Below are 69696 nucleotides of genomic sequence, written 5' to 3' on the forward strand. Positions count from 1 at the left end.
TGTTCAGATTGACTCTGGGCTCCCTGATGGGTTGAGTGGTTCAGGGGCACATCCTGAATGACTCTCAGACCTGACATGACTCTCAGACACCAAAAGTGTGAATCCAACTGAGTGCCACCAACACTGACCTTTTCCCAAGGACCTCTTGTCTGGATTGAGCCCTTTGATGGGACTGCCTTTCCCATCTCACCTGAACTTCCTGAGATACTCCCTTTGCTGCCTGGTTCCTCTGCTCCTCCCCTCTGTGTCCCTCTCCCAGCTCTCTGCTGTCTCATGGGAGGCTGGGCTCTCTTGGTGCCTCTTGGGGCACAGGGAGCAGGGGGAAGAACAGGAGGCTCCCCAGAGCTGCTGCTGCTGGCAGTGGGAAGCAGAGTGTGTATCCTCTCTCAGGGATGATGGCAAGGTACATTGTAGTGGAAAGCATGGTAGAGAAGCCCTGATAAATCCCCAGGAGTTTATCAGTGTGAGTGACAAAGACCAACCTCTATCTAAGCAAGGCTGCTGCTCCATTTTTCGCTCCTCTCTTCCTGTGCCCTCTGTGCAATCAACTCTACCTGAGACAGGCTTGGTCTGGTGGATTTCAGTGGTGAGAGGAGAGATTTGATCACCCCAGGGCTATCTGACAGCCTGGTGGCTGTGGGCTGCTCTCTGGCTTGCCTCTGTGCCAGGCTGGCCAGCCCAGCTGGCTGTGCAGCTGCTGAAGGGGGTGGCAGCAGGACAGGGAGCTGTGCTCCTTGCAGGGGGAGTGGCATCCAGGGACATCTCTGCTGCTGGACAAGGCTTTTTCTTCTGTGTCAAGCTGGCTTTGGGCATTTGAGGCACCTGGATGGTGCTGGCCCAGCAACTCCTGTCCCAAGGCAGGTGGCTTGGAGCCATCTTCTTCCTGGGTCTCCTGTATGCCTGCTTCTGGGGCCAGCCCTGCCTGCTCCTGGGGCCAGCCCTGCCTGCTCCTGGGGGTTTCTGCATCTGCTTGGCTGGGCAGAGTTCAGGTGATGCTGGAGGAGGGATCTGGCAGCTGCTGTGGCTGTGGCTACCTGGGAGCTGAGTGCTGCTGGTCCCCTTCCAGCAGTGAGCAGTGGGGACCTGCACAGAATGTGACAGCTGGGCAGCCCCAGCAGGGCTGGGGAAGATGTGCAGCCCCTCTGCCAACGTTGTGGCCTTGCTCATTCGGTTGGCAGCTTCTGTTTCATGCACTTCTCCAGCACCACCCACTTTTTGCAACACCTGGCTGCCTGCAGACCCTACAGCTAGAAGGAAAAAGGCAGGACCTGCTTTTCCTCTGGTTTAATTATCTTTGGCTCCTGATGTTGCCCCTAGTTCAGCTCTGGGTGAGCTAATAATGGAAACTGCTCCTCAGAGACTGTAGTGAGCTGCCTGAAATACTCCCCCCATGTTTTCTAGGGCCACTGCCCATGTTGAAGTTGCACTTTGGGGGGGTTTGGAGTGTATTTCTTGCATATTTTACTGGTTCACCTGGTGATCACCTTTTGCACGAGGCCAGGTGTGCTCCAGTACCTCTGACCTGTGTGGGAGCTGGTGGATGTGTAAATCATGAGCAGCAACACCCTGGTGTTCCACACTTGCCTCAGCCCCCAAACCTGATCTTCATAGACCAAGCTGGGAATGGTACACAAGGGCTTCAAGGTGAGACAGTCTCCAAACCCTCCCTGTATGGAGAAGAGGAGGAGGAAAACCATGGGGTGGCAACATCCAGGAAAGAATGACTTCCCTCCCAGCTGCTCCTGCATCTCTGAGCAGGGAAAATCAGGTGGGCGGGCTGAGTCTGCCAGCAAAGTGCCCTGCACAGGGACACAGTTTTTAGCACTGCTGGTGGATGGTATTCCCACCCCAAGGGGCTGCCACTCCCTGGCTGGGTGAGGAAAATCTGCCCTGCACAGCTCTGTGGGATGGACAGGGTGGGGAAGAGCAGCAGGCAGTGCTTGGAGCCCCTGGTCACTCTGCAGTCAGTCCTTGCTGGGCTGGTGCCTTGGCAAGGTGGCTCCAGTGGATCTGGCTGCTCTGACACTTGGCTGTAGCTGCTCAGAGACCTTCGGGAGAGCCAAAGACAAAGGTGTCAGAGCCCAGTGCCTCCCCGCTGCAGCCCAGCCCTCCTGGATGTGAGTGGTCAGAGCTGTTTGACACTGACCCGTGTGATAGCACCAAGGCTTTCCTGCCCGAACTCCCGGTGGAGTCACTCTGGGATGCAGTAGGGCTGTCCCAGGACCGTGCTTCCCTCTCCCGGGGGATTTTGGCAGGGCGGCGAGCTGCCTGTGCTAACCTGTGGCCTCCCTCCTTCCTCCGAATTCCCAGAGGACACGACCTCGGTCCCTGCATCGCCCACGTCATCTGGGTGTGGGGAGCACTCGGTGACGAGGATGCCCCACAGAGAGGCTGGGAGCGCATCTGCCCCTGGTGCCAAGGTCAGCGGTGAGCACAGGAGGTGAGGTCCCTAAAAGCCTCCCATCCTCCGCGATCCTACAGCGGCTCCCTCGCAGCTCTGCGGCCGGAGGCGGGGGACCCAGCCCTGCTCCGTGCCGGGGAAGCCGCGGATCCCCGTCCGGGCTGCTCCGGCAGCGGCAGGTACGCGGCCCCAGCCCCGCTCCGACCTGCGGGGCCGCGAAACTCCCCGAAAAAACAGCGAAACCCCACAAATAGGAGGGAAGGGAGAGCCGGGAAGGACGGGAAAGCGCCGGGGCTGCGGGAAGGCTCCAAGTTTCATCTTCCCCGGCCGGGCGGGACCGTTCCTCCGCGGGTTTCCCCTCCCCGAAACCGATGCGGTTTGGCGGAGACGGAGCTCGGTTTCTCCGGGGCCGCTTCCCCCTGCGGCCCCGCGGAACCGGCGCCCCGAGCGCACCGAGCCCGGCTCGGCGCCAGGGATCACTGGAGACGAGCCCTCCGGGGCAGCTCTCCGGCTTTGGTGCTGGGATTTTTTTGTTGTTGTTGTTGGTTTTTTTTTTTTTTTTGTTATTTCTTTTTTGTTTTCCTTCTCCCAGTACTGATTTTCTTTTAACACTCCGGAGCAGCGGGAGCGAGGCGCCCGGGGCGATGCGCGGCGCGGGGGAGCGCATCCCCGCCGGGGACCGCCGCGGGCAGGGGACCGACTTTCCCCAAAAACTGCCGGCCTGGGCTCCTCCTGGAAGGGGGACTTGATTTCCAGCCGGTTTCATTACTGGGAGAGACGCTGTGGTGGGGCACCACCCTCTACCTTTTTTTTTTTTTTTTGTCTTTCTTTCTTTTTTTTTTTTTTTTTTCTTTCCTTCTTTTTGGCTTTCTAAGAAAAGAAGGAAAAAGAAGCCAGGGAGCGGAGCGGAGCCGGGGCGGCCAGGCCGAGCCGAGCACCCCGGAGCCGGGAAAGGCCGACGGCCCCTCGAGGCGTGGCGGGGCCGGTGCCTGCAGCCAGGCAGGAGAGCGGGGAGGAAACTTATTTCGAGTGGGGTGGAGAGGGGAGGGCAGGGGGTGGGGGTCGGGCAGGGAGGTATCAGCTCCAGGAAATGTGCCTTGGCAGCAGTCGGACGGGCGCTTCCCCGCAGGTTGGTGCGCTCCTCTCCGGAGCCGTCCAGGGAGCCGCGGCTCGCTGCGCACCCCGGGCAGCGCCGGCGGCGGGGACGCGGGGGGCTGCGCTACAGCGGGGGAGGCAGGAGCCGCCGCGGGACCCCCCAGGAGCCGCGGCTGCCGACGCCTCTCCCGCCGGCTCCTGGCAGGAAGGCACCGCCCGGGCCGCCCCAGGTAAGCGGCCGAGCCCCGCCGACGGCAGCCCCGCATCCTCCGGTCCCGCATCCTCCCGCCCGCGGCTGCGGGGGCCCGGCTCCGGCGGCCTCCCCACGTCGGGGCCGCGGGGCTGGGGGGCTGCAGCGAGCCCAGCCGGGGCAGCGGCTGCGCGGCCGGAACGGGGGGCCCGAGGGGTTCTCCCGTTGGGAGGGAGGGAGAGAGGGAGGGAGGGAGGAGGGAGCGCGGCGCCGGCAGCGGGCGGGGAAGCCCCGGCCGGGGGCGGCGGGGCCGGCGGCCGGGCTGAGCGCGGTGTGTCCGGGCTGTGTTGGCAGGCGGGCGGCGCGGCCCCTCGCCCGGCCCGGCTCCCCACCATGCTGGACGGGCTGAAGATGGAGGAGAGTTTGCAGAGCGCCCTGGACCCCGCGACCCCCTTCTCCTCCTTGCTGGGTAAGTCGGGGCACCCCGCTTGCCCTCCTGGGGACCCCATAGGGCGGGGCACGGCCGGGCGGGCCCGAGCGATGGATGGGCACGGAGGGTTCGGGAGGCCGGGGACGGCTTTCCCCGGCTCGGTGCTGCCCGGCGCCGCTGCCTTCGCCCGGGCTGTGCCCCCGGCGCCCGCCTTCGCTGCCCCCGCTTCGTTCCGCGATCGCATTAAATGTGTGTCCCCCTAAACCCACCTTGTAACGAAGGGCTATCCTTCGTATCGAGCAGTAAATAATTCATTTTTTCTTTTTATCTTCGTTTTAATATCGGTTTCAAACCGTCGCCCTCTGCCTGAGCTGCGGCTCCGCTGCCGCCTTTCCAAGAGGAACGAAATTGGGGGCGACGTGCCCCTCCCGGAGCTGCCCTAAGGCACAGGTCCCTCCTGGATCCCGCAGCAGCTCCCCGCACACCCCCGTCCCCCCGCGACCCACGAGCCTATGCGGGAGAAGCGAGACCCGCGGGACCCTCCGTCCGTCTGTCCGTCCCTCGCCCGGCCCGTCTCCCCGGCCGCCTTTCCCTCCGCCCACCCCAGCCCCCGGCTCCTTCCCCGCAGGCAGAGCCGCGACCCCCAAGTCGGTGTGCGAAGGGTGCCAGCGAGTGATTTTGGACCGGTTCTTGCTGCGTCTGAACGACAGCCTGTGGCATGAGCAGTGCGTCCAGTGCGCGTCCTGCAAGGAGCCCCTGCAGACCACCTGCTTCTACCGCGACAAGAAGCTCTACTGCAAGCTGGACTATGAGAAGTAAGTGTCGCTTGCCCCTCGGGGAGCCCCCCTCGCTCTGCTCTCAGCGCCCACAAAGTCCCAGTGCCCTGCAAAAGCTTGTGGTGGGGGGGACTGGTGTCCCGGTGCTGCTTTCCCGGTCACTTTCCCTGCCCCGTGTTTCCCCGGAGGTGTCCGCCCTTGCCGTGCTGTGCTTCTGCCCCGCGGTCTCGTTGCTCCCTGGTTCTCCCCTTTTCAGAGGTGTTTCGTTGTGCTCAGGTTGTGCCCTGGGATTTGAGGATGTTTTGTTGGGAGCCTGGGAGACCCATGGTAGCCCCAGGTCTGCGCAGGGACGGGGCCAAGCATTTTCTCCTGGCTTTATTTTCCTATGGAGCATCTGCAGGAGGAAAGTTATATCCTCCCTGACCTGGTCCTGGATGAGGCTATTATCCTAATAACCTCCCAGGCAGGGAAATGCTATTTCTCTCCCCCTGGTTGGTGGGGAAACTGAGGCACTCAGCAGGAACCAGGGAAGGCCCTACTGAATTCGGAGTGTTGACTGTCACGCAGAGGCTTTTCTGGGTCTGTGATAGTGAAGAAATTTGGGTTTTAAAGCCTCCCAGCCCTGACGCTTTCCCCTTTGGAAGTGTGGGGTTAGGGGGAAAGACAATAAGAAAATAATTTTTCTTTTTTAAAAGAAAAACCATTCCAGTGGGAATGGGGAGAAGGCTGCTGAGTCTTTCCTCCCCTGCAGCTGCTTTCGTTTTTCCCTGCTCATCCTGCTCTTGCTGTCCTTTCCGGACCCTGCTGCCCGGCCGAGTTTCGGAGCTGTTAAATTTTTGTTGCCTCTGGGCTGGTTGTTTCTTGAGGAGGGTGTAGGTGGGGGGCCACATCCCTCACTATGGCGATAGCATGGCCGTCCAAGCCCTGCAATTTAATTCCCTTTTTTATAGCAGAAATCAGTGATTGCTGATGCTCTCATCCCTGGCCTTTGCCGAGCTGGTGAGAGTGCCGGGGTCTAGTCCAGCTCCAGGCCTTCTTAAAGTTGGGGTTTTGGGATTTTTTGGGTGTTTTGGGTTTTTTTTTTTCATCCTTTAAATCCCGTATTGTGGGTCTGAGTTTAATCACTATGGATACAAGGCAAATTGAAAGCAGAATTTGTGCGCGTGACCTTGTTTTCAAATGTTTACGAAAGAGCGGAAGAATTAGCTGCTGTGAGAGTGGAAAGGAGAGAGCTGCGCCACGGCGTGGGTTTTTGTAGGCAAAAAAATTGTTGAGATTGGGTGTGCTGCTTGTTTGTCTGTAGAAATTTGGCTACTGGTTCCCATACATTTCCACCACGGTTCAATCTTCATTTTCTGCTTTATCCGTATTTTTGTTTGGATCATCAAGGGGAAATTGGGGTTACTGTCACCCAGAAATGCCTTTCCAGCTTGCAGCACATGTGGATTTTACTCTTGACTGCAGCTTGCGAGCTCTTGAAGTGGCTCCAACCTGAAACCCTCCTCTGATGTCTGTTGGCCGCGAAAGAAATCGGTGCCGCAGTTGGCTTCTTGCTGTGCCCATCTATCTCACTGTTGGGATGGACAAGGATGATTGCGGGAAAAAAATGTCACTAATTTTTCCTGAGGTCCAGTAACAGCACCATTTTTTCTGGTTATTTCCCAGCTGTGTTTGGGTTGGTGACTTTTGCCCGAGCCGGGAGGCTGAGGCTCTGTGACGGGCGGTTTCCCGAGGTGTGATGGTTTTAACCCTAAGTCGCTGCTGGCCTCTTCCCCTCCTGCCTCTGCCTGCTTCTTGACATTGTTTAATTGTCCCCTTGCATTTAATATTAATTATTTTAGCACGGGGGTGCAGGTTTGTGTCCCTTCTCCTTTCATCCACCCCGCAGGACTCTGCTGTGCCGCTGGTGCGACTCCTTACCTGGTGACAGCAAGGATGCAGAGCAGAGTCCCAAAGAACTGCTCCCTTTGGGCTCTGCTGAGCTTTATATAACACTCCTTATTTACCAAAAATCCTGCTTTCTTTTCCCATATGCCTGTCCTGCCTTTGGACAGAGCATTTTCCTGGGTGTAGAAGCACCGTGCCTGCCTTGGCCGCGGTGCCAGCGCCGATAGCAGGGATTTGCGAGCGAAGCGCGCGGAGCAAGAGCCGCTGCTCTCAGACTGAGCTCATTATCTCGAGCTGGTTAATTATCACAAGTGACTGACACTCCTTGCAGTGGAAAGCGGCCGATCCTCCCGGTGGCAGCGGCGTAGCCGGGCTCCCGAGGCCTCTCCGGGTGGGAGGGCTGCGTGTGGAATGCTGGGGGTGTCAGGGAAGCGGCCGGGATCCAACCTGCCGCGGTCACGGCGTCCGTGTTCTGTGGTTGTGTTTGGTTGTGGTTTTTTTAATTTTTTTTGAAATTGAAAGAAGGGATTTCTCTTCCAGATGGTGAACGTTGGGGTGTTTTCCCAGGGATGAGTAGGTGTAGAATTTTCCAGCATGTCTCTGTGCTCTCTGTTTGAGCTCTGTTTGTGGCAAGGCCGCAGAGGGTTAATGAGGGAGCGCGAGACGGCAGCTATGCCTTCAGTTATAAATACACCCATGGAAAGTGTTACGGACGGGTTTAAGCGAGCATCTGACGCGCTGGACTCTAGAAATCGAGGAGCAATTTGTTAAAACACATGTTTTACATTTCTTTGTCTTTCACAAAGAGGAAGAACTTGGGACAGGACTTGGAAAGGGATGGATTAAAGGCCGAGGGTGCCAGGTCAGGTCTTGGCATCTCTTTGGGGTGCCACGACTCAGGGCCCAGGGGTGGTTTGGATGGTGATGCTGTGTGGGAACTTGGGGATCACTCTTGGAGCAGTTTCCCCAGCACTGACAGGGAGGGCTCCTGGAGAGGGACGGCTCAAGCCTGTGCCCCTGGGACGGCATCTATTTGGAGCAGAGGACGCTCGTTACAGAACATCCCGAATCCCGCGGCAGCCCCCGGCGCTTGTCCAAACCTGATAAGTCTCAACTATGACAAGGTTCAGTCTTCGCCCTGGCCAGCTCCCCGGCTGCAAAGTGGCCCTGGGGACTTGCCCCGGCTGTGGGGCCCCTGTGGTGGTGGTCAGGGGCTGGGTTTTTGCAGCGGCATATTTGGGGGGGCAACACCAAACCCGGCCATAAACAGGGAGGAGCGCTGGTAGCGATAGGAAGAGTAAGGCTGCTCTGGAGCCTTAAAACCTGCACGGGGACAGGAATCGTTGAGCCCCCTCTTGCCTAGTGCTTCACACAGTAGGTTTGCACTGGCCAAGCAGAGCCAGGGCTGCAGGGAGGGCCTGGAGGCACGGGAAGATCCCCACGGCAGGTTCTGGGGGCCGCTGACAGCGGTGCGGTCATGACGGGGGGCGCAGCTGGGCAGCGTGGCGACGGCGGGACGGCTTGGCACGTCCCCAGCCACGGCGCAGAGCCCCAGCCCCAGCCCCGGCTGGCAGGAGCAGATGGCCAGCACATCTCGGAGCAGGCCTGGCATGTGGGCGCCGGCAGTGGAGGGGCGGCTGCAGCCCCCGAGCCGCCGTGCCGGGCTCCCCGGCCGAGGCAGGCAGTTGTGTGATGCTCGCCCTGTCTTCGCACGGCTTGATGGCTCTGTGCCGGTGCCAGCTTCCACGCGGGGCTCTCCTCGCCTGCCTCCGAAATCCCGGAGTCACGGGGCTTGTGTGGGTGCTGCCGCCTCCTCCTCTGTGAGTTAAAATCTGGAGTTGTGTCCGGCTGCAAAGGGATAAAAATAAAAATCCTTCCACCCTCCCGGTGTGTGCACGAGTGCGAAGGAACTCGTCGGCGTTGGGTTTTCAAATCACACCCGGCATCTTTGCGTGGGGGATGAGCCTGAGTCCTCAGCAGTGTGGTCCTGCCAGGCTGTGGATGGATCTGCAGGCTTGGAGGAGCCTGCTCTGGCCTGCTGGAGGCTCCTCTGGCAGCTGCTGGGGCAGAGGAGGCAGGGGGAAGAGGTTTATCCGGCTCAACATGGGTCATGGAATTGTGCAATTACCTGGCGCTGCTTCCCCAGCCCGGAAGGGCTGTGAGGGGAATAATCCCAGATGGATCGAATGGAGGCAGTGCTGGACACTTCAGCACAGCCCGGTCCCACCAGCTGGAGAGTTCCTGTGGTATGGTGGGTTTTTCCTGGTGGTTTGCAGTCTCTCACCTTGCCTTCTCTTGCTTGGAGAAGTGGGAATTTCTGTGCTTTTTGTGGCTGATGGGAGAGAACTGCCCCTCCAGAGAGCACAGGTCAGCCCAGCTGCAGTCCAGCATGTTCTCTGGAGGCCTGTTTCCCTTCTTGTAGGGCATTTTGTGGAGAGGATGAGGCTGACTTGGGTTTCTCCAGCTGGCCAGGCTCTGGGAGCAGTCAGGCTGGCCTGGATGGGGTAGCAGAGCACACACAACATCCCTCTTGGTGATTTCTCTTTCCCCACCTCTCAATCTTTCCCTCTAGTGCTTCCATGCTTCTTGCCCGCTTTCCATCCCCACCTAGCACCTCATCTCCAGTAGCAAACACCTCTCAGTCCTCACCCCGAGCTCCAGGAGGAATAGTGCTCACTCCTTGTGGGCTGGGAGGAGCGTGGCTGTGGGGCAGCCGAATCCCCACCAGGGACACCATGGCTGGCACTGCAGGGCTGGGACCAGGCACTGCCTCTTTTGGTTTTTGTTATTAAGTCAACTTTTTGTGCAGGGAAGGCAGGGAAGCAGCAGGAGGGTGTTACGGAGGCCTCTGTGGGATCCGTGCTGGAAATTCCAGGCAAGCAAAATAGGCCTTGCCTCCATCTCCACCAAGCCCTGTCCTCTCACTCGTGGGGCTCCCCCTTTCCAGAGGGAATGAAGGAGAGATTTGGCATCTTGCCCCTTCTCTCAGCCCTTAATTAGATTTGTCTTACAATTAACATTTCATAGAAAGGCCTGGAAGTGAGTGAGGTTTGGCACATTTGGAGCTGGGCAGTCGAACAGACTTGTCAGCTCTCCCTCCATGTGGGGACAGGGGTGGCTTTGGGGCCACCCCATTGGCAGTGGGATCCTGGAGGCTGCAGGTCAGTACCATCAGAGTCACAACCTGAACATCCCTGGGACTCCTTATGGTTTCTGCCATCTTATTTTGGACATACCATGATTTTTTTTAACCTTTTTTTTCCCCACTCTACGAGCTGCTCAGCCCCCAATGTGGCTCTTAAAGCTGTGGGAATCGCTTCAGGTTTTTGCAGTCCTGACAAAGGCACCAAAAAGAAATCGGCTGGGGAAGAAAGAGGGGTTTGTTTGGTTTTGATGAGAATTTTGTCCCCACCAGCTGGAGAGACAGCTGGGGTCCTCTCCTGCCCCAGCTCGCCAGCCCTCGCCTCGCCGGCTCCTCACCTGCTCGCAGCCGCCAGGCGCAGGGAGGGCTCTGCTGAGATGGGAATTTCAGAGAGCCCCCACTTGGGCTTGTGCTCCCTGGGGGAGCCCTCCAGCAGGCTCTGAACCTGCTGCTGTGGCAGGGCCAGCAGATTTGGGAGCGGGTGGCAGTGCTGGGTGTGAGCTGTGCCCAGCGTGCGGGCAGGATTTGCCGCGCGTGCTGCGGGGACACTGATCTCTGCTGGCTGTCCCCAACCCTGCTGGCAGCAGTGGGGTAGCCTCAGCGTGCCCAAACCCACTGCACTTTCTGATTCTGATGCTGCACGCTCACCCCAGGGTGTGGCAAGGGGCACCCCAAAGGCCCCTCTGCCTTGGAGCAGGAGAAAAGGGAATTTGGGGTCTGGGGCTGATCTCCTGCTCACAAGGGTGCAGGTCCTGCTCCTGGCTGGGGAGGGGGAAAATCCAAACCCAGCAGTTTGGATCTGGATTCACAGTTCCCCACTTCTGGTGAACCTTGTGGTGGGCAGCCAAGGGGGTACTCAGCTCTCAGTGCTGGAGCATGTCTGAGGGAGGTGGGAATGAGAATTGTCCTGGGTATTTTTCTTCTCAAGATGTTCTTTGTCTCTTTGTGCTCTCTTGTCTCTGGCTCGTGCCCTCTGCAGATGCAAATACGAAGCAGGGATGGGGCCTGGGCTGGAGGACTGTGCCTTTACCTGCAATTCAATCAAGCACTTCCTCTGTAGCAGGAGTGAGGAAGATATTTAAAGCAGGGAGAAAATACTTAGATTTTACTAGGCAAAAATACTGGGGTCAAGCCAGCTTTTTTTTTTTTTTTTTTTTTTTTTTACATAAATGTGTTTTCATGAGAAATTTTAATTTCTATGTATTTGAGATTTCAGAAGGGGAAAGGTGAGGGGGGCTAGCAGCGCTCTCTGTCATGGCAAACCCTATGACAACCCCTAGTTTTGTTCCTCAATACTTTTATCCTGGTTGGAATCCTGCTTCCTGGCACAAAGAATCCAGCTGGTCCGTGGTTATCTTCTCCTGGGGTTGTTGGCCCTCAGGGGCGAAGGATGCACCAGTGTTGTCTTACATGTCTCTGTGAAACCAGCAGGCATCTCATTGCAGCTCTGTTTGAGGTTTGCTGTTTGTTTTTGTAGGTTTGTTTTTTTTTTAAGATGGTCAAACCTTGGTTGCCCAGGAGAGGGGTTCTGTAATTCCTGGCTTCCCACCTCAAATATTTACGGACAGCCAGATGCCAAAGCTTTTGCAAAAGGCATGGGGCAGGCTGAGCTGTGCCGTGCTGGGGCTGTGCAGGGCACAGTGTTGGGCTGATGGCACCCCAGTCCCCTTTATCTGGGGAGTTTTCTGTGTGGTGCCTCTGTCTTCTTGCTTATCTGGGATTTTTCTGGGGTCTTATTAACAAAAGCTTGTTAGGGATCCTTCAGGTGTTCCACATTTTGTAGGCTGGCTGGCTGAAAATGGGAGTTTCTCCCACAAATGTTGGAGTTTTCAGGAGGGTGGCATGTGAGTTTCTGAGTGCAGGAGTGAACTCATGTTGTGTTCAGTGCAAATAATTTATTTTCTCCTGCTGCACTGTATTACTGTTTTCAGTAGAGTGTTTCAAGTGACCATGAATATGATCCTGTTTTTTGGGGTCAGGTCTTCTGCACTAGTGCCTGGTCTGGGTACAATGGCCCACGGTTCCACACAAGAGAAAGAACTGAGAATTGGCTCTGTCACCCATGAAATGGAGCTGGAAATACCAATCTAGCTTAAAAATGCTTATTTCATCATCATAAGTGCTTTCAGCATCTTGCTGGGTGGATTTGAACGCTGGATATGAGTCCTCTGTGTCTCTCCAGATCTGCCTGACTTTTATGTCACGCTCTCCTTTGTGTTTTCCACCTTGGAGCACAGGTGAGCCTGAGTTTGTGTTGCAGCTCCTCCCAGGCACAGGCTGGCATGATTAAGGTACAGATCGACAGGAGAAGGCACAGATCATTCGGAGAGCCCCTCTCCTCTGTATGTCAGCAGGCAGCAATGCCAGAGGGTCGCTGTGGCTCTCCCTGCACGGAGACATCCCGCTCTTCCTCGGGGCCAGCGCCTGCAAGGGCAGAGGGTCCTGGAGGAGACTTCCTCTGCCAGCCCTTGTGCTTTGTGAGCATTGATCCTCCCGAGCTGTCTCCGTGTCACTGCTGTCCCTACATTGTCTCTCTCTGCTCCCCACCCCTCTCCTTCCCTCGTGGGTTTCTTTCCCTAATGCCGTCCTTGACAGCGGAACAAATCCCTTTTCACGGGACCATCGCTCCCCGGCCCGCTGCCCCCCGCCCCTGCCGGGCAAAATCCCCCTCCCCTGTTCCTCTGGAATGACAACCACTGTCCCAGTGGGGTGGAGAGCCCCTGAAATCCCTCTGGGCAAGGTTCCCTGCCCTGTAAGGGAGCAAAGTGGGGTCTTAAAAGCAGAAGAGGCGAGGGCGATTCCTGGAGAATCCATTGTTTGGATGCAATTGATCTCTTTGGGAGGTGCATCCTCTCCTCTGATGTTGTGCTTCAGAGATCCTTGCATGGACCTGGAGCCTGTGTGTCCAAGGACTCCTTCCTTCCTGCCTGGGGCCAGTGGGGCCATGCTATAAGTTGATTTTGCGCTGAGTTGTCCAAGGTGGCTGAGCAGGAAGAGGATGGTGGGAATTTTCTCTTTGCTACTGAAAGCTCAGGGAAGCTTTTGGCTGGAAAAATTTGGAAAGGAGAGAGAAACAGGTTGAGGGACCTGAAGGCAGTTTTCAGCTGCAGCAGCTTCTTTTATAAGAGGCAGTGTTGTCATTTCTTGCCTCCAACCCCTGCCATTGTAAAATCACAGGGATGCTTTTGTTGGCAAAATTTCTGCTTGGAATTTGCTGGCCCTAAGCCTTTAATTCTGGAAAACTGCGTCTTAGCTATGAAAAGGGTTATTAACCCCTGCAGTGATTTATCTAAATGGGAGGAGGGCAATGTCCCTTGTTTGCAGTGGTCTCCACAGGGGTGATTGAGATGAATAAATTCATGGGTGCTGCTGGTGGAGGTGGGAGTTTGTTGAGGAACTACCCCAGAACTCCTGCTTGATGATTTCTCTGTTGAGCCTGGGTTAGAACTGCCCTCCAGCCTGCTTCTGGGGCACCTTTTCTGGGCATCTTTTCCATTTCTGGTCTTGGAGATTCAGCAGGAGAGGAGAGAATGCCAGCTGTGCTCTGCTGCCAGGTGTGTAGGACCCCAGCCCTGTGCTGTGTGCTGAGGAGGGGATGACAGCCTCCTTTCCCCTTACACACCATGTTCTGTGGGTTCCTGCAAGGGCTGAGGGTGATGGAGAGGCTCACATAGGATTCAGCCAAGCCAAGATCTGAACTGTCCCATGGAAATGCAGAACTCCAGGTTTTGGCAGCAGGGAGAGCAAGATGTTGCTCACCTGAACGGTGTCCTTGAACCCAGCAATTCTCTTGGCTTGGGTGTTTGTGGACTCTGGAGTGGTGGGAGGGCTCAGGCTTTTTCTGGAGTCTCACCTGTGCCAGAGGGGTGACCAGCTGGGTTGGTGATGGGGAGGGAGCTAAAATCCTGGATGATTTATATCCTGGCATCTCCTCTGCCTAGCAGCTCACAGGAGTGATATTGAGCAGATCCTTTTAAATGGTGCTGTGGGTGTGGGAGCTTGGTTAGGAATTCATTGTCTGCAACTTCTTGATGCCTGCTCAGGTGGGTGCTGCTCCTTCCCTGTGCACCCGTCATTATGAGAGGCTGAGAGAGCAGCCTCAGTGGACTGGTGGTAAAAGTTTAATGAAGCTTAAAGCCTTGGAGGTCAGGCTCTTGAGTCTGAGCTTGTTTCAGCTCTGGATCTGGGAAGGAGGCTGAAGCAGAAAGGAGGAGAGGCTTCCTGCATGCATTACCTCAAGGACATTCAACCCCACGTTGATGGGAGAAGCTGTTGTGGAGATGGATTAGGAGAAAGTGATGAAAGAAGACACCAGAGATGGGTGAGGGTGGGTGGAGGGCCCTGTGTGGTGAGTGTAGCTCCGTATGAGATGTTTATCCCTGGCAGTGGGAAAGCTGCCCATGACATGAACAAAGTTTTTCTGGCCCCTGCTGTGCCAAGATGTCCTGTGCAGCCCCAAACCCAGGAGGTGCAGGTGCTGGCATGCAGCAGGCCCTGGGTGGCTCAGCCAGCTCCTGTGGGAGACGCTCCAGGCTGGGGAGGGTTGTTGGGATGTGGGACACAGCGAGTTCTGTGGCATTGTTTTCTTTCTCCATGGCCAGCCAGGTTCAGAGGCACTGATGAAGGAGGAGGTGAAGTGATGAATCTGGCTGCTAAACCAGAGCCCCAAATCCCAGCTCTGCTGGGATGGCCCATCCCCATCCTCCAGAGGAAGTGCAGTTTCCCGGCCAATAATGTCTTTATGCTATTTCCAACCACATAACAAAACAGCCCAGGAACTCCCTGAATCCTTGGCTTTTAAAGTGAGTATACCCCCACCTTGAACTGATTTATTTTTGCCTGTTTTGGCACTTCTGTGTCCAAGCATCAGCCACGATCCTTCCCTCCCCAGCCTGATGGCTGCAGAGCACCATTCTCAGGCTCATTTTGGGGTGATGCTTTGCAGGTCTCCTTCGTCAGCCAAGGACGTGTATCAGGCACATTGTGGGTGAGAGATGCTGATGAAACAACACCCAAATCTCTGCCTTTCCCTTCAGTTCCCTTGTGCCAGAAAAGTGCAGCAAAAGTCAACCAACGACGCATCTTGCCGAAGCTGCATTTTTTTTTTTTTCCATGAGGATTAGTGGTTCAAGAGCGGGGATTTTCAAACTGACAAGCCCTTGGCAGAGAAATAATTACAGGCTTTTTTATCCTTTGTATTTCCTAAGTAGTTCTAAATAACTTTTTCCCTTGAGGCATTTTTTTAAGTCTAAAATACGGGGGGAAAAATGTGAAATTTCCTTAGTGTCCTTGAAAATATGCAAGATGTTTGTGGAGGCTGTTTAAGTTTCAGCTATAAGGTTTTCTGCGTGAGTTTTTCGCTTTAACCACGTCCAATCTACCAAAGTTTCTTGGCTTGTGATGCTTCAGAAATGGATCTTAGGAATTGGAGATGGAGGGAGATAGATGTGATCACTTCTTGGCCATCTCAGGAATGCAAGTTTTGCCTCTCCAGTGTATTCCCCAGGGCTTCCTACCCCACTCCTTGATGGAAGAGGAGATTTCTGGGGCTGCTGGAGAGGGTTTTCCTTGTCAATGTCTATTATTTGATTCCCCCAAGGTGCTGTGTGTCCCTCTGGGGAGCCATGGCCGTCCCCCTTTCCTCAGCATCCTGCAGCATTTCCAGGGGCTCACCCATCCCTGTCCTCTGCTGGCTCCTCTCCTTGCCTGTACCTCCATCCTGAATGCCTTGCCCACTCTTTTTAATTTAAAAAACAGAGAGAGTGATGTGAAAAAATCCTCCTGGGGGCAGCTGGGGGCAGCTCCAAGACACAGATGAGCTTCTGCCTTTTATCCCTGGGAAAATCCACCTCCTGTGAGTTTCCATGGAAGCCCTTAGCATGGTACCCTAATTTTCTGAGCACTCCTGTGCTGCACCATGTTTTGCCATGCCTGGAGCTCTTTTTACCCCTGCTCTTTTGCCCCTCTTGGAAGAGCCCTCTGGAGGGTGCTGTCCCAAATCCCAGCTGTTCCATGCCTGACCAGGTATCCATTCTTCCCTAATACTAAGCCCTGCTTGTGATGCAAGGGGGGATCTGGGAGGACTCCCTGTTGTTTGCAATATCACAGGGCAGCGCTGGGGCTGCCTTATTGCCTCTGCTGTCAGGGCAGTGCCTGGCTGCTCCCCTGGGATTGCTGCTGCAATATTCCTGCCGTGGGCAGGCTGCTGTTAATAACAGCATTGCTCTACCTTGGCTTTATTAAGTGAGGGAAGGCTCCTTTCCTTCCACCCCAGGCACGGCAGGGTCTGGCCTTTGGGGTGAGAGGGAAGGAGGTGGCAGAGGAGAGGGGGGAGTGTTTGAAGCAATTAGAGATGCTTGCTGCAGAGTGGGGAACTGCCAAGAAGGGGGTGAGGACCCTCTGCAAAACCCCCCTGTGGGCTCTGCCTGACCCACCCCACTGCTCCCAGCCCTTCACCTCCCTTGGGGCTGGGGTGTTCAGAGAGTGGGGTGGTGAATGCCTTGCTTTCCCTGATCCCCCTTCTGCTGAAGACCCTTTTAGGGTCCTTAAATTTGGGTTGAGCTGGTGAGGAGGCCACAAGGTAACCCCAGGGCTCACAAAACCCCTTGTGCCCTGCAGATATGGCAGGTGGCTCTGCAGGGGAGTCTGTGGTGCCAGGAGAGGACCTGCCTGTCCTGTCTCTCTGCTGCCTCAGCCACCATTTGTCAGGGGAAGGGTTTTTTGGGGTTTTTCTCAGCTTCCCCTGTCCAGACACTGCGAATCCCACTAAAACTTTTGACTGGAGCAGGGATTACGTGCTCGGGTTTCAGCCCTTGTCTGCAAGTGGTGTAAACTTTCTGCTGGAGCTCAAGTGACATTTTGTGGGAGATAGGAGAGTATTAAGTGTTGGTCCTTGCAGATAAAAATAGCCACTGGCCCAATGACATTTTCTGTCATCTCATCTTTGCTGCATTGCCTCCACGCTGGTGCTTCCAACCTGGGCTGGCCTTTTCTCCTCATCAGCTGCTGGGACACCCTGAGCATCCTCACCTGGCCAGGACAGGGGTGGGCACTGGCTGCAGGGCTGAGGCCACACTCAGATAGGAGCAGCAGCTCCTGGTTGTGTGTTCCTGAGAGCTGGAAGGAAACACCAAACCCAGGATCCCTCTTCCCTTGGAATCACGAGTCCACGCTGCTCATTGCTGCAAACCTCAGTGCTCGGGTGGGAGCTCCCCTGCTTCAGGAGTCCCCATGTGCTCACACGTGGCTGCCTGAGTGTTTTTGCCGTTGCTGTGTTGCCGGGCTGATGTTTTTGTGCCGAGGTTCCAGCCGGGGCTGGCTGGGGGCCCTGCAGCAGCATCGGCAGCACTGCCTCTGGCTGCTCCAGCACTCCGGGGCCGGCAATGGGAGAGGAGGAGGAGGAGGAGGAGGGAGTGGCAGGGTCTGGCTTGCTGCTGAGCTGTGACCAGATCTGCTGCTGGGAGAGGCTCTCTCACCCTGCTGGCCTGCACCCTCTTTGGGGGAGCATCCGTGTGCTCCATCTCCAAAACCAGCTCTGGGAGAGCCCGTGTGTGGCTGGGAGGATGGCAGCAGGGACAAGGTCTCCTCCCCCTCTTGAGCCTCTCCTCCTCATGGCTGGGCCAGCAAGTCCCCTAGTATTGGACTGGGCATCTTTTGAAGGTGCTTTCATTCCATCTGCTTGTTATTCTGAGTGAGGATGCACTCATCATTCACCCCAAGGATCACTTCACGGGGAGAGCTGCACAGTCAGGCTGGCTTCAGTGGAAACTTTTAATTGCAGCCCTTAAATACCTGCAACAAGCGAAAGCATTTGGGAGCAACATCATCTCCACATTCCCCTTGCTCCCTGGTTCAAGGCCCACCTGCTCCTGGGGGTTTCATCATCGTGCCTGGTGTCCTCCATCAGCTGGAGCATCTCTCCCTGCAGGAGGAAGGAGCAAGGTCCTCCCTGTGTGTCTGGAGCCAAACCAATGCAGTGGCACTTGGCCACTTACAGTAGTGGGCGATTGCTGAGCCCCTGCCAGGAATTCCTCAGTGGGATTGGGAAGGCTGTGGGGTGTTAAATTTGTCCTGCAGTGTGTAACCCCTGAGCAGAGCCCGCTGTGTTTTGTAACGGGTCATACGATGCCGGCGGCAGCGCCTCAAGGTCAGGGCTGAGCTTGGGGCCGCAGGGGCAGCTCCTGGCTGCAGCCCTTCCTGCCTTCTGTGCCTCTCCTGGGCTCAGCTCCCTCCTGGAGCTCCTCTGTCCTCTCAGGAGCTCAGGCTTGGAGCTGGAGGCTGTTTTCCCCCTCATCTGGTGAGGCTGCAGCCCTTGCTGCCTTCTGTGCCCCTCACCAGGCTCTGCTCTCTTCTGGGGCAAAGCCTCCAGCACCTTGGGAGCTCAGGATGTTTTCTCCCACATGGAGAGGCTGCAGCCCACATCTCAGGATGTCTCCTTGCAGGGTGTGATCCTGGGATACAAACCCTGCCCATAACTCCTATGCCCCCCACACCTGCAAACCTCAGCCAGAGCTTGGGCAGGTGCAGCTCTGTTCCCTCAGAGTTCTGCAGCATCATGCCAAGGACAGGACTTGCCAGGGAACTTACAGACAATATTCCCTCGTTCTCCTTGCCTTAAAAAATTTCCCAGTAAGGAATTTCTCCTGTATCCCTGCAGCTGAGGGAACTGCTGAGTAGAGAAGGGTCTGGCAGAGGTGAGGAGTGCAGGGTCTGTGTCATGATGAATAATCAGTGATGCTCCTGCCTGCTCTGCCCCATGGCTTTCAACCCCCCTCAGGAAAAGCACATCCATCCCAATGGGAAGAGCCTCCCATGGTAAATATAAATATAAATATAAATATAAATATAAATATAAATATAAATATAAATATAAATATAAATATAAATGTAAATATAAGTAGAAATAGAAATATCAGTAGAAATAGAAATAGAAATAGAGATAGAAATAAATGTTTGAGGCCCATCATTCCCATATCAAAGAACTAGAAGGGACTGTTAGGACAGGCTGTTAAATAAGAATTAAAGGTTTCAAATATTAATGGGCAATTGGCCCTCACCAGTTCTCTTGCTACACAAACGTTTCATTTATGATTTGGACCCAGGCTGGGATGTGCTGAGAGATGCTCAGGCTGCAGCCTGCACACGGGGGTTAACGTGGTGCTCTCTCCTGCCAGAAAATAATAAAAGCCAGGGACTGTCTAGGGATTGTGCATGAAGGATTAGGAAGAGGATATGCACGGGCCTGTCTGCAGCTGGTTGAAGTCTAGTGCAGAGGGGTGAGCCTGGAAATCATTGTTTTCTGATGGCTGTGAGGGGGCCAGCATGGAAAGGGATGGCTCCTAAAACCTGGGGGTCCCCACAGCCGGCTGATGTTTTTAGTGGGAGGCAGGGAGTGGATCCTCTGTCCCTGAGAGATGTCTGTGCTGCTCAGGAGGGAGGAAGCACCGTGGTGTGCTTGTCTCTGTCTCTGCTTTCCAGGTGTTGCAGTTGTTCAGTGAGAGTGGAGGATGCTGAGCTCAAGGGATGGTGCTTTTGGTGTCAGTGGAACATGCTGGACTCTGGGGAGCAGAGTTTGAGGGTTTTCTGTGTGTGAGAAGAACGTGCTGGACTCTGGGGAGCAGAGTTTGGGGGTTTTCTGTGTGTGAGAGGAACTTGCTGGGATCTGGGGAGCAGAGTTTGGGGGTTTTCTGTGTGTGAGAGGAACGTGCTGGGATCTGGGGAGCAGAGTTTGGGGGTTTTCTGTGTGTGACAGGAACTTGCTGGGATCTGGGGAGCAGGGTTTTGGTGTAAGTGGATGATGCTGGGCTCCAGGGACTGGGTTTTCAGTGTGATCAGAGAATGCTGGGCTCTGGGGAGGAGGTTTTTTTGGTGTGAATAGACTTTGTTGGACTCCAGGGAGGGGGATTTTGGTGTGAGCAGAGGATGCTGAGCTCCAGGGACCAAAGGTTTCCACCTTGCTGTCAGATCCATGGATTCTCCTGGAATCCTGGCTTCATCCACAGCATTTCCTGTGACCTTTTGGCTTTTGAAGCTGCAAGTCCCAAAGTGAGGGAGTTGAATGAAGTCCTTGCCTAGAGAGGAAGAAGCCAGAAGATGCTGGGGTCTCATGTTTGTTTGACTTTGATGCTGTTCCCTGAAATGATCCCCTGAGCTGGCTCAGGAGGCTGGAGCCACAGCTCCTCAGCTTGGAGGGAGCATGAAGATTTCCCATGAAGATTTCCCATCAGGTTTCTTTCTTTCTTCTTCATTTCTTCATGAAGATTTCCCAGCAACAGGTGTCCACCATTAAGGATTTACCTCTGCAACCACCACGCTCCTGGAAGGTGCCTGCTGAGATGGAGGCATCAGAATCCCCCAGGGCAAGTCAGGCCTTTATGGCCCTCACCCAAGACAAGCACTGGTTGCTTTTGTGGCAACTATTAATTGCTTCCTGAATTTAAAAAGCATAAGCAAACTCTCTTGCTGGGGAACGAGTTACCTGGCATGAAAATGCTTTGCCATTAATGCCTGGCTGACCCTGACGATGATGTGAGGACCAGAAGAGCTTTCAAAGAATTTACCAGAAACCATTTTCAGGGGAGGTTGTGTGTTGTAAATTCTGAAGTAATGGGATGGAGGGAATCAGGTTAGATCATAGTTTGCAGAAACCAGGCACGGTTCCCCACCGAGGGCCTTGAGCTCATCAGAGCAGCGTGGTGAGGGGAGGCCCCCACGTGTCCTCAGCCACTGAGGAGGGAGTTTACAACCTGGAAAATGAGATTATCTGAGGGTTTGTTTCACATGTGACACTGGGGAGAAAAATGGGATGTGTTGTAAAGCCACAGGGGTTCCTGGAGGAGCAGCCCAGGATGGGGCTGGTGGTGCTGGGTCGAGGGTGCCTGAGACTGCCAGCACCCATTGCAGCAGCACTGGGGTGCCTTGCAGCCCTTTGTGAGAGAGTCTTGGGGGGTCCTGTGCCTCTGCTGAGCTCAGCCCAGCTCAGGGGGCTGCTTCACAAAGATATTTAACCATTAGAGCAAGGGAGACAGTGCCTATCTGGTGTATGATGCGTCTCTCCTCTCCTGCCATGAGCTGTCCTGGAGCTGTTTGCAGGTCTCTGGGGGGCCCCAGCCCCTCCTTGCCAGCTCCCCAGCCCAGGATGGGGCTGCTGAGCTATTTCACAGGGAGCTGCTGGCACGTGGGGCTGTTTGCTGCCTCCCCCTCCCAGCAAGGCCTTTCATTTCCTTGCTCCCTCCTCTGCTTTACTCTTCCCCACCGGAGGGATGGGGCCGGGCCAGCTTTAGGGATGCCGATGGTTTGGGGGGTTTTTTTAGCTCTGCAAACAGTGTTAAACGGCTCTCATTTGAAAGGGCAGGTGTGGGAAAGGAGCTGTTTCGCCTGCAGCAAAAAAAAAAAAAAAAAAAAAGTATTTCCCAAATCCAATATGTATGCAATGAGGGCACCGTGGTGGGAATTGCACATCCTTCCATGGGGCAGAGCTTGCAGGGAAGGCAGTCAGAGGCCAGGCTGCCTCCAGTCCTAATAATAGTCTAGCTGGCTGCCTGGGGCAAGGCACTGGGGCTTGAAAGACCAAATCTAGTGGCTGATGTTTGGTCTATCAGCTGTGGAATCGCCTGGCACACAGAGAGGTCAGTGAAGTTTTCAGGATGCCAGCGCTCCACACTGGGGAAGGTGTGAGTCTAAATCAGCACTGGGGTGTGTGGTTCAGCACTTCACTCTCTCCAGCAGAAGGACAAAGTTCAAAGGGCTTCTGGCCTTCCTGGAATAGGAGATGGTGGGATCCACCCCGGAGCTTTTTCTGCTCTTACCCAGAAGAGTCCCACCCCAGCCGGGAAGCGCCGTGTTCAGCTGGGTGTGGAGGTGGGGATGGAAAAGTCTGTGTGAGAGGACTGTGCTCCACTTCTACTGCTGCTCTTCCTTGTGAGCTTGTGTTTGATCTGGGTCTGAGCTTGGCTTTGTCTTTATTCTCCGTTTAAAAGGGGGAGAAAGGAAATTCAGGAGGCCCCGGCAAGATGGGCTTGGAGCAGGGTGGCTCTCCCTGCATTGAGCAGGCTTTGGTGTCCAATTTTCTGTCTTGCTGTGTTAAATGGACCTGGGAACCCGTTGCAAAGCCAAGATTGCAGAGGCAAACGCCCCGTGGCCAGATTGCAGGGTCTTGCTTAACCCAGCTCTGCTGGGCTTTCCCCCACAGTTCTCCTGTGGGGTCCCAGCTTCACCTTTTCACCACTGAGGAGCTCCCCAGGAAGGCAGGGCTGGCCTTGGGGGACTGGCTTTTCTTTTGTGGGCAGGTTTTAATCAGCCTCCAAAGCAGAGATGCTCTCTCTGATACCGAGTTAGAGGTGGGAACTCCCTTGTGATGCTTGTTTTGAAAGCAGTCCCTTCCTTTCTCCCTCTCAGGAGGTATTTTGGGGGGACCTTTCCATGCTGGCACTCTTGACATTGCCACCCCAGGAAGAGCCCACCAAGGTGTCCATTAGGCTTCAGAGGTAACACTGTGGAAATCAGTGTTAGTTATCAGTGGGAGGGTCTGTCAGCAGTTGGTTCCCTAGCCCAGGGCTCAGAGTGGCTCTGATCTGGGCTCTGTCCCTCTCAGGTGGTTTTCCTCCTTCCCTGCAGGCTTTCACAGGGACTGAGGCTGCCTTTGCCTTCCTGCACGGCCCTGTGGCCCGAGGTGGTGATGCCACCACTGTGGCTCAGCTTGGTGTGGGTCCTTCCCCACCTCTGCATCCCACAGGGGACTCCCAGGCACACCTGGGGACGGGAGTGCTGTGGAAATCAAGGCAGGGTGGCCTGGTGTGCCACGTCCATCGCTGTGTCCCACCACCCAGCGAGTCCCAGCCCTGCCTGGCTGGGGGATCACCATTCCTGGAGGCAGAGAGTGCCAGGTGGGGATTTTATTCTGGGAACAGGGACAGAGAAATACAACATCCATGTTTGCAAGCCACTGGAGACATCTCTGGAGGAGGAGGAGGTGTGGAGGTGCTTGGCATGCAGCTTCTGGAGGGGTGGGGTGAATTTTGGGGGCTTGGGGTTCCCTTTGCACTGATGCTGCTGGGAGGGGCTGTCTTTTTCTGGTGTTTTCCATTGCTTGGCTCAGCAGTGGAAGGTGAAGGGTTCCCCTGGCTGTCAGCAGGGCTGTGCAGGCAGGACATAGGAAGGGAAGGAGAGCAGGATAACGCCCCAGCCTCAGGCCCTGGCCATTTCTGGATGAATAGGTCATCTGGGTGTGGGAGGGGAGCTGGTGTCCAAGCCAGCCCAGAGAGGCTGGGATTGGGTGTATGTGTGATTTGGGGGAAAGTGAGAAGGGATTTCTTAGGCGAGAGGAATGCAAGTTTCCTCCTTCACATATGTCTCCTGTTCTTCCAGTTTGCAACAAAAGTCATCAAATTGCCCAAGACCTGGCAGCAGGGACAGCCTGAGAACAGCCCCACAAATCATGGGAAAGCTTCTCCCCTCCTCCCTGCCTGCCTCCAAGTACTCCAGCATCAGGAACCACTTCAGATCCCCTCTGGGCAGTCAAACTCTTGCCCCTTCTGGGGCAGCTGCACAGCCCAGAGTTCCTGCATGCTGAAGCACTGGTCCTGCTGGGTTAGAATTTGGGCTTTCCTTTGAACTGGTTGTACTTTTACACCCTCCAAATGCTGCAGGGGAGGGCTGGAGGGCTCAGACATCCGGGGTGGCAGCAGCTGCCTGGAGGGGACACCGTGACACGACCGGTGTCACCTTCCTTGTCACCAGTGACAGCACTCAGGTCCTGGTTGGTCTGCCTGCATTATCAGGCACTGGGAGAGGAGTCAGGCACTCCCAGGGATGCCCAGCTGGGGAGTTGGGTGCTGTAGGGCTCCAGCTGAGAGGCAGAGGAGCAGTTGTGTCCCAGGATGAAGGGGGTTTTAGTGGGCCCAGCCCTTTCCTGCAGTCCTGCTGGCTGCTGCTTTTTGTTTGGCACCAGGAGCTGCAAAGATCAGGAGAGCCTGTCTGAGCTCTCCTCTTCACCCTCTGCATGTCTGGGATGGGCAGAGTCCCTCCTGCCATGGGAATGGAGAGATGGAGATTGTTGAGTGCTTCATGCAGTGCTCTTTGTGTGTCCTGGGACAGCCAGAGCAGTGTGAGAGAGGCTGCACCCTCCATCCCCACCACCCTCCCAGCTGTGAGTGCTTGCATCCTCCCTGGTTTTGCTCCCACGTGGTTTGTGCCAGGAGGAGCAGGTCTGTGAGGATCCCTGGAAGAAAGGCACTCTGCTTACCTCATTTTGGTCATTTGAGTAACTACAGGATTTTCTAACAAGAAAACAGTTCCATCCATTTCACTCTTAAGTGTAGCCAGGACTGGAATCCCCGAGGTGTGCCACCCTCAGGGTCCCCCTGTGCCCCATGTCCCATCAGACAGTCACAGGCAGATCTGGGGGCTTTGGGGACACAGGGGACAAGGGGGGGCTCCAGCCTCACAGGCAACACAGGGGTGTGTGGCACATCATGCTGGCCAGGAGAGGCTGAGCACTGAGAGCTGGAGCTCTGCAGAGGAGGAGAGGAATTGCTCCCATGTCCAGCTGGGCTGTGGGGGCTCTCCTTTTGCAGCACGAACGCTCTGCACACCCACTGCTGTCCCCTGCCTTGCCCACCCAGGGGAAAGGTGACAGCTCTGCCACCTCTCACCTTCCCACGTGTGCCCAATCCACCTGGGGGCCAGGAGGGGAGGTGTCTGTGCAATGTGTGAGAGGGGAAACAGCTCCAGGTTTGAAGCCGGGTTTAATTCAGTGGTTCTCCTCAGGACATTATTTGTTCCTACAAGAAAAGCCCAGCAGGATGCTGTGCCACCGTGGGGTGCTGCTCCTTCTCCCACTGCCTGGTGAAGCCATGCAGCCAAGGGCTGCCTTCCCTTGTGCTCCCACACCGAGCCTCTTTCTGCTTCCCTGCTCCCGCCTTCCTCCTCCTCCTCCTCCTCCTCCTGCAGCATCTGCTCCGGATGTTTTTTCCCTGAACTGCAGAAGCTGCATTTTTCCAAGCTGAATTTCCTTTGTTTTTTTTTTTTTTTAATCTCTCCAGGGTCCCCTTCAGATTGCTTTGCTCCCTTCCATCCTCTCCAGTTTATTATCTTCTACGAATGTTATTAACATGGTAATTAGTCCCTAATTGCAATTGCCAATGAAGATGTCAGATAGGGCTGATGCTACCCCTGATCCTTCACAGTATAACCCTGATGCTTCACTGTTTTTTCCTGAATCCCTGATTCCTCTGTGCCTTCCCTGAATTCCCTGATTCCTCTGTGCCTCTCCCATCACCTTTTGGGTTGGTTTCAGGTGTGTGAGTGAGATTGCTCCCCTAGCAAAGACCCAGCCCAGGGTGCTTTATAAAACCCCCAGGGCCACGCTGGTGATGGTTGCAGCTCTGAGAGACACTTCCTAGCTGCTCCCAAGGCTTTGTCTCAAAGGCAGGGCCATGACTGGCTCTCCATGGCAGCTCCCTTGGGAAGCAGAGGGGGAAGGATTTTGGAAAGTCGAAGGCTGGCATTTGCCATCCCGCCCATTCACTCACCCCTCTGGCTGCTGGGGCACTGTGCAAAGGTCTCCCATGGCTATAAATAGGCAGAGAGGTAGGCCAGGAGATGGGGAGATGGGATGGGGACAGGCAGGGAGCCAGCCCAGGCCGGCATCTGGAGCTCTCGCCGCCTTCGTGCGCACGGGAGGCGCGGTTTGTCCCGGCCCCGGGTTTGCCCCCTCAGAGCCTCTTTTGGAACCCAAAACCCCCTGATTGCCTCCTGGAGGTGCTGCAGGGAGCTGGGGCTGCCCTGTGGCGAGGTGTCCCCCTGGCTCTGCTGCGGGACACGGAGCCACGTGCTCGGAATAGCTCCGTGCAGACGTGGCCTGCGGAGATGAAATGTGGCTCTTGACCGATTGCGAATAAATCAGGGTCAGGAGCTTGAGTGCTGGCCAAGAAACCCAAAGGGATAAAATACGGCCTCTCTACAGACTGTTAGCAAACAGCACGTGGGCTGAGATCTGCTGGATAAATTTATGCGCTGTGAATTGTTCACCCAGCTGTAGTGGAGGGAGGGATGGATGGACCCACGGAGAACTGATAACCATATGTGGTGGACATGCCTTTGGTGCTGACCTTTAGAGGGTTCAGCAGGGCTGGGAGGTGCCATGGTGACGTCTTCTGAGGGATGCCACCAGCAGGGAATGGGGCACACGTGTTGCTTGATGCGAGGGAGGGGGATTCAGGCTGCCTCTGCTCCGGGAGACAGGCTGGCAAAACAAATTACTGCTCCTGACCTTGGTTTGCCCATCGTGTCATTTGACATGGATTGAGGGTAAATACCAAGATTTTTGCCTCTGTGTTGTCGTTTCCAAGCTGGAGGGACTTGGCCAGCCTGAGAGCTCCCATTCCTGGTGCAACCCATGGAGATCAGTTTAAAATGGGAGGTGGTATCAGGGGAAAAGTGAAAAGATGGGAGCACAGAGCCTCCAGCACCCACTGTCACCCATTTCTAGTGAAATGCTGGGAGCTGGCAGCACGGGGGGCTGCTTCCTCTCTCTGGCCCTGAGTTCCTTGTAGCCACAAAGGGGAACATTGGCTTCATGTTGGGATGAAACAGCCTGGTGGCAGAACCAGCTCCAGGCAGGCTGACTCAATGAGACTTTGGGCTCAATTCAGCTGCTTTAAACCAGAGAGATGGGCCTGGCCCCAAAACACAGAGCCAAGCAGCCTCATGCTTGTCCAAGCTGCAGAGGAGCATGAGTGGTTTGTGGCTGGTCCCTCCTTTCTCTAACCAGGCATCGGCTTCCCACCCTCCACCCTGGGATGCTGGATGTGTGCATGCTGTCATCTGATGGGACTGGCTCATATTTGTGTGTCAGCATCTTATAAATCCCCAGCCCAGCCTGCTGGGGTGACCTGACCCCCCCCCATGGGTACCCTGGCCTGGTATGGGGGGCCCTGCTCTGTCTTCTTGTCTCATTTTACCCCAGAGCTTCAGTGGGAACCTGAACTCCCCCAGCTGTGATTCAGAGAAATGTGGAGAAAAGAGTATCCCTGTTTTGGGGGGGAAAAGCATTTCTCCCTGATGCTGGGTTAGTCCTGCACTCCAGGGCTGGCTGGGCAATCTGCCTTCCCTGGGCTGCAGGGGATGTGGAGGGGAATGTGAGCTTTCCCTGCTTTCTGGGATTTGCAGCATTGTTTTGAGGGTGGCACATGGGAAAAGAGGCTTTTTCAAAGCTGGGCATCCCTGGCAGCCTGGGAATCCTCACTGGGATGGACCAGTGGCTGTCAGTGCCCAGAGTGTGTCCTGCACTGCTGCAGCAGGGTGATCCCCTGTCCTGCTGCTCCATGTCCCACCTCCATGGCTCATCCATCAGCTCATCCATCAGCTCATCCATCAGCTCATCCCTCACCCCCTGCGCCTTTGCCTCGGGCTGTGACTTTTGACACAGGCAGGACACATTTAACAGTGTGCTCTGAACGCTTTGCAAGTGGCCACCGGTGGGCTGGGAGCTGTGGGGCTGTGTCACAGCTCCTGCTGGAGTGACACCAGGGCTGGCATTGCCATCCCTGTCCCTGTGGCAGCTGGCAGAAGGTGGGAGTCACCATAGGCTGGTGGCTCTGTGTGCGAAGGTGAAGGGTCCCCGCCGTGGATGTGCAATCCACTCATCTCATTTGTTCTCTTCACATTTGTTTAGGCTTCATCAGGGCAAAACCCAGCAAGTTTTCAAGGCTGTTTGATCCATCCAGGGGTCTTTCCTTTCTCCCTGTGGCAGTTGTAGATTTTCACAAAACCTTTGAAGGAAGTCTCAGATAAAACCCAGAGCAGTGAAATCAGGGTGATGAAGCTTGTGTTGGATGTGCCAGTTGCTTTTGGTGGGGCAGCTTAGAAAAGCCCAGCACTGCACAGGCAAACCCTAAAGATGTTGTAGGGGTCCCAGTTGTTGGTTTTTCTGGGTCTGGATTGAAGGCACTTGAGATGATAGTTCATGTTCGGACTCAGGTGTTTATTATTTCTTATCAGTGAAACAGTCTCACTACTGTGAGTTCTGCAGCCTTTCATTAGGAAGGCACAAAATGGCCAACATTCTCTTGTTACAACGTCTTTTAAGACTAAACTATCCAATGAAAAACTGATACCCAGATTATTTTCCCTTTTTACCCAATAACTGATCCCAAAGAGCCCCTAATGAGGACTTTTCTGCCCAGTTACAAAATGCCACCCAAACCCATGAAGAAGAAGGAAGAAGGAGCATGAAGAAGAAACCCGGGATGACACCCTGTGCCCTCCATCTTGCTTCCATCCACAACATACTAAAAATCCCAAAACCTCAATTTCTCACCCAGTGATACACCTACACTGCTCTCTATAATCTATTGCACACTTTTGTGGATTCCAGTCTGTCTTGAAGTCTGGGAAACTTTCTCCATGGATGAGGGTCAGAGTCAGTGCTTCCCTGGGGGTCAGGACACCCCAGAGCAGGCAGGGAAATATTCCCAGTGCCCTGGGTTTCCACAAGACGTTTTGAGGGAAAACCTTCAATTTTTTCCATTTAAAGGATGTGATTCAGCAACAACCTGCCAGTGGGTCAGGTCTAACCTCCTACCTGGACACATTTCTGGCTGCTGGGGGTGGAATCTGTGGCATTGCCACCCTGGCAGTGGGTTCCCATCCCAGTGGCTGGGAGAGCCTTCTCCTGAATGAAGGCTTTGGGATATCTTCTGCGAGGGGTTCGCAGCTAATTGGTACAATCAATATTTGTTTTGCAAATGCAATTGGAGGGAAAGAGGGATTGAGAGCGCCAGAAATTCAATTGACCTGTAAGAACAGATACGGTGTAAAGGGAATCCTTCCCCTGCCAAGCAAATATTTAGAAAGGAGAAGCAATAAAATGAATAAGCAACAAAGTAATATCCTGCCTGCACGGCCGAGGGAGGCTGCTGGGAAGGGCTGCTGCCCCCGATGCTGCGATAACCCTGAGCAGACGAGTGGCAGGAAACTGTTTCCTAGAGAAAGCATGTTTGCTTTTGCCATCTAATTCATCAAAAGCTCATCCTGCTGCCTTGGCAGCACTGGGACCTGTCTCAGGTAGCCTGGCAAGCTGGGCACTGTCCCTGTAGCCCTGCAGCTATGACTGTGGCATCAACCCGGTGGTGGCACAGGGGACAGGGGTGTCCCTGCACCCTTGGCCCCTCTTGTAGGGGTCTCTGCTCTTTGCTGCCACCTGCTCAGCCTTCTCTGGTGATGAGAACACACTGGGAGGGTTGTGGGTGCTGTGGGATGTGAGGGGTGTGTGGGAAAGAGCATCAGTAGTTCCTGCCTGGAAGGACATTCCGGTGCCTCAGCACTCATTGGTGTGAAAATACAAACGGTTAAGGGAAAAAAAAAAAAAAAAAAGAAAATAGATGTTTTTTAGATCAAAAAGCTCCAGAAAAACATTTTAGGTCAGGAGTGGTGAGATGGCATCCAGCAGGGCTTTGGCTGGATGGAGCAAAGCACCCGAGTCCCTCTTTGCCAGATGGCTCAGCATCCCTGGGCACAGCCCTGCAGTGTGACTTGAACTTAGGCTCGTGGCTGAATTTAAAAATCTCTGTGTAAAGCTAAGATTTTTCAGAAAAAAATACCTCATGCACACATATATGTATATATACACACACACACATATATATGTATAAAATAGAGCAAGTAGAACAAAGGAAACTAATTTTATGGGGAAGCTCTTAACCAGATCCAGTCCTGAGCATCTTCAGGCCACTTTGGAGCCTTTTGAGCATCTTCCCCTAGTGATGGACATTGACCCTCCTGATTGGTGTCAGGATCTGAGAAGTCTTGTCATTTACTGGCATCAGTCAGAGCCTTTTCTGGGGGCTACTGGAATCACCTTGAAATGCATTCACTACACAGAAGTCAAAGAGAGGTTTGGATTTGCATTGGTGGATTGCTGAATTTTCAAGAGAACATTGACTAAAAATGTGAACTTCCTCAGACTGAAGAGGAAAAAAGCTCTAGAGAAGCTCAAGAAAATTTTGAACTCTTTATAGTCAAATTTTCCTGAGGTTTTATCACTCTTATTGTAGCACTGAGCCCCTCTAGGATGCTCTGTACCTCCCAGAAGCTGATGTCAGGCCCATGAAGGGCAGAGCTCTGATTTTCCACACGTGAGATGTCATTTGGGAGCAGATCTCTTGCAGGGATCACGGAGGATGAGCTGCTGGACTGGCTCTGCATCCACAGACCACTGATGGCATGAAATGCCCCCATGTACCCTCATCTGTTATCTCATCCCTGCCTCAAGTGCCAGGAGGCTGCAAAACACACCCCAAACATTTGTTTCTCCCATCCTGAGAGCACACACCAGGAGACAGCAGCAACATGAGCTCAGCGGAGCGAGGAGGGGAGAGAGAAAAAAGATGGCTTAAATTTAATGTCTTTGCAGACAAGTATTTCCATTCATTCCAGAGCATATTCCTCTGGCATTTCCAGCATGCTTGTTTAGCTGAGCAGTTAACAAACTTCATGGAAACACATGTTATAGTGCTCTCTAGTGCACGGAGCTATGTATGAAGGATGATTCTTCTGAGATATCTCCATGCGAGCGCAGCTTTTGCTCCGGAGCAGCCCCTTAGCCGCAGCAGCTGCTTCCCATTGTGGAGATGCTGCTGAGTGAGGGAGGGGGACAAAAAAACCCCCAACAAACCCTCAACCCCATCCCAACAACCTGACAACACACGCAGATGATATTTATGCAAAACCCTGCGCGAGGGTGAGGGAAATCAAAGATAAGGCAAGAAATAAGCGGGGCGGGCGAGCGCTATCTCCCTGCCCGGCGCGCTCCCGCCGATCTCTGTTTGCCGAGCTGCTCCGAAGCAGCTGCTCCCTGTGTCCAAGTGAGTTTACTCTGTTTGGCTTTTATACAGCCCAGCGATTTTTATGGCCACCGGAGCGCCGGGAAGCTCCACAGGATATTGGCCGCCTCCTAATGAGAATTTGCCGCGTCGGCACGTCGGGCGCAAACAGCCCCGGTGAATGTTAAACGCCTGGGAAACGGCAGCTCCTGCAGCCCCATCCCTGGATGCTCCCAAAGCCCTTGGGGGGAACCTGGGGTTGCTGTTTAATAAAGGGAAAGGCAAGCCTTGATTGTAGCCTAGGAGACTGGAGAGCAGCCGAGGCTCCCGGCTGGACCCTGCGCACCCGCACTGGCCTCAGTGCGGATGCTCCAGGAGAGCCTGGCAAGGCCAGGGGAGCACTGGGGGATTTGGGGTTTGGGGGGTCCTAAAGGTGAGGTTGGACTTGAGGGTCCAGGCAGGTGTTGAACTCAGTCCCCTGGATTTGCCTGATTCCTTTGGAACCTGTTGGTAGAAAGGTGGAGGTGAATTTGTGGTCTCACAAGGGAGCTGGGGCTGGAAAGGACTGGAAATCTTCTCGGTCCTTCTTCTGCTTGGAGCAGGGCTCACTTGCATGTGGATCAGGTTGTTCAGGGCTGGAACCAGTAAAGAATTGGCTGTGCCCAAGGAATGAGATTTCTGTTTAATCGGAATGCTCTATCTTTCCTTTGTTGTTTTGGTTTGAGTTGTTTTGGTTTTTTTTTTGTAACTCTCCGTTTGAAAATCTGAATGGAAAATAGAAAGGTTTAATTTTGGTTTGTGTCTGTATTAATTTTCCATCACAGGAGGTTTATAAAAAAAAATCAGAAACAAATATAATGACTTGCAAGAGGAGTACATTAATCTGGAGCAGAATGAAAATAACTCCTTCCCCCACGGTGGTACAGCACGTCAAAAAACCAGCGTGTGTGTAAAATCCCCAAGGGGGTAGGAAAGCCAGCCTGCAGGAGGTTTCAGCCAGGATATCTTTTTCTTGGAAAACAAACAAACAAAAAAAAAGAATAGTTTTCAAGATCTTCACATTTTTACCCACAAAATGAATGACACGAGCAGCGTTTCCTTCTCTCCTGGTTATTCCTGCCCCGCTCACAAAGCCAGCCAAATCGGGGTGGTGGCGGCAGCAATGGCACATCCTCTTGCTCCTGGTGACTTTGCTTTTCCATCATTTGCCTCTCCATTAATCTCAGTACAAACAAAGGCTCTGAAGAGACAAGCTGAAAAGCTCCTGGGGGTACGTTTAAATCAGTCCTTTCTAATAATGTCTGTCGACCTCTCTGTGGAAGCACTGCTCCCCAAGGAAAGGACACGGAGCTGCGGCAGCGTGCTGAAATATGGTGGGGTGTAATTAATTCTGACCTCTGGCTCCCGCTCACTCACTCTCAATATTAAATTTGACTAGTGATATTGTGGTTTTTCAATTATCCTTGTTTTCTTGGGGGCATGGTGGGGGGGGATGAGGGGGGTCGCTGCTCAAAATTCAGCTTGGTGGGAGATGCATTGCTTGGATGCAGGGCTGCTGGGCTGTGGGCTGGATGGGATTGATCCTTGGGTTGGCTTCACTGGCGTGGCATTTGGGCCTGGCTGTGGGATTGTGTGTGCCTCTCCCCCTCTTAGCTGTGCCTCTACAACCTGGTTCTTCATCAGTGCTGGAATGGGACCAAGTCCCTGTCTGATGCTGCACGCTGTTATTGAGGATGGGGGGACACAAAAAGAACAGGTCTTTAGGGAAGTGGGGAGGAAAATCAGCATTTTGGTCTTGGCCTTCTGGCCTCGCTCAGGAGATCACTTTCTGACCACTCCTGCCATCAAGCACAGGATTTTTATCAGGCTCCTGGAGGGGGGACAGAGCCATCAGCAGCTGGAGGACCTTGTTGGTGAAAGTCTTATTAGTGTGTCCTTGATCAGAAATGGAGCAACACAGAGCAGCCTTGGAAGATGTGCACTTGCTCCACCTTTTACTTGGACACAGGGAGGGCTGCTGGTGTGTTTTGGCAGCGGCTGCTCACTGGGAAGGCTTCGTTTGTCTGTTTACTTAACCCCATCATTGTAGCAGTGCCCCTGCCGTGGTCTCTGGAGGGTCCAGGAGGTGTTAAGTGACCACTTCTGGACCCCATCCAGGAGTCAGGGGCGAAGGTGCCCTTTCCTGGGAAAGCTCAGATGGTTCCCATGTAGCAGAAGGAGGGTTGAACAGCCCAGCATCACCCCCTCTCCTCTGCTTCCCCACCTTTCCTCTCTGCCAGCAGCTCCCCAGCGTGTCCCTCATCACTGGTGTCCTCTGCCAGGGAGCAGGCCCTGGGGGGCACCTGCTCAGGTCCTTGTATCAGAGCAGGAGCCATAGACCCCATAATTTAACCTCTTCAAAGCCTCTGGGTCCCTGTGTGGGGCTGCCCCCTCCTCCACACCCGATACTGGCTCTGCCTTTGGGAGCAAGCTGTGCTTATTGGCATCCTCTGCCATGATGGGCTCTCTGAGAATTCATGGCACAGTGGGATGCTGGATGGGGTAGAACCCCTGGGTTAGGACCCTGAGAGAGCTGGCTTAGGTGAAGAAAGGCCAAAAATAGGACTCTCAGGCTTCTCCTCCCTTCCTTGCTCTCCTGGCCTCTCGGAGCATACAGCCACCAGCCAAGTGAATCAATGATTCACCCCTGGTGAATCTGCCAGAGGCCAGATCTTGGCTTTTTGGGCTCCCTGTTCCCTGTTGGCAGCAGCAGCTCAGCTGAACCCTGGGGAGAACTTGCACCCCAGGGCCATGGAGGCGAGCTCACATCAGCCCCTGGGGTGAAATAAGCCCGTTTCAGCTCGGTTGCCATGTCCCCTCAAAGTGTTGGAAGATGCATTCAGGCAGCAGGAATGAGAAGGGCTTGAGCTGGGGGGGAGGGAGAAGAAGGGAAATTAAAGGAGAGGGGAAAAGAAAAAAAAAAAAAGGAAAACGCCACTTGCTGCAGAGCGAGCGAATTCTCCAATAAACCTGAATCTGCTGAGAATACATTTTACAAACATGCAGCGAAGTTGGCTGCTTTTGTTTGGGCGTTTGTTAAGCATTAACTAAAGAATGCCATGGTCCAGCCTGCTCGGTGTGAAACCTAATTCTCCCCCTTTCTGGAGCCATGGCATGGAGTGCTCAATTTTTTTCTCTCTGTAGGACTGCAGCCTTCTGGTACTCCAGCCAAAAAACACTCATATTTTAGCAAGCTTAGCCCCGGCCCCGTTGCCAGGCAGTAAAGCGAACACTTGTCCGCCTCGGGGGGGAGGGAGCTGGGAGACAGGGAAGGGTCAGGAGAAGAGCCCCGGGGAAAACATCCCTCCCCTGTCCCACCAGAGAGCTCCCTGAGGGCTTGGGGTGCACAGGGAGGGAAGTGAGGGCGGCTGTGGGCACTTTCCTCCATCAGCTTGGGAGCCTGCAGACACAGTGTGGGTTTGGAGGTGATCCTTGGTGTGGAGTTGCCCTCTGGATGGTGCTCCCCATGCCCAGGATGTGCCAGCCTGCTCTCCACAGTGCTGAGATGGACTCAGCTCTTTCTGAGTCGCTCCTGTGGTGTCAGCATCCCTCCTGCCAGGGCTGAGGATCCACGGGGTGCCCCATGGCTGCAGCTGGGGGATACCCTCACTGCCACCGTCCCCCTTGCTGCTTGGCCATGGTCCATGCCCTCTGCCTCCTCCTTTGGCTCCGTGAGCAGGGACAGAGTGATGTGAGCCCAGCAGCAGCGGGGCAGTGGCTCATTCCCAAGCCAGGGGTGCAGGGTTGACAGCAAAGTGGCATTTCTCCACTGCCAGCCTCTCGAGGACCGATGGTGATGTCCCTCCTTGGGGTGAGTGGCAGTGGGTGAGAAGATGACCAAGTGCCAAGACAGCTCAATCCAGAGTCCTCACTCCCTGTGGCTCATTGCTGGCACTCACTGCCAGCCTCCTCCTGCACCCCTTGGGCTGATCCTAGGCTCATCTCCATGCCAGGATCGTGGCCTTGGTGGGATTCATGGCTCTGAATGCCAGGCTGCTTGGAAGCAAGGGCAAGGACCATTCAAGGTGAGGGTGTTGGAGGGTGATGGCACTTGGGGGATAAGAGCATTTGCAGAGTAAAAACATTTCGGGGAGAAGGCATTTGGGTCAAAGATCCAAAGCTGCAGCCAGGCCAGGCTGCAGCTCCCAGCACCTCCTGATGGGTTGGTCAATGCCAGTTTAGTATTTCCTTGTGCCTCTGTGCCCTTCAGCACAGAAAATTTAAAATTCTCGGCATCCAGGATTCCATCCGGTCAGGACCTGCTCAGGCTTCTCCTGAGCTGTGATCACAACATGGGGTGAGTGGGGCAGGTGTGTTGGAAAACCCAAAACTCACAACATGGGGTGAGCGGGGCAGGTGTGTTGGAAAACCCAAAACTCACAACAGGGGGTGAGCGAGGCAGGTGTGTTGGAAAACCCAAAACTCACAGCATGGAGTGAGCGGGGCAGGTGTGTTGGAAAACCCAATATCCCCGTGGATGGTGCCAATGCAGGGTCACCCAGGGGCTGCCCTGCCCCTCTCAGCCCATTCCTGGAGCAGGCAGGGAGGGAAGCAAAGCTCACCTTCCCTGCAGCTCCAGCCCAAAGCTCGGCCATTGAGATTTGTCCGTCACGATTCAATATCGGCGTCCCCGCCCCGGGAGGCTCCGCGGGGCCGCCTTTGTATGCGGGGCACGCAGACAGACAGACAGCAGCCGGGAAGCGCCCGTCAATCACGGTCCCTTTCAGCCTGTCACCCCCACAGGAACGGGGAAAGAGGCGCTGGTGGCTCTGCTGGAGCCAGGGCTGCACCCCGGCCATCGGGAGGGGACACGGGATGAGCATCCCAGAGGTAGCTTTGGCCCTGTGCTGGTATTTTTTAGGCTTGGGTGATGCTGAGTGGATGGGAAACCCCAAAGAAGAGGTCTGGGATGCTTTGTTGGGAAGGAGGAATGGGCATGGAGAAGTGGGGCTGCGTCCTGGGGGATATGCCTAACGCCGACAGAAATGTCGAGCTTTTGGAAATGCCCAAATATTTTGCTTCAGGATTTTCTTGAAAGCCACCACCAGTCCCTTTCAGCTTCAAAACTGCAGCTTGTCATTTCAAAAGAGACCTAAACTTAAAAAAAACAAAAACAAAAAACCAAAGATCAAAAAAACCAACCCTAGCAAGAATATTCCAAGAATAGGAATATTTTTAATATCAGACACAAAAGGCTATGTGTGGTGATAAAAATTGCTCACATCACTATCTTTTTGTTCCAATTCCTCCTAAGTTGAGTGTGTTGGTTTTATTTACAAATTCTCACTGTCAGTGCTTCAGTGAGGTGTTTGCTGAGCTGCTGGTGCCAGCCTGGTTCTCCACCAAGCATCCCAATCTCCCTGTCTGGTGCCCTGGCCAGCTTCCCACCTGCCTAAACAAACCCAGTCAGGCCTGACTTAACTTTGGAACCACAGGTTATGGAGGGGAAAAAAAAAAAACCCTACTGAGAACTAAAGTATCCCTAAAATGCCATCAGTGAAGCAGGAGAGAGCTGGGCATGGAGCTGAAGGTCCCAGAGATGGAGGAAAACCTCTGTGGATCCAGGCTGGTGTGTCTCACTCAGGCTAAAATGTTAAATTAATTGCTGGAGTCTGGGTCTCAAGGGTACAGCCTGATCTCAAGGGAGCTGAGACACCAACAGGACCCTTTGCTGTCTCTCCATTGCTACCTGTGGTTTTTTCTGCCTGTGACCTTTTAGTGCCTGAGGTCTCAGTTTATTGTGTGTTTATAAGGAGCTCTTTTAGGTTTTATGGGGGTTTCTCTGCAGCTCACATTTCCCAGGGATGGGGGAGTCCTGCACTGGGCAGTGAAAGACACCTGGACTGAACAGCATCCCTCAGTGGGAGCTGCTTTGGAAATAAAGTCATTTATTCAGCGACCTAGGAATGGCTTTCAGTGTCTGGTATCAGGCAGCCATTTACCTAAATCTCACACCTCCCTGCTGTGCAGCATCCTTTGGGCTTGGAAACATCCACTGCTGGGGTGGTGCTGCTGTGCCTGGTTGGCAGAGGCTTGTGGCTCTCTAATAAGAGCCTGGGAAACAAATTTTGGGCACATTTATTCCTGGAGATTAGCTGGCAGTAATGTAATATCTTATCAATATTTTATTACTGAGAGCAGTTGGTAATCCCAACAGGTAGAGCTTAAACATCATTTAAACAGGATGAGAATGTGTTGCCAGACGAATACAAATAGCCTCCACTTTGACATAAAAGAGACATAATTAAAGATGAAGTGACTACAGAAATATTAATGCAAGCCAGTGTATAATTGAGCTGGAGGAAGAAAAAGAATGACCCTTCAGAAGGGATGCTTTCAAGGGAATGCACCTCCCTCTCTTCACAGGGCAGTCACAGGGATGTTGGAAACACATCTTAGGGACAGGCAGTTGTAGGTAAACTTGGGGAATTAACGCTGAATGTAGAAAAATAAAAGCTACTGATGGCAATTATGAATTCCCTAACCTGTACATTTTCTTTGATGATTTCCCACTTTGTATGGTGATGACAGTGTTTTATAAGAGCTTTATAGCACCCCTTTCCTATTTCTTTGGGAATGCTGCTTTCTGCTGAGCATGCCCAGGATTTGGCTGGCACGGGACGAGTGTTGCACCAGACCCTTGTGCTTGCCAACACTGTTTGGGAAAAACCTTGGAGGAAGAAGGCACTTTTGCAAACAATCCCCATTTTCTGGTGGTTTTCCCATGAGGGTTTTGCATATATCTGGTCCTCTGCGTCTCAGAACGGGGCTGGTTCAGCACATTTCCTATGTGGGTTTTAGGAACAGCCAAAAAAAAAAAAAGATGGGGTTGAAAGCTCGGAGGTAACCTCTGCAGGATATGTGCTGACTTTTGACTTCTCTTTCTGGGCCAAAGTCACCAAGACAGGGGAATAATAATGTCCAGTTCCCACAGATATTTCGGACAAGGCTGGGTAAACAGTGGGGTTTTTTTTCTATGTGATGTCCAAGCCAAGAACTCAAATATCTGGGTGTGGCAAAGAGGTTCTGGTTTGATACCTTCAAACATCTCTGTTGGTCATCCCATTTACTGAAAATATCTGGGCCTAGGGTTAATTCCAGCTGCCTCTGAAGCCAACACTGATGCTGCCACCTCTGCTCTTCTCACCTCAGTTTCCCCAAGCTGTAAATCATTGATCATTCTCAGTAGGGACATTTAAACTGGGAGAAAGAAAAGCTCTGTTCCAACCTAAAGCGTTATTGCTGTTGTTATTATTATTGGCTTTTAAGTCTAGAGCCAGAGTCTTGAAACCTGGGAACAGTTTAATTAGGGATGCCTCAAACGCTGTCACATCAATGTCAAGGAACAAGCTGAGCTTTCCCTTTTCCTTTTGACACATCAAGTCTTCAGTCTGGCACTGGCCTTAACCCCAGATTTGCTGTCTTGGAGATTTTTATGATCTATTAGACATTCCTGATGTGTTTCTGATTTTTATGCTATGATCTTTATTATGAAATTCCTGATTTTTATGATATATTAGACATTCCTGATTTGTTTCTGATTTTTATGCTATGATCTTTATTATGAAATTCCTGATTTTTATGATATGTTAGACACTCCTGTATGTCTATTCCTGTGCAAGTGAGGATGGGGCCAGAGGGATGGGGTGGTTTGTGGGTGAGGGAGGGTGAGGATATTTTCTGTGGGTGCTCGTGGAGAGGCACAGATGAGCTCCCTGACCTCACTGCTGTCTCCAGCATCTCCTTGGGTCTTGGCATGAGCTGGAGGGAGGTGACAATGGGGAATTGGCTGGATAGAACCCTGTGGAACCGATGCTGTCTTGTGCTGGTGCTACCAGGGCTGCTGGGTTTGATGCCTTTGTTTTCTGGGCGTCGGGTTCTTCATCATTTGCCCACATTTACGGTAAGCATCTGGTGAGCCCCAAAACTGCTAAAGTTGACCCAAAAGCAGCATCCCCCATTGGCACTGGATGACTGTGCAGCACTGAGAGCACGTCCCTGTCACTGCAGAGTGCCAGCAGCACTGTCCCCAGCCCCTCAGTGCTCCAAGGGGGTGACACAGCACTGCTGTGCTGATCCATCTCCCTGTTGTGGTGTTGTCAGGTCCCCAGGATGAGGTGAGAGATGAGAATTGACTCCCAAGTTCTCAGAAGGCTGATTTTTTTTATTTTATTTTATTGATAAAATAAATCAATGATTTGATTTTTTATTTTATTATATTATATACTGAAACTATACTAAAATAGGAGAGAAGATACATCAGAAAGCTAGAAAGGAATGAATAATACAAACCCACGACTGACCAGAGAGTCCGACACAGCTGGACTGGGATTGGTCATTGAGTAAAAACAATTCACATGGAACCAATCACAGATCCACCTGTTGGTAAACAATCTCTGTGAGACCATGTCTGGATGGGCTGTTTGGGTCCACTCTGGACCATTGACAATAGGGTCAATAGTCTGTGGGCTGTTGACCCCAGTCCACATGGTCTTACATAGACGAAAGCAAAATATCAGAAGTGCTCTTCTCCACGTGGTAACATTCTCTCTTTGTTCCAAGAGACACATCAGATGGACAAACATAGAAAAAGAGACTGTTCCCCAATACATCAAACCTCCAGAGCACATTCCAAGCAGTCAGATAATTATTGTTCACATTTCTTTTCTGAGGCTTCTCAGGAGAAAAATCCTGGCAAAGGGATTTATCATAAAACACCACGGTGACAATCTCCCTGCCATGGCTGCCCCGTGCCTTGTCCCAGCACCTGCAGGGCATGACAGCGGGCTGGGTGTGGCAAAGAGGTTGTGCTTTGACACCTTCAGCCGTGTCTGTTGGTCTGGGTGTGGCAAAGAGGTTGTGTGTGACGGTGTTCACAGGGGTCTCAGGTTGAGAGAAGAGACGAGGATTTGACTCCATATTTCAGAAGGCTTGATTTATTATTTTATGATATATATTACATTAAAACTATATTAAAAATAATAGAAGAAAAGGTTTCAGCTCAGGAGGCTAGCTAAGCTAAGAACAGAAAAGAATGAATCAACAAAGGTCTGTGTCTCGGACAGAGAGAGAGCCAGCTGGGCTGTGATTGGCCATTAATTCCAAACATCCACATGAGACCAATCCCAGATCCACCTGTTGCATTCCACAGCAGCAGATAACCATTGTTTACATTTTGTTTCTGAGGCCTCTCAGCTTCTCAGAAGGAAAAAATCCTAAGAAAGGATTTTTAATGAAAAGATGTCTGCGACAGTTGTGCTTTGACCCCTTTAGACCTGTTGGTCTAGGAGTGGCAAAGAGGTTGTGTTTTGATACCTTCAGACATGTCTGGGTGTGGCAAAGAGGTTGTGCTTGGACACCTTCAGACCTGTCTGTTGGTCTGGGTGTGGCAAAGAGGTTGTGTTTTGACCCCTTCAGACGTGTCTGGGTGTGGCAAAAGGTTGTGTTTTGACCCCTTCAGACATGTCTGGGTGTGGCAAAGAGGTTGTGTTTGACGCCTTCAGCCGTGTCTGTTGGTCTGGGTGTGCAAAGAGGTTGTGCTGACCCCTTCAGCCGTGTCTGTTGGTCTGGGTGTGCAAAGAGGTTGTGCTTTGACACTTTCAGCCGTGTCTGTTGGTCTGTCCGTCCCGCAGGCTGTTCGCGGTGAAGTGCGCGGGCTGCCTGGAGGCCGTGGCGCCCAGCGAGCTGGTGATGCGCGCCCAGAAGAGTGTCTACCACCTGCACTGCTTCTGCTGCTGCGTCTGCGAGCGGCGCCTGCAGAAGGGAGACGAGTTCGTGCTCAAGGAGGGGCAGCTGCTCTGTAAGGGCGACTACGAGAAGGAGCGGGAGCTGCTGAGCTTGGTGAGCCCGGCTCTGTCGGATTCTGGTAAGGGACTCCCTGGCTGGTCCCACTGCCAGGCCCCTCCCAGGGCTCTGGAGGTAGGGTTGGGCTCGCTGCCCTGAACTTCTGCCCTTTGGTCTGAGGGGATAAGCTCTGTAGGGTCCTCCAGGCGCCTCGGTGGTGAGGGCTTGAGCAGGGAGCTCAGCAGCGAGGGCTGGAGGATGCTCTGTGTTCCATCCCACCTCATAAGGCTCATTTCTGGAGGAGTTTGTGCTCCTGGCCTGTGCAGCTTCCCCAGATGTGGGAGGGAGAGCTGGCCACTGACTAAACCTTGAGCTAAACCTTTGTCCCTGTGCCTCAGTGTCCCTGGCTGTCCCTGCTCCTGTCCCTGGAAAGGCTGAGAACAAGAAGGGAGCTGCTTCTGTTGTAGTCACCCCTTTTAATAACAAGGGGAAACTGAGGCACAGAGCTGAAACATGAGCTGGCAGCAAGGAGCCTACAAACCTTGTGTCCCCAGCAGCTGATGGGCAGAGCCAGCCTGCTGACCCATCATGGGGACACTGTGGGGACACTGCAGAGCCAAGGGGGATGCAGGAGAGGTGGCCCTGTGGCTGGAAGTGGGCAGGGGGCCAGCATTCTGCTCCAGCCAGGGTGTCACAACCAGTTAGATTGCCCAGAGCATCACCAGCATTAAAATATGTTATCTGTACTCAATGCAAATTAAACCTGAATGTTTCCCAGGAAGACAAAGCCCAGCGCTGGGGAGTGGGAGGGTGGAAATGATCTGATGATCTGCTAGCCAAAATCCTCAGGATAACACCATCCCCACAGTGCCCTGCTCCTCAGCACTCTCTCAGTTCCCCTTAAAATCCCTCACTGGGGAAAAGGCTGCTTTGTGGAGGGAAAGGATTTACCTTGGGAATTCTCTGCTCTGGAAAATGCCAGCAGCTGTGGTAGGGGGCAAGTGGGGCTGTCTTTTTCCTGCTGGAGCAAAGCACTGGATTTAAAAAAAGTAGAAATCAAGATTAGGAGTGTGTTGTTAAAGTGTGAAGCATGGACAGAACAAAGCCTGGTGCTCTCTGTCACTGGAATGCTGTACTGGGAGAAGATTTGTGAAGGGATAGGGGTGGTTTTCATAGATAGGGAGGAAAAATTGCTCAAAACCTGTATTTCTCTTTAATATTGAGCTCCTCTGCAGTGAAAGCCTCTCTGTCCTGCAGCACTGCTTGTGTGGGTTCTCTGTGAGCCCTGCAACCCTGCTTGCTCAGGACAAAAAAGTCCTCCCTCCTTGCAATTAACAGTGGTGATGTTTAAAAATCAGAGTGATTCCATGGGAGGAGGTGGCTGTGGGGAGCTGGTGAGTGATGGTCCAGCACTGAAGGATCTGGACAGGCAGGAGTGCAGGAGGACCCAGCCCACTGGCACTGGCTCTTCCCTTAGCCCTGGGAAAGTCCTTAACTGATTGAAAAATTACTGTTTTTTCCTCTGGGATATACAAACCCTTTTCAGTTAAAATAGGAACCAATGAGGAAGAGAAAGCAAATCAGCCACAATGGTTTGGGTTTGTTCCTAGTGGGGGAAAAGGGCATTTGGGGAAAGGTTGGGGAGCTTTTCCTCCCCAGCCACTCATCAGCCTGTGGTCCAGCCCCACTTCCAGCAGCTCCAGCCAAACCAAGAGCCTCAGCTTAGCAAAAACCCCCAGGGGAAAGACTTATTTTGGTGGAAACTCCAGCTGAGACCTGAGGGATGTGAAGGGCCAGTGTGGGAGTCAAAAGGGCAAGGCAAGCCTGTGGCTGATCAGAAACCCAGCCCAAAGCCCCTGACATGGCCTGGCAGCCTCTGACTGGGGGGTCCCGGCCCTTGCCATCTCCCCACAGACCCCATAGCTTGTCCCTGGCTGCTTTTGGTGGCTCCCAGCTTTGTCTTGGGACATTGGGGACAATGACACAGCAGGGACCAGCCCAGGTACGCATCCCCCGTGGATGCTCAGTGTGTGGTGGCTTCTCCTCCCCCCAGACCCAGGAGATGCACAGTGGTGTCCAGGATTTGCAGAGTGGTGCCCAGGAGGTGCACAGTGATGTCCAGGGGATGCAGAGTGGTGTCCAGGAGGTGCAGAGTGGTGTCCAGGAGATGCAGAGTGGTGTCCAGGAGATGCACAGTGATGTCCAGGGGATGCACATTGATGTTCAGGAGGTGCAGAGTGGTGTCCAGGAGATGCAGAGTGGTGTTCAGGAGATGCACATTGATGTTCAGGAGGTGCAGAGTGGTGTCCAGGAGATGCAGAGTGGTGTTCAGGAGATGCAGAGTGGTGTCCAGGAGATGCACAGTGATGTCCAGGAGGTGCAGAGTGGTGCCCAGGAGATGCACAGTGATGTCCAGGGGATGCACAGTGATGTCCAGAAGATGCAGAGTGGTGTCCCCTCTCCGGATGCCCCTCACCAGCAGCATGTGATGAGCTCCTCCAGCCTCTTCCCTGTCCCCCCCCCGGCTGCTTTGAAGCCCCCCAGGCTCTCTCCTTCCCTCCCTGCCCCCGGCCCCCGCACACCAAGGGCCACTTTATGAGAAAGCAGAGATAAAAAGCGAGCCATATGTTGTCTGTAATCTCCCAAACCCTCGCTTCAATTACTGCCTCCCCCGAGCCTCCGCCGCCCAGCCTGAGTAAACAAGCCCCTCTGAAAGAGGACCCTGCTTTCCAATTAAAAACGTCCTAACGTTCCTGCTCTCCCTAAATCCTCCCTGGGCGAGGAATGTCCCGGCCCCGGCGGCGGGATGTGGGCTCGGCAGGTCGGAGCGGGGGCACCAAGCCCCACAATATCCACAATATCCACAAGATCCACAATATCCACAAGATCCGTGGCCCCGGCCCCTTCCCAGGTGACGTCAGGGCAGCCCCAGACACTCATTAATTTCTCCCCCCTCCTCAGTGGGGAAAGGCTTGAAAGGGAGAGTTAATTAAAAGTAATACCCCGCCAAATCCGGCTTCGCTTTTCCTTCTTTCCCTTTGACACTGGGAGGGATTTGGGGAGCAGGTGTTGGTGGGGGGAGGGCTTGGAGAGGCTGCTCTGAGCGGGTTTTCCCCCTTGGAGAGGGTTTTGAGCATCATGGACCTGATGGAGCCTATGAGCCTGTGGCTCTGCCCCTCCTGGGCTGGAGAGGAGTGGGGTGCTGACCTCATGCTTGGGTGGTTCATGGACCAGTTGACATTCCTTCTCCCATGATTTGTAAAAATCTCTACCTTTCCATCAAAATTAAACTCCTTCAGCATTCAGGAGAGCCAGCAGCTTGGCAGAGCAGGGACCTGGCACTGGGAAGGAGGCAGCAGCAGCAGCAGCAGGAGCCCCTGCTCAGGCCCATCAGCTCCACAGCCCGGGCCTCCCTCACTGGGGTTCTCACACCTGCTCCAGTGTGGCATCCCTCGGGCTGGGACATGCAAGGAAACATCAGTTTGTCCTTCCTGTTGGTGTGGGAATGTCGTGGGTGTGCTGTGAGCAAGAAGGGAGCTGGAGCAGCAGCAAGGCTCTGGTTCCTGGGGGCCAGACCCAGCTCCTGGCTCTCTGGGGACTGCCAGCACAAAGAGCTCTCCCTGCCCACTGACAGGGAAAGGCTCCTGGCTGGAACCCAGGAGAGGGCCCAGCAGTGTGGAGAGGAGAGGTAACTGGTGCCTGAGAGCTGCTCCTCTGGGATCTTTGCCTCCCCTCAGCCTGGAGATCTGCTCTTGCCTTTCCTCATTCCCACCTGGGCTGCTGTTGGATTGAAGCTTTCCTGCTGTGTAGGATCCATGATTAGCCCTTGCCATGGGGTTTGACCTGGCCTGTTTTCCCAGGAATTACCCTGAGCCAGGCTCACGCTCCCTGGTACATCCCCCTCTCCCAGAGCCATGGCAGCCCTGGGATGGACTTGGGCCAAGCACAGCCTTGCAGAGCCCCATCCATACCCAACCAGCACCTCAGCTCCATTAGCCATTCCCAGATGAATGCTGAAGGAGCTTTCTGGAAAAGGCTGTGAGTGATTTACAGCTAGCCAGAGGGAAGGTGCTGTCAAACCTGCATCACAGCTGAGCAAGCAAGGTCATCAGCAGGGGAGGTGCAGTAAATGAGGAGAGCTGGGAAGAGGCACTGTCCACTTTCCTGGAGCAGTTCCTGCCCTGAATGGTGGAGAGCAGCAGGGAGATCCACCCCAGTGCCTGGGAATGCAGTGGGGCAGCACATCACAGTGAGTGCCTGAGGGGTGAAGGCTGAAAGACCCTGGGTTTCTGTCCAGGGAGATTTAAAACTCCACAGAAAGAAGGAAATAACAGGCAGAAAGGTGTCCCTTATATGTATGAATAAATATGTATGCCCCTTATATGTATGAATAAAAGTCTGTGCTCTGAAGGGAGTTGTCCTCCATGGTAGAGCAGGTCAGGAGGTGTTGGTGAGGGGTCTTGGCTAACACTTTGCCCTCTCTGAGCATCCTTGCCCACCCATCACCCTGACCTCCCCAGCCTGGTCTGCCTGGGCAGAGGGACCCAATCTCTGTCTCCACCTGGGTTTGGGGACAGCCCCAGGGACACAGGGGTCCTTGACAACTGCTGGCCCCTCACCTGGATGATGTGACCTGTGTGACTCTGTCCAGATGTGTCCCCAGCTGTGGCCTGGCTGGAAATTCCTGTGAAGCAGGCAGAGATCTGGCTCTGGTGGAGGGAAAATCAGCTGTCCCAGGGTTTCACATTGCAGCTTCTCAGACTGTTGGGGAAAAGAAGAACCTGAAAACACATCTGCTGGCTGAGCAGTCACAGGCTTCAAGTGCCAGTAGCTCTCCCCCACTCCCAAACCTCAGCTACTCAGAACAAGATCCTCACCAATGCCAGCTTGTTTTAAATCTCTCACATTATTTTGACCATGCTGGAGATGGTGTGTGCTGCCTGTTTTCTGTAAAGGACCTGCTTTTGTTTCATCCTTAGGCAAAAGTGATGATGAGGACAGCATCTGCAAGCTGGGCCAGGCCTCGGGGAAGGGCTCTGAGGACGGGAAGGATCACAAACGGCCCAAGAGGCCTCGGACCATCCTGACCACGCAGCAGCGGAGGGCGTTCAAGGCCTCGTTTGAGGTCTCCTCCAAGCCCTGCAGGAAGGTATGGGGAGAAGAGCCCATGGCCAGCTCTTGGGGATGTGCTGGGTGCTGAGCATGGCCTTGCCCTGGCTGATCTGACCCTTCCTGAAAAGCTGAGCGGGCTGAGATGCAGCCCCACATTTCTCTTCACAGAGAAAAGCAAGGCACAATTCTTCCCAAAAATATTTCTGGGGTTCGCGTTCTCTGAATCTCAGAGAAAGAAAACACAATTCTTATCATTTGCCTGTGTTTGTGCAAAAGTAGAATGCAACATGGAGATTGTTTACCCAAAGTGATGGTGTTTTGTTTCCTTGGCCTGTCAAAGCCAGGAGTGTGTCAGGACTGTTGGGTGACAGTCACGAGATTCTGTGCAGTGTGAGCAGAGTGAGTGCTTGGCAGATTCAGTTTAGATGTAATGTATATAGTATAATAAAGTAATTAATCAGCCTTCTGGTACCCATGGAGTCAGGTGCATCACTCTCTCCCCTGGCTGGGGCCATCCCAGCATTGCCATGCTGAGGGAACACTGTCCCTGTTCTCTCCAGGTGCGGGAGACGCTGGCGGCAGAGACGGGGCTGAGCGTCCGTGTGGTGCAGGTCTGGTTCCAGAACCAGCGAGCAAAGGTGGGTACCAGGGCTGCCAGCACCCATTGCTGGGGCTCCCTCCCTCCTGGCTTTGGCCAGGGGATGGTTTCATTCTGGTTTTTCCCCTTTCCTCTCTCCCAGATGAAGAAGCTCGCCAGGAGGCAGCAGCAGCAGCAGCAGGACCAGCAGAACACGCAGCGCCTGAGCTCAGGTACCCCCCTGCCAATTCGGCTTTCCCCATCTCCCAGCCCTCTCCAGGCTTCTCAGCCGAGCTCAGCCGCCCAAAAAGCAGCAGCCAATGATCTTCTCTGGATGTTATCTTGCAGCCCAGACGAACGGCGGCGGCGGGCCGGGGCTGGAGGGGATGCTGAACCCCTACACGGCGCTGCCCCCGCCGCAGCAGCAGCTGCTGGGCATGGAGCAGAGCGTCTACGGCTCCGACCCTTTCCGGCAGGGGCTCACCCCGCCCCAGATGCCCGGAGACCACATGCACCCCTACGGTAGGGCTCTGGGGATGCTCTCTTTGCCATCTCACCTTCAAAGAGATGCTGGGTTGTGGTGGGGTCGCCTCACTCCTAAATGCCTTGTGCTACTGATGCCTTTTAGGGCTGACCTAAAAAACAGACGCCAGACAAAAGAATAAAAGCAGATATTTACTGAAGGGCCTTCAGGTACATTAGGGGCAGATAGATGAAGCCTCCCCAAGGGGCTACACCCAAGATGGACAATGGTCCAGCCATTTTTCAGACAATTATAAATTTGTCCATTTACATATCAGGGGTTAATCCTCCAATTACAGCTTCAGGTAATGAAGTCATATTCCCCCCATTTGCTCCTCTCCATTTCACTTTTGTTCATACTTTTCAGGGCCTGAGGCTGTAGGGTGTCCTTGAGTTTCAGGCCCAGAAGGATCATTTTTCTGACCAAAATGTGAGGACAGCAGCTGACACTCTGTATGGAGTTCAGAGCTATACACTGAAGCAGTGCAAGATTTGAAAAACACACAGCTGAAATCCAAAGGCATCACTAGAAAAGCTGGGGGTAGCAGACACTGTGGAGGTGCTGGAGCAGGCTCTGAACCCTTCCTGTCCCTTCCTTGCTTCCCAAGGTGCCGAGCCCCTCTTCCACGACCTGGACAGCGACGATACCTCACTGAGCAACCTGGGGGACTGCTTCCTGGGCACAGCAGATGCAGGGCCTCTCCAGGCACGAGTGGGAAACCCCATCGACCACCTGTACTCCATGCAGAACTCCTACTTCACCTCCTGAGCCCAGCGTGGTCCCCCCAGGAGGGGCCGCAGAGCTCCCGGGGTCGGGAGGGAGGGAGGGAGGGGAGCAGCTCTGCTGGGATGCTGTCAAATAATGTTGTAGCTTGGGATTCCCAAGGAGAGAGTTAAGTTATGGGTTGCATAGTTTCATGTTTCTCTTAGGAGCCTAGGATTAGGGACAGGAGTGGTTTTTGCAGCTGGCTGGTGGATTTTCAAATTTCAGACGAGGGACACGAATTTCTCGTTTCGGCAGGGGGTGGGGGATTCTCCTGTAGGAGCATCCCAGTGCTGTATCCCACCTTTAGAAAGAGCAAACTGCTGATCTTCGTGGGGAAAGCCTGCAGCATCAGCTGGGCTTTGAAATCTGACAAGCTGACAACGCTCTGTGGAAACAGGAGAGGAACTCTCTGTCACTGCAGAGTTTGGGTTTTTTCCCCTCTGTTCCCTCAACCAGTTTGAGTGCCCGCTGCTTAAACGTAGGGACTTTTTAAGCTAGATGTTCCCATGTGAATATAGAGAGCTAGAAACCCCCAGCATTGTCCCTGAGGATGGGGCTGTGTGTGTGGATGTGTGTGTGTGTGGGCACGCGCGTGTGTGCGTGCAGAGCCGTGTGGCTGGGAGTGCAGCACTGCACGGCCACACCTGCCAGATTGTATCAACAAAAAAAGTTTATTTCTAAGTCTATCAGAAATTTACTGTACAGCAAAAGTAACTTTATTTTCAGTGTGAACCATATTTAAGGAAATACTCAATGCACTTAAGTTATAAGAGGAAATAATTTTACTTTTTATAAACGTTATGTTTTAGGTTGCAAAAGCCCAGTGGCAGGGAAGGAGCATCAGTTCATTTCAGGCAACAGGTTTGAGGTTTGGGGTTGGTTATTTTTGCTGTTCTCAGGTTGCCCCACTGGTTTCGAGGGGCAGTTGAAACACAGAGCAGAGCTGGCTCCAGAACCTGCTTTTGGCCAGCAGATTGATGGGACAGCGTGGTGGCCATGTCCTGTCCCCACTGCTGGACCTGTCCAGGAGCTCTGTGTGGCATGGGCGTGCTGGAGCTGGTGGATCCCAGCCCACTGGAGCTCAGCCATGCTTCTCCACATCACCTTTTCCTTCCCCAGCAGGTGCCAGCCTGCCCCCAGCAGCGACCCCATCCCATATCCTCCAGCCTGGGTGCTAGGCTGGGCTGAGCTGGTGTCCTGGCCCTGGGAAACGCTGCAGCCCAAGCCCCCCCCCCTCAGGGGAAGCAGAAAGGAGGGACAGCCCTGCCTTTCATCCCTGGGGGACCTGGGGGGAGTTCTGCTTGGGGTGGAGCTTGCAGGTGGCCCTCAGCTCATCCCCACTCTGGTTTTCATGCGTTGTGTCCTTTTGTGCTGCTGTTCACAAACGATGTAAGCGACAACCCCGTAGAGAGAGACGTGCAAGTGACTGTGAGGCTCAAAACAAAACACTGGCTGGTCACTGCCATCCTGTCTGACACTGAATGTAGCAGGGCCTGGAGATGGCTGACCCGGCGGGAGGTGCTGACAGCACTGTCAGAAATCACGCACCCAGATGAAATTAAAAAAAGACAAAAAAAAGTTCTCTGTTAAAAAAAAAAAAAAAGAAAAAAAAAAAAAAAGAAAAGCCTGGTATTTTTTTTTCTGGTGTTTTCTTGTGTGGTTGTGTCCTCTTGATTGGGAGAGGGAAGGGTTTGAGGCGACTCCAAAGGAAGCAAGGTCTTGGGTAGGTTGAGAAGGTTTTGCTTGATGGGTTTTTGATATCAAATATTCACAGAATCATAGAGCCCATCATGGTGTGGGTTGGAAGGGACTTGAAAGACCATCCAGTTCCAGCCCCCTGCCATGGCCAGGGACACCTTCCACCATCCCAGGTGGCTCCAAGCCCCATCCAGCCTGGTCTTGGACACTTCCAGGGGTGGGGCATCCACAGCTTCTCTGGGCAACCTGTGCTAGGGCCTCATCATATTCTGTGGTCTGGAACTAAACTGGCTCCTGGAGTGTCCTGGAAGGTGAGACAGCTGTCTCTGGCTCCCACCCAAGGTGGCAGAGAGGAATTTTCTGGGGGTCTTCACCAAGCTCTCACCTGGCCTAGCATTTCATGAACCTCTGCCCTCCACGTTTGGACCATGAGCAACTCTATATCAGGACTGCCTTAAAGGTGTGGGTGGGTGTTTCCCAAAGGGAATTGCTCTTACAGCAGCTCCCAGACACAGAGAGGTTCCACAAATATGCCAGCAAATGGGGATCCACATTGTTGTTCAAAACAAGGTGTGCTCCTTCCTGCCCATCATCAGTCCCTGCTCTGCAGCTCCTGTGCTAGGAAATGTTTTCTAATTCCAACCTGCAAAAAAAAAAAAAAAATCTAAAATGGCATGACTGTAAGAAGAAAACTTGTCATTTTTATTTCCCGAGGTGTGAAATAAAGAGCAGCCCAAGAACAGCCTGGATGCCTGGGTTGGTTTGGGGTTTTGCTCTGTCTCAAGACAGGAGCAGGGAAAGGGGTTGGACTTGTCTTGTGGTGGACAGGTTGGGGAAATTACAGCTGGGGGTTTCTCTAACACCAGGCTTGGTGGTCTTGGAGAAATACTTTGGTGGTGAAAAGAGGGCAGATCTGGATTATAGGGGGTGTGGAGGAGCTGCTGTGGCCCATGAAACCAGCATGGTTTGTAGGATCAGCTCTAGGCAATGGCTGGGTTAACACCACCCAGGCTTGCAATGTAAAAATAGGTTTCCCTTAATGGTTATTGAAACTGCCTCAAAAATTCCTCTCACTTGGATACTTCTTAAAACATCATGTTTAAATTTGTGGGGTTTTGTTATTAATGTTTTAAAGATAAAAGGTTTGTCTTCCCCACCTACAGCTATTTCCTGTTTGAAAAATGCTCAGGTGCATCAGCCTGGTTTTTCATCAGCCCAACTGCCAATTTACACTTGCTAAATTGCTTCCCCCAAATAAAACCCCCCATGTCATACAGACTGGTTGCCTACTTTAAAAATCTTGCAAAAAATGTAGTGACACCCTATAATAACAGTCTCTTGATACAAATGTTAGTATATGTATAAAATGGTTACATAGAGCATGTAATTTTGGGAAAGGTTCAGAATTATGGATGAGGGCAGATTTTTGTCCAGCAAAATCAGGAGAATTCATGGTTTTAAACCTGTTCTTCTGCCAGTTGGCCCAGTGCTTGACACAGGCCAAACATGAGCCCAGTTTGCAATCTTGCCATGGAGTAGCAGATGTGGGTCCTCCTGTCATCTGGATTTCATATCCTCCTGCTCCTTATTTCAGGGTGTGGATGGATCCTGCCAAAGCAAAACTGGCTGGCCCTTATCTCCTGCAGGTGGTGGAGTCACTGCACGGCAGGTGACAGCTGGGTGGGTTGTCAGGTGTCCCTTGCTTTGTCCCCTTTTTGTGGGGCTGCTTTGCCATGCTGTGCTCCGTGTCTGAGCCCACTCTCAGCTGGGGAGTGGCTCCCTAGGACAGGTGACACCCCCTTTGTCAAAGGCAGGAAGAAAAGAGCAAGGTCTGACGTGCACACAGGTTCTACCTTGCTCTCCAAGGCAAGGGCAATGCCAGGAACGGGCTGGGAGCTGACCTTTGTGTCTCTGGTGCCTCCAAACAAAGCTGCTTCTGTTCAGGCTCTGCTCCTGGCCAAGGAGAGATCAAGTCAGAGATTACTTGTCAGTTGAGGGCACTGATTAGATGATACTGATAGGCAGCCAGCTCTGAGTGATATTATGTTAATTAACTTGCTCTTTGTGAATGGGCAGCTCAGGAGCTCGTGGCAGATGCAGCCTGGAATGAAAATCAAAATGGCATTGGCCAGAGCTGGCTGGGTTTGCAGCTGGGTATTTGAGCCTTGCTGGTGTTTTCAGGTATTTGTTGGAGACTTGTAGTGCACAGACAAAGGAGTTGGAGCAAGCAACCTTCCTGGAAGGATGTGACCTTGCTGTCTAGGAAAACCAGCTCTGGTGAAGGGCTGGAGCCTTGCCTTGCTCTGAGTGCCCTGGGCCAGCGTGTGACTGCAGTCAGCAGAGCTGGGCTGGCTCCCTCCAGCTGGCTGTGGGCAGGAGGAGCCCCCAAACCCAGCAAAGGTGCAGTGGGGACACACACAGGGGGAAGCCCAGGTCAGGGCCAGCTCTGCAGCCTCTTGCTGCCCTGGGAGTCTGGGGATGATTTCTGGTGTGGTGTGGGCACGGCCTAGGAGAGAAGAACCTGCAGGAGAATTTCTTGTGTGTCCACACCCCTGGGTCATCTCTGTGCATGCAGGAGGTGGAGAGGGCCCAAATCCAAAGGAATCCATAGACAGGGTCCTTTCCTGGAACTGGACATGGGAGGTGACAAATTCTGGGTTTTTTTGCTTTTTTTTGTTTGGTTTTTTTATTTTGGTTGTTTTGGTTTGGTTTGGTTTGGTTTTTTGGGGTTTTTGTTTTGTTTTGTTTTTGGTGGGTTTTTTGATTTGGGTTTGTTTTTTTGTTGTTGTTGGTTTTTGTTTTTTTTGGTAGGAAAATGCCAAAGCTTTGGTTGTTCCTGACACCTTTCCAGTGTGAAATAATTTGCCAGATGTTTTGGTGCCTACACTGACACTCTTCTGGGCACTAAATGTCACCCATCATTAGAAAACGCTTGTCTTGTGACACATGATAGGGCTCAAACCACTGAGGACCAGAGCCTTGGCTTTATGGTATGTCTGTGAGCAAGATCCCAGGTAACACCAGCTGTCCAAAGCTGTTACTTGCATTTGCTTTTCCTCCACTGCTGGTCATCTGCACGGAAAATTTATTTGAAAAAGGAACAAAAAAACCTCTTTATAAAACGACAAAGATTAGCGATGGAAAGGCAAGAAAAGGGTTAGAAGCTCCTCAGGTGTAAAAAGGTGAATAACAGCTGCTTATCTTGTTGGAGATCAGACCAAATTCTTGTCTCCATTCCTCTAAGTGGCAACTGTGTTGGCCATGAAAAGGTTATCTTGTTAGCTGTAGACCTCCTAGACACGGCTGTGGAGGCTGACATGTGCCTGCCTGATTGGCAGCTCTAAGTTCACAGGCTGGGGACGAGCGTATCCAACTGCAAACCATGTCAAAACACTCGGAGTGATCAAATAGCCACAGCACTTTGGGTGAGGAGCAGCAGATTCCCTCTGCCCCGGGCCCTGGGAGCTGCTGCTTCAGAGGGGGGATCAGATTTCCCCTGTGATGACCCCAGGAACAGGGGGCTCATTCAGAGGGATGCCTGCTGGGCTGGATCACGGTTGGGGCAGGGTGGATCTGTGGCAGGAGGTGATCCCTGAGGTAAGGGGGTGATGGGGAACTGGTGGTGAACCCCAAAAGGCTCTGCCCTACAGCCCTGTCTGTTGCCACGTTTCTCCTCCCAGAGAAAAGCAAGGCACAATTCTTCCCAAGGATTTCTGAGATTCACATTCTCTGAACCTCAGAGAAAGGGAAAACACAATTCTTATCACTTGCTGCACCTGTGCTTGTGCAAAAGTAGAATGCAATATGGAGATTGTTTATCCAAAGCAAGGATGTTTTGTTTCCTTGGCCAAATTCTTGTCTCCATTCCTCCATTCCAGTTTGGTCAGGGAAAATAGAATGGAATGGAATGGAATGGAATAGAATAGAATAGAATAGAATAGAATAGAATAGAATAGAATAGAATAGAATAGAATAGAATAATTATTATATGTGTGTTTTGGTTCCTTGGCCTATCAGGGCCAGGTGTGTGTGTGTGTGTCAGGACTGAGGGTGACAGTCACGAGATTCTGTGCAGTGTGAGCAGGGTTGAGTGCTTGGCAGATTCAGTTTTAGATGTATAGAATAATACATATAATAAAGTAATTAATTAGCCTTCTGATATCCATGGAGTCAGATGCATCATTCTCTCCCCTTTGATTTACAATACCTGTTAATTTGGGCTTTGGGTGGGGTGAAGAGCCCCAACCAATTGCTCCTGACCAATCTTATTCAGGACTCTCAGAGCCCCCAGACAAGAGCAGTGCTCTGGAGAGATGAGCTTTGCTATCTCAGCTCAGGGCTCTGAAGCAGCTCTGGCTCTCTCACCTCTGCTCCTTGCAGTACAGAGGCAATAGTATCTGCCTGGGAGAGGAGGGGCTGTGCAGGGAGGTATCCACCGAGCCTTAGGCTTTTTCTGCACATTCCCAAGAGCATCTGCGAGGAAACAAGTCTGTGCTCAACACCAGCTCAAAATAACATGCAAGCACGGAGAGCCCCGGGGCTGTGCATGAAACAGGGAGGAGGAGGAGGAGAGGGGAAACAGTGAGCAACTCTGCTCAGAGAGGCTGGGACTGCCTGGAAAATGCAGCATGAGATCATGGAACTGGAGATGCAGCGGAGCACCTGTGCCTTGGGTGGCTGCTTGTGTTGTCCTGACAACCTCACACTGGTGTCCCAGGCTTGGAGGGTTTGGCTCTGCTGCCGAGTGCGTGGAGGTATTTGGGAAGTAACCAGAGAGCCCCTGAGGAGCCTGGGGAGAGGAGGCTGGTGAAACCCTTCCAAAAGGATTAGCTGGAGCTGCCAGGAGCTATAACTGACTGTTGGCTGCTCTGTCTCCTCCTGGAGAGGGCGGAGGGGTGAGGAAGGAGCGGTGACATCCCAGCAGAAGGCCTGGGGGCTGGGGCACATGGAGCCTGATCCCACGGGGCCAAAACTGCTTTTTCAACAAAGCTGGGGTGTCAGAGCTGGAGACAGGATGGGAAGCTCAGGCAGGACATGGTGGTCACAGGACAGTGGCTGAGATAGAAAAGGGATGTTAGCTGGGAGCAGGGAGGTTGGGGAAGAGGGGGTGGTCACTTCCCTGTAAGACAAAAGGAGCAGTCCCACCATGGCTGATGAGGAGGCCTAAGCAGAGGCACCATGAACCACCTGGAAGCCTGTTTGGGTCCCCAGATTTAAGCTGTGAGAAATGGGGCCAATTCTCAGCACCAGCTGGCTGAGCCATCTGCACACAGTGGCAGGGAAGGGGGGCAGCGTGGCTGGTGTTGGACCAGTGGCTTTCCCGTGTCAGGATGGGCTACCTGGGAGTGTGAGATGGGGAAAGGACAATGAACCCAGAGAGAAACATCAGAGAGCCTTTGGCAAGGAGCTGGAGCCATGAAGAAGCCTGAGGGCAGGTGCCATCCTCAAAAACACTGCAGCGTGCTGGGCAGCAGTGGTGAGTGAGACCTGTGCCCCAGCAATGGTTGTACAAACCATTGCTCTGCCTCTTCCCTGGGCTTTCCAGTTCCCATCAATTAGAGCATAATCACTTCCTTCAGGAGGCTTTTAATTATGAGCAAGCTTATTCAAAATGATGAAATTGCCTCCTAATTGATTATTCCTGCAGTTTACCAGCTGTTTCCTTGACTTGCTTACTTTTTCCTTGCCTCGAAACAAAAATCTGCTCTTGGTATGACCAGCTCACCTCCAGCCAGGAGCTCGTGAGGAGCTCACAAATGTTTGTGGCAGTGCTGGAGGGATTGACAGAAGCACCTGGTGCAGAGCTGTGTCAGCCAGGGCCGGAGCTTCCCCCTGAAATACCAACAAGCAAAGGAGATGCTGCATTTTCAGTGCTCCCCGCGATGGCCTCAAAGCTGTAGCGTGCTGGGGGAGGAGGAGGAGGAGTCTTGTTTCATCCCAAAAGGCCGGGCCACCCGAGCTTAGGTGCTGCCTGACCGCCAGCCCCTCCCGATAGCATCGCGGCCAGCACAGAAGGTGCTTTGTGCCTGGGGGGATCTGGTTTCTTGGGAGCAGCTCTGCTCCAGGGGAAGACGATGACAACAACGGGCTGAGGGGAAGCAGGGCTTGGGGGAAAAAAAAAAAAAGAAGAAAAAAAGGCACAAACTTGTGTATTCCTGTGTGGTTGTTTGGAGGTGCTTCCTTAGTAAGAAGCACATTAGCAAGAATAGAATAGAATAGAATAGAATAGAATAGAATAGAATAGAATAGAATAGAATAGAATAGAATAGAAACTCCCACAAGAAGTTCCTGAGCATTCAGGGATTTATAGTGGATTACCTGGTCTGCATCTCGCTGCTGACATCTGCCATGAGCTTACTCAAACTTTCACCCAAGTGCACATATTCCCTTTTTAGCTGCTATTTACAGGTCCCACTTTTCCAAGCCCCCAAGCGGAGCTTGGAAAAAAAAAGAAAAAAAATAAAAGGCACAAACTTGTGTATTCCTCTGTGGTTGTTTGGAGGTGCTTCCTTAGTAAGAAGCACCTTAGAAAGAAAATAGAAGAAAATAATAGAAGAAAATAGGAGAAAATAGAAACTCCCACAAGAAGTTCCTGAGCATTCAGGGATTTATAGCAGATTACCTGGTCTGCATCTCACTGCTGACATCTGTCATGAGCTTACTCAAACTTTCACCCAAGTGCACATATTCCCTTTTTAGCTGCTATTTACAGGTCCCACCTTGCATTCCCAGCAAGGCAAGTGGTGTTTCTCTTTTCTTTCTCAGCAAATGCTCCCACCTTGCTTTTCTGTTCAGGCAAGGCTTAAGCTACTGTCAGCTCCTTGCCAAAATAATTTGGGGGTTAAGTTTCTCTGGGTCTTGCATAAAGGGATGCCGAAGAGATTTATGAATCTGTCCTGCTCCATGGGGAGTTTTCAGTGGGAGCACATCCCTCGCTGGACTGCTGGAATTATGTTGGCAAGCCCTGCTAGGATGTCGCACCTGCAGGTGAGGTGTGAGGAAAGGCTTGTGGCTGCCCACCAGAGGAATTCACAAAGCCATGGCAGACCAGGCTTCCCAGTAGCTGGGCTGCCACTGAGTCCTTCTGGCCAACAGGTTTCTCTGCTGGAGGAACCCCAGGAGTTTTGCTCAGCTGATTTGAGACCCACAAGTACACGTGGTGTGCTGGAGTGTGATGTGTTACTGCTGCTGCTCACCCTTCTCTGCTGGGTGTGTGTCACAGACATCTTTTATGGAAAATCCTTTCCTTAGGATTTTTCCTCCTGAGAAGCTGAGAGGCCTCAGGAACAAAATGTAACCAATGGTTATCTGCTGCTGTGGAATGCAACAGGTGCATCTGGGATTGGTCTCATGTTGGATGTTTGTAATTAATGGCCAATCACAGCCCAGCTGGCTTGGACAAAGAGCAGAGCCACAAACCTTTGTTATCATTCTTTGCTATTCTATTCTTAGCCAGCCTTCTGATGAAACCTTTTCTTCTATTCTTTTAGTATAGTTTTAATGTAATATATATCATAAAATAATAAATCAGCCTTCTGAAACATGGAGTCAGATCCTCATCTCTTCCCTCATCCTAAGACCCCTGTGAACACAGTCACAGGTATGCTGTTATTTATTGGACTTATTTTCCTCTGATCCAGGTGTCTGTGCCTTGGCAGGGTGCTAAAAGTCCTTTAGTTTTCTTTCTAGCTAAAAGCCTTGCTCTCCGTCCCTCTTTCAGCAGCAAGCTGTGGTGAATGTGAGGCTGAAAAAAAACCCTCTGCAGGCTCTCACTGAGAGTTTAACAGCATGCAAAAGTCTTCCTGTGAGCAAGTCTTGAGTCACCCTAATAATAACTGCTCCTGCTGGAGTGTGGGATGCCTCAGAGAGGGAACAGGACTCTCAGCTACAAGGCAAAACTCTTAGGAGGTCCATGGGAAATAGAGCAGAGATGGTGATGAAACTTTGCCATCTGCTCCAGAGCAAACCTACTGCAGGGAACACTGAGAGCAGTGCCAGCACACACAAACCTGCCCCAGCAATGTCTGCAGCCCTGCTGGTGCAGGAACCCACTGGAGGTGGCATCTCAGCTGCTGGTCCCTAATGAAACCTACAGTGCACCTGGCACCTCAGATTCTGCTGGAGAGCCATGGGAAGCTGCCCTTCAGTGCACTCCTGTTATTCTGAGCTGTGCTTTCAGCGTGGTTTGCACTGCTGGGTAACTGGTGTGACACCCCTGCAGCAGGCTGGCTGTCCTAGGAGACACCCCCTGAATAAAGGAATAAAGTAGGGATTTATTAAAGGAATAAAGTAGGGGTTTATTAAAAGAATAAAGTAGGGATTTGTTAAAGGAATAAAGCAGGGATTTATTAAAGGCCTTCACAGGATACACCTTGGGCAGAGCAAGAGCCCAGTCATGGCTACATCCAAAATGGAGCCTGGGTCACAAGTTTTCACACTTTTCTAAGTTCTGGTCCATTTCCATCTTGGGGTTCATTGTCCAATTCCAGCTCCAGGTGATGCAGTCCCATCCTCCCAGTTTGCTCTCCTCCATTCCCTGTTGTTTGCACTTTTTGGGCCTGAAGCTGCAGCAGTGCCCTCGGTTCTGGGGCTGGAAAAGGATTGTTCTGTGTGACTGAGCTGTGAGGAGAACTGGCCAACACTTTATATGGAGTTCAGAGTTATAAACTAATGCAGTATGGAATCTGGAAAATATGAAAGCCCCAACTTACGGCATCAGCTGCACCTGGTTGTCCTGTCTGTTCACATCTGTGGGCTGGAGGACACAAACCACAGCTGTATAGGCCAGCCCAGGCTGAAGGCTCTGTCACACCCGGGTGACACAAGCGTCCCCAAACCGCGGCCATGTGCAGGCAACCTTCCCTCGTGGGCCCAGCGGATCCAGTTTCACTCTAATGGCTTTCCCAGGATTTGCAGATGGGAATTATTTGCATTCTTGACTCGGAGGTGAGTGCAGGTGCATCAGAGGGTGGCCCTGAGCACCCCTCCGTGTGCACAGAGCTGCTATTGTGCCCGTGCCCCAGCTGCCCATGGGACAGCACTTCACCTGCTCAGGGTGCTGCTCTCCGGGGTTTTCCAAACATGTCTCTCCTTTCTCTCCTCCAGAGAAGACATTTAAGGAGTCAAATCCTGAGCTGGTCCGTGGGTTTTTGGTCAGAGGTCCATGGAAACACCCTTTGCTTTGAACCACCCTCCTTGTGCTCGCTCTGCCTAAACTCCAGGACTATTTAACACGCTTCAGCTTCTTATAAAGTTTCTGTCAAGACGGATTAGCAGCAGGCTGACAGATTGCTATTACAGCCCCAGTGAACTTTTAATACCTGCCAGTAAGTTCTGTGAGTCCTTTAAATCCTCCTGTGGATGCTCAGGATGGGGAGCAAAGGCTGCTGCTCACACTGCCGGCATTCAGCCCTCTCCCAGCTGTCAGCATTAGGGAATGGCCTCGAGGGATTTCTGCCATGAGGTTCCCCAAGGCCTCAGAATGGCTTCCTGGATGCAAACTGCATCCCCTCTCCTTGTGGGGGTTGAGGAGATGCTCATGGTGGGGCTGGAGGTGCCCCAGCAGGCTCCAGGCAGAGGAAGGGCAGCAGCACATCTCAGCTCCTGCCTGTCCAGGGCAGGGTGTTGGGGGTGGGAGCAGAAGCCAGGGAGATTTGGGGGCCCCTCAGGGGCTGCAGCCTGGCAGCTGAGGATCAGAGCACCCCTGAGACAAGCTGCCAGCTGCCCTACAGGCAGGCTTGGCTCCATCTAGAAAAGTTATGGCCTGAGGCCCAGGCACCCTTATACAGGTCAGCAGGCTGATGGGTGTGCAGTTGACGTGATTTTCTCCTTCTCTCTATTGAATTTCTCATATTTTTATTTGAATGTTGATGCACCTTTTCCCACTGCTGTCACCACAACTGAGATGGCCCCAGCGAGGAGGTGAGCCAAGGAACAGCTGCCAGATGTCCATGTGGTGAAGTGGCTGCCGTGTGAAGGGGTGTGCTGATGTGGTGCAGCTCAAACAGCTTCTGTCCAGCATCCCTGGGCCTCTGCTGGGTACCAGCACACCCTCCACTCCTTTCCTCCCACAGCTTTCCCCCCCCAGATACTAAATCCCCAGCTTCTGGAAGCGTGGTGTGTGCAGGAAGAGATTGGCTATACTGGATAGCTTCCAGTTGCGGGGGGAAAAAGCTTGAAATTGCCCTTGCCAAACTCTCTAAACTCAAACACCAGAAGTCACCCAGTACTTATTTTTGCTGTGTCTGGATGTGTTCTGCTCTTTAGGCTTCACTTACTGGGATGCACATTTTCCCAGTAGGCAGCTTGCATCCAGAGCCTTATTAGCCCTTTGAAATGCCATCTTTCTCTTGTGCAGCGTTGGACAAGTTTGTGTAGCTTGGCAGAGAGACAGTTGTTCAACAAGAGGCTGCAGCTGAGCAAGATGTCTTGTCTTGGCATGGCCAGCACATGGTGGCTGCTATTCTGGCTGGAATTTTGGCCTCCCGCCTGCAGGACGTGCCTCAAGGCACCCAGCAAGGGCTCTGGAGCTGGATGCTGCCTGTCCTGATGCCACAGCTCTGCTGAGGTGCTGCTTGATGTGGCTCAAGCAGGGGGTGTTAGAAACTCTGGCCAAAACTGGACCCTGATAGGAGCTGCACGTGTGGGTGGCAGGAGCCAGGATGCAAAGGGACCTGCACCAAATGGAGGGTGAATGGAGATATAAAGAGGAGCCTCTTGTCAGTGGAGGAGGATTTGGGGTGCTGCACAGCCAGGATAAGTTTAGATTTGCTGCTGGGAAGGAGAATGAGAGACCATGGCTTCCTGGTGACCATCCCTGCCGTGCCCTGCTTGAACTGGGTTAACTTGAGCAGCTGCTCTTTGAGAATCTTTGATTTTTTTTAATTTTTTTTTTTTTTAATTGTACAGCAATACGCGTTTTTGGAAAGCTGGGCTATTATCCCTCCAATAACAAAATCCAAAGCAGAAGGGAGAAAGGGAGGGAGGGAGCAGGAGAAGGGGGCCTTTGAAGTGAGCTGCCCGAATGAAACGTGTGACATCAGAGAGATGGCAGATAGCTGGCAGAACAAGGCCGCCTTTGAGCCCACCTCGGGCCCAGCCAGCACGCACTTTACACCCCACCTCCCCAAGCTGGAGATGAAAGATGCCCCAGGCAGCCTGCCTGACCCCATTGCCTCTGCTATCTCCACTTGATTGCACAGTGTTTTGCTCCAAACAATCCTGCACTGTCTGGGCGGCACAGGTGAATCCGCGGGGATGCCGCGCATAGCACGGCTGCTTCGGGCCGCGCTCACCTGCTCGCTCAGGGCTGCCTCTCTTAGGACAGGCTTTGTTCCAAGGCTGGGCACGCAGGAGGGGTGCAGAGCAGAGGATGGGGCAGCCTGGGGATGGGGAAAGATGGAGTCAGGGAGCAGCTTTGGTGAGCCCAGGGTTGTTGCCGCGTTTCTCCTCGCAGAGAAAAGCAAGGCGATCTTCCCAAGAATGTTTCTGGGATTCACATCCTCTGAGCCTCAGGGAATGATCAAAACAATTCTTACCTCATTTGCTGTGTTTGTACAAAAGTAAAATGAAATATAAGAAATGTTTACCCAAAGTTTTTTGTTTCCTTGGCCTACCAAAACCAAGTGTTGTATGTGTGTGTGTCGGGACTGTTGGGGGACAGTCACGAGATGAGTGCAGTGGAGTGTTGGCAGATTCAGTTTAGATGTAATGTAATATAGTATAGAATAATATAGTATAATAAAGGAATTAATTAACCTTCTAATAAAATAGAGTCCTCCTCATCATCCTCTCCTTCATCGGGGGCAAAAATATCAACTATACAGGATCTTGTGCTGGATGCTCTGAGGAAGGAGCCAGGCTGGATTTGAAAGTAATCTCCTTCTCCCTTTGTTACAATCTGCTAAAGAACTCTGGTTTCCCCCAAAATGGGCCATGAAACCAGGCTCTTTGGGCTGCTTCAACACCCTCCCACTCACTTCACAGGCTGCTTTAACAGCACCACTCACTGTGCTGTGGAGTTCTCTGCCAGGAGAAAAATCAGGCCAGATCCCACCCTAGAGTCCCCAAGCCATGGATCAGGACACAACCAGGGTAGCCACAAGCAGGGCTAGAGCAGACTCCTGACTGGCTCATTTCTGAGTGTCTCCCAGCAGTGTAAAGTCCCCATGGAACCTCTCTCCCCCTCTTCTCTCACCCACATGGACTGGTTCTCCATGACTGCTCTTGTGGGATCTGTGTCCTTCCAGCTGGGTTAGGAAGGGAAGGACAGGTGGACATTGTGCTGGTGAGAGCTGAAAGAGCCATCACAGCAGGAACAAATCACAGGGCTGGCCAACATCAGCTCCTGGTTAGGGGAGATGGAAAAGGATTGGGCACTGGAGCTGGTCTTTAGAAGATCAACAGCCAGTGGAACTCAACCTTTGCTTCTGCTCTGTGGATGGACAGGCTGAGGGAAGCCTTGAGTGTCCAAGGAGAACCATGGATGTGTCCACACAACCTTCTCAGGGGGCCCTTCCTCAGCAAATGCAGCCAGAGGCAATTCCTGGCTTCACAGGGGGGCAGACATCAGAGCCCTGAAGGGCATTTGAGCAGCTGAGCTCCCATAGGAAGATCTGAGCACCCTTTTGACCTTTACTGAACAGATCAGAGCCAAGTTTTCCCTTGCATTCAGAGACTTGTAAAGACTGAGTGCCCTAAAATCAATGTTACTAGTGAGAACATGGAAATTAATTGTGTCAATCTATCACTCATCTTGCCCTATTACATTCAGTGATTAGAACTTGGCCTCCAACACGTGAACAAAGTGTCTTCTGTGACAGGTACCTGCTGCATGGGGGATGGCAGTGAGTGGCTCAGAGTGGCCAAAAGCAGAGAACAAAGGAAAAGTTTGGGTCCAGCACTGTTTGTGTTGGTTTTGGGCTTTTTTTCCAGTGCAATGCAATGCCATCCTTGCTTGGGTCTAGTTTGGTCAGCATCACATCTTGGGAACAAAGGGTTAAGTACAAAAAATAAGAAGTTTTCAGAAGCAAGGGAAGCAAAGTCTTCAGGACCTGTCTTGTCCCTCCTGATGGGCAATGAGGAGCTTGCAGAAATTTGTTTAGTAAGGACTTGTGAAATGGTAAAGTTGGAAAAAAAATTAAAACAACAGGAAGCCATCAGCAGGGGGAAGTACATGGAGAAGGTTGGCATTCTGTTCTGGACTGTCCTGGAGCAGTGCTAAGGAATGACACACCAGCTTGATTGGTCACCTCCAGCTACACCCTGGGGCCAAGGGGGAGGCTTGCAGAACTGCTTGAAGGTATTACTCAGTGACCTTCCAAAAATCTGCTCAGGGACAGGCTGCTGGGAGTGCCAACCACACCAGTGCCCTGGGGATTTCTGCATGTCCAGCTGCCACATCAGCCCAGCCCAAACCTGCCCTCAGGGAGCAAAGGGTGCTGCTGGTGACCTGTCTGCCTCACCTCCATCCCAGACAGCCTGGGGGCTGCTGACACACTCGGGGGCAGTGGTGGCTGTGAAACAGCTGAGGTGGTGATGCCTGGAGGGGGATGTGATTGAGATGACTGAAAAGAGCCCAGCTGGGCAGCCACAAACAGCCATGGAAGCACAGAGCCTGGATTTGGGCTGAAATGACTCCACTGGCCATGGCTTTAGGTTTAATTCATGTCCAGCTTAGCTTTAGACTAGCTACTGTGCAGAAATCCCAGTTTTGCTGTGCACACACCGTGCCTGAACAGCTTTCCATCCCTCCCCAGGGCTATGCACTTCAGTCCAAGCAAAAACTGCTTCCCACCCGAGGTTCCTGCTGAACTCTTGGCATTCCCAAGTCTCTAGGGGCAAGCTGCTGTTGGCCTGGGGCTACCTGGAGGTGGCAGAGGGATGGCAGCCCCTCCACCCCTCACCTTCCCACTGCACACCCACTGAATGTTCAGCAGCACTGGGGGCTCCCCTGCCTGCTCCATGGCAATCAAAGGGTTGCACCTTGGGGCAGCAGGGCAGCTTGGAAACTTGCTGAAACCCCTCATACAGGGCTCATTTTCAATGGGTTTCAACCAGTTTCTCAAACTAGTGCCTGGGGGAGAAGAAAAGCCTTGCTGCTCCACATCAGCATCCCCATGTGCTCCCTGTTGCCCAGAATCCACACAGTAAAGCTGAATTTGGGGTGGGGAAGAACCAGTTATTCCAGGAGTTATTCCAGGCAGAATCAGGCCTGTGAGATCTGTGTTGGTTAGGCTAAACAGGCTGATCAGTTTGAAAAGCTCAGGAAAACACCAGGATGGGGATATTTAGGCCAGTCCCTGGGGTGGGGGGCACAGCCATGCTGTATCTCAGTTTTACACCCATCACTTTTCCAAGGGGCACCTTGTCAAACCGACCAGGACAAGATTCAAGGTGCACAAATCATGCAGGGTCTGGGTGTGCTACACACCTGTAGAGCTTTGTGACCCCACATCTGCATTTCCTTCTGTAAAATGGGGAGAGGAGCATTTTCCCCTGATTCCTCCTCCTTCAGGGTATGGTTGTCCATCAGAGGGCAGAAACATTGTCCATTGACACCAATCCTTAAGAAGATTGCAGGGGTAATACCAAACTGCTCTGTGTTTGGTATTACCTGTGTCACTGATACCTGTGTTCACCAAAAGCTTTTCCATGGACTGTGCCCAGGCACGGAGCTCAGCACATCTCTGTCCCAGCTGGTGGGGACAGAGGGCCCAGATCTCTTTCTACATCAAAAAGGAGTTAATTTGGGCATAGAAATTAGGAAGGCCACCTCAGTGGGAAAGAAGGGGAGAAATTACAGCTGGAATAGGCAGTAGGGGCCTCCCATCCTATGCCCTGGGTGGGCTCTGTGCTTGCCCAGCCTGCACTGAGTATCCTCCAGTAGCCAAGGCTGTGATGCTCTGGTGGAGCTGCCATTTGGGAGCTTCCCCCAGCCTTTTTCTGTTCTCCCTGTAGCAAGAAAAAGGAGGCAAGGAACACAAACCAGAGAGAATCTGACACCTGAGAAGGAGGATGAAGTGCAGAGCTGGGGAGTGCAGCCCCATGATCAACCCCTGAGCTTGGAGGGCCCAGGGGGATATTTCCACCTCTTCCTAGGCACCCAGCTCTGGGCCTTGTTGGAATTCAGGCCATCCCTCTGGCTGCCCTGGATTACCTGAACCCCTGCCAGGGGGCTCAGAGACCCTGGCACAGAGCCCAAGAGGCCTCTGACTTTGATTATGACCCATGGAAAAGAATTACCAACCTTATATGAGGATCTGCAAGCCATGAAAGTATAAGTAGAATAATAGCTAGTTTGTCATGGGGTCAAAAATAGATTTTTGGGGTTTTGTAGAATGGAGGTGCAGGGGGGAAGATGGAGGAATCTGGGCATGTCCAACCTTTCTCCTTCTTCTTCTTCTTGGCCTCCATCTTCTGGGTGATGTTGGCACTTTGGGATTGGTTTAGAGTAGAAGCTCACTGTGTAACATAGGTGATAGGTATTGGGAAGTTATGGTAAATATTGCACATGTAGTTTTTAGTATAAAAGATAGCACTGCCCTGGGGGCAGGCAGAGTGCCTCTTTCTGTCCTGCTGAGCTGACCTCAGCTGGACAGGAGAAAGAATTTTATAGATAAGAAACAATAAACAACCTTGAGAGCAAGCATAGAAGAGCTCTGACTCCTTCTTCAACTGCAGGGCTGGGAAAAGAGACTTTCCAACACATCTTGGGGTCACTGTGAGCAGCAGAGATCCCGAGGGCTGGTTGTGGGTTTGGTGGTGCAGAACCCAGTGCTGAGCCATTCCATTCCCTGGCTCTGGGCTTTTCCAGCCTCCCTGTGCCACAAGGACAGGGCAGCAGCTCTGCCTCCCCGGTGCCCTCTGCCGCAGAGGTGGCTGCAGCTCCTCCGTGCCCACACATCCCCTTCCTCCCTCTCCTTCATTAAGGCACTGATCTCTTCCCAATAACAAGGGGGCTTCTGTTGGACAAAACCTGCCAATTAGTCATTCTGGCTGGGTATAAGTGTGGCACTTGAACAGCTGAGGGGACGGCGGGCAGTCCTGCCCCTTCTCGCGGCGTTGCCAAGCTTGCCATTAACACAAAGTGACAACTAATCTCTCTATAGCATCTGACTGAGCAATTTTAATTAATAGCTCTGTACGCTCCCCCACCCCCCTGCTCTGCACAGGTACAGCATGCCTTTAAAGCTCCTTCCCTGCCACTGCAGCCTGCCTGCACAAAAGGAGCAAAAAAGGCTCGTTCTGCCCCAACTGGTGCTGCTTGTTTGAGGCTGTGACCCCCAGACTGAACCTGGAGCCCCCCACTCCCTGTCTGCCCTGTGGGGTTGAGCACCCCAATAAACGTGGGGGCTCAGGGGCAGAAGGGTTTCCCATGTCATTCATTTCTGTCATTTATAAATAAAGAGAAAATAACTGCATTTTAATTGAACACTGATAAGGAAAAAAAAAAGTTAGGGGAACTTAAGCTTAATTTTGATGCTTTGTTTTTTTCTTTCAACAATGCTATTGCAAAGGTCTTTGGAATACCTCCATCTGGGTCTTTCAGTGGTGACACTTATATGCAGGCTGAGCTGAGCAATGATCTGAGCTAGGCAGCTTCATAAACCTGTTATTTTGGTCCAAATCTCTGTGTCTGCTTAAGACTGGCTGGGGGAGAGGGGTTTTCTCAGCTCTGCTGGGGCTGGCAGGTCTGAGCCAGCTTCTTGGCCTGGATCTGGGGGAATTGGAGGGCACTGAGGGGGCATTTGTGCTGCTCCTCCAAAACAGGCTTTATTCAAATGCAGGATAACATTAAAAAAAAAAAATCCTATTTCCACAGCCAGGTTCTCCCCTGATGTGAACAGCCACAGCTTGGCAGATGGCTGCTGTTGGGACCTCTGCAGTTTCAGTGCAGAGGTGTCCTGGCTTGTTTCAGGACAGCTGAGAGGGCTCATCCATGGTGATCCTGAATGCTGCTTTAGGCAAATATTAGCTTGAGGAGGCCGCTTTGGGGCCGTGGCTGCCGGTGGTGTGACCATCACCATGGCTGCAGCAGGGGCAAGGCCACCCCCAGCAGGGCCAGGAGCCCAGAGAAGCTGCTCTGGGCTCTGGGGGTCACTGCAGTGGGAGCAGCACACAAACTGCCCCAGGCAGAGGGGAAACCATGGTGGCTGGAAAGACAGCTGGACATTTCTGGTGAGGACTGGCAGCAAAAGCTGGGCACAGCAGAAGGGGCAAAGGCTGGCAGGGGGCAGGGGTGTGGAGAGTCCCCTCCTCACCCTCCCTTAATTCAATGGTGCTTCTGATCCAGGTGTTGCTGGGCAGCCAAGATCAAAGAAGGGTGGCTGGAAATCCTCCTGACCATGAGAAAATTGCTCAGGATCTTGGATAAAGGGAATACACGGGGTCATCTCCTCCCACAGTGACATGGCACCACCAGTGCCAGGGCTGCACAGTGCCCTTCCTTCACACCACCAGAAACAGCCCTCAAAGGGGTGAGGAGACACCACGGGGTGCTCCAGCTTGGGAGGGCACCCATGCATTCTCCAGGTTCCCATTCCCATGGCATTTCTGGGGTCCTACACGGTCTCCTTGGCAGGACAGCTCCAGTGTGGGTCCCCCTGGGCCTCCAACATCCTCACACCTGGTGATGCTCCTGCTGGATCTGGCTTGCTGGAGATGCTTAAGGAATTTGATCCTTAGGCAATAAATGGCAGGGAGCCCTTGCTCTCCAGAGTGGGCTCAGCTCTTGCTCTGGCTGGGAATATCTGTCCATCCTGGAGGTGTTGTTTATTCTGGACAAATGCAGGGCCTTGTGCTTTGCTTTGTTCTTGTGAAAAGCACAGGGCTGTGTTTCCAGATCCATCTCTTGTTCTGGAAACAGAGCAGATGTGTGGGATATGGGAGAAGTGTGTAGGAGCCCCTTTCCTGGAGATGGGATCTAGAAGGAATTGACCAACCAGTCCCATCCCTTTCCCTCTGCTTGTGCTTGTCCTTTCTGCCTTGGTCCTTGCTGGTGACTTATGGTCCCTCTCCTGCTTTGGAGGCTGCCCAGGCAGCACCCAGAGCTCTGGCTGCTCTTGCTGGACGACGTGTGCCTTGCTTTGGCAGGGAATGCATCCTGGGACTGCCCAGGACCACCCTTGGTCCCCAGCCCCTGGACACCCTGAGCACAACACCGAGCTGTCCCCTTGTCCTGGACACGGCCCTGCCAGGGCCACTGAGGCTGTGACATTGCCCAGAGCCACCAGGGCTCTCCTGCTCCCAGCTCACCCTCCTGACAGCACATCACCCACCGGGATACTCAGGGATAACCTCGGGCAGGCGGCTGCGAGCACGGCCAGCCATCCTCATCCTCATCCTCATCCTCATCCTGTGAGCACAGCCACCCATCCTCATCCTCATCCTCATCCTCCTCCTGTGAGCACAGCCACCCATCCTCATCCTCATCCTGTGAGCACAGCCACCCATCCTCATCCTCATCCTCATCCTGTGAGCACAGCCACCCATCCTCATCCTCCTCCTGTGAGCACAGCCAGCCATCCTCATCCTGTGAGCAGAGCCAGCCATCCTCATCCTCGTCCTCGTCCTCATCCTCATCCTCATCCTCATCCTGTGAGCACAGCCACCCACCCTCATCCTCCTCCTGCGAGCACAGCCAGCCATCCTTATCCTCATCCTCCTCCTGTGAGCACAGCCACCCATCCTCATCCTCCTCCTGTGAGCACAGCCAGCCATCCTCATCCTCCTCCTTCGGACCAGCCCTGCACACACCCTGCCCTGGGGTGAGCATCCCTTCCTTCCCTGCGGGGCACACGGGGGGATGTGTTTGGGATGTGTTTGGGATGTGTTTGAGATGTGTTTGGGATGTGCTTGAGATGTGTTTGGGATGTGTTTGGGATCTGTGCAGGGATCCATGCAGGGATCTGTGTCCCCAGCCCCGGGATGAGCATCCCTGTCCCGCGGGGATGTGTTTGGGATGTTTTTGGGATGTTTTTGGGATGTTTTTGGGATGTGTGCGGGCGGCGGTGCCCGCAGCACGCCCGGCACGGCGGTGGGGCCCTGCCCCATCATCTGCCCCATCTGCCCGGCCGGCAGCCCTGCGGGGAGCTAATGAGCAGCAAGGTGAGAGGCAGAGCCAGCCTGGCATCTCCGCAAGCTGCCGGCCGAGCAGGGCAGCAGCAGGACCGCACCTGCCCCCCCTGCCCGCCAGCTCAGCCTCATCATGAGCTTATTACCGGCCCGCTGCTTGACGGCCAGCAGCATCCCTCTCCTCATCATCCTCCCAATTCCCACTTGTGGCTGCGGGAGAGGCGAGGCAGGGATGGCGCTGCCCCCACGCCTGGGTTCGGCCCCGGCTGCGGCGGGAGGGAGGAGAGAAGAAGGGAGGGATGGTTTTGACCTTGCTCGCAGAGGATGCTCGCAGCCTGTCCGTCCCTGTTATCATCTCTTGAAGGCTGCTGGCCCGTTGCAGCCTGCTTTGACAGGGGGAGAAGTCTCAGAGATAATTAAGTTCCTCCAAGTTTCGTGGAAACAGGCAGGCGAAGGGAAGGGGTGTGATGAGGGCTGTGCAGGAGGAAGGCTGAGCCAAGCTGCCTCCTTTGGGGGAAGCACTTCCTCAGGACTGCACTGGGAAATCGGGAATGATGCTGAGCAGGGCTTTCCCTGCACTGGGTCTGCCAGGGGGAATGATGGGGCTTTACACAATGCAACCAGGAGCAGTGAGATCCCAGAGTGTCACTGTGATATTTTTTGAAATATCCCTTTGCCAGGATTCTTCTCCTGAGAAGCTGAGAAGCCTCAGAAAAGAAATGTAAACAATAATTATCTGATTGCTTGGAATGTGCTCAGGAGGTTGCTCACCAACAGGTGCATCTTTGATTGGTTCCATGTGAATTGTTTTTAATTAATGACCAATCCCAGCCAGCTGTGTTGGACTCTCTGGTCAGTCACGGGATTTTATTATTCATTCTTGTCCAGCCTTCTGTCTGTATCCTTTCTCTATAGTTTAGTATAGTTTTAGCATAGCCTTTCTTTTAACATAATATCATAACACAATAAATCAGCCTTCTGAGAACTTGGAGTCAAATTCTCATCTCTCACCTCATCCTGGGGACCTCACAACACCACACCAGAGCATCCCAAAAAGGAGCTCACACAACGAAGGCACACGAGCTCTTTAAGAATTCCTTAAAGGATGAAAAGCCCCTCTGTGTTTGTGGCAGCCACCAGGGCAGCATGGAGTGTGCCAGTTGTGTGTGTGTGTCTCTCTCTGCCTGCCGAGCACTGGTTCAGAGGCTCCAAGCACTTGCCACCATCCCACCTCACCCAGGAGCAGCTGCAAGCGGCTTTGCTGAGCCAATCACCCCCAGCACGCTATTAATGATTGTATTAATTACTAATGCAGCACGAGAAACTCCTGACATCCAAAGGTTTGCAAAGCAGGATGTGGAAGGTCTGCTGCTCACCTCCTG

At 53.0% G+C, this 69696-nt stretch overlaps 1 protein-coding gene across 1 annotated transcript; it reads left to right on the forward strand.

Moving 5' to 3' along the window:
- The first annotated feature begins 2375 nt into the window (after window positions 1-2375).
- Window positions 2376-49086, forward strand: LMX1A (LIM homeobox transcription factor 1 alpha). Its single transcript, XM_054638517.2, has 10 exons — window positions 2376-2427; window positions 3506-3726; window positions 4041-4155; window positions 4745-4931; window positions 40415-40647; window positions 45545-45714; window positions 46238-46315; window positions 46418-46487; window positions 46603-46776; window positions 47385-49086. The coding sequence occupies exons 1-10, from the start codon at window positions 2376-2378 to the stop codon at window positions 47543-47545; spliced, it is 1461 nt and encodes a 486-aa protein (XP_054494492.2). The 3' UTR covers window positions 47546-49086.
- The last annotated feature ends 20610 nt before the right edge of the window (window positions 49087-69696 follow it).

This window comes from Agelaius phoeniceus, chromosome 8 (genome assembly GCF_051311805.1).
Source record: "Agelaius phoeniceus isolate bAgePho1 chromosome 8, bAgePho1.hap1, whole genome shotgun sequence".
Classification (NCBI taxonomy): Eukaryota; Metazoa; Chordata; class Aves; order Passeriformes; family Icteridae; genus Agelaius; species Agelaius phoeniceus.

Coding starts and splice junctions, on each gene's coding strand:
- LMX1A (XM_054638517.2), top strand. CDS start 2,376: ATGCCCCACAGAGAGGCTGGGAGCGCATCTGCCCCTGGTGCCAAGGTC. Junction 4,156..4,744: donor CCCCTTCTCCTCCTTGCTGG/GTAAGTCGGGGC, acceptor CCTTCCCCGCAG/GCAGAGCCGCGACCCCCAAG. Junction 40,648..45,544: donor CCCGGCTCTGTCGGATTCTG/GTAAGGGACTCC, acceptor TTTCATCCTTAG/GCAAAAGTGATGATGAGGAC.